Consider the following 51,070-nt stretch of genomic DNA (forward strand, 5'->3'; position numbering starts at 1 on the left):
AGCTTACTAAATCACCAGGGCATTACGGCTTCCTTTTAAACTGTTAAACCGGTTCTGATGCGTCCGACGATGTAAATCAAGCGCACCTCACATAGTTGACCCCGGCGGTGAACGGGGTTTATGTTGGGGGACCAAACAGCCTGGCAGGAGAGACACAAAAAAGCCCCATTCAAATCACAAATCACTGTTGTGAACGAATGTCCAGGTTAACACTTGGACAGCAGAGAAAAGTTGGAGAGTTTCAGTTTAAATATTTAGTTTTTGCTCAGAAAGATAAAGGGAGAGAGAGTGAGAGGGAGGGGGAGGGAGAGGGAGAGAGAGAAAGTAGAGGAGAGAAAGTGGAAGAGAAAGTGGAGGAGAGTGGAAGACAGAAAGAGAGTGAAATCAGAGAGAAAGTCAGCTGTGATGGAGAGTAAATCACAGGCTTGAGGCTTGTGTGTGTGTGTGTGTGTGTGTGTGTGTGTGTGTGTGTGTGTGTGTGTGTGTGTGTGTGTGTGTGTGTGTGTGTGTGTGTGTCCAGCATCCAGGTCACTAACCACAGAGAACAGCTCTCTCTCCTCTAATGGCATCCGACAGGTGAAGAGTGGAACGTCTCTAACAGCTATCGACCAAGATGCCCTGGACAGGTCTCACCTCTTCTCTCTCTCTCTCTCTCTCTCTCTCTCTCACTTTCCCTGTCTCTCTGTCACCCTCACCTCCTATCTGTCTCTCTCTTTTCTTTCTATGTCTCTCTGTCTTTCTCTTTGCTCTCATTCTCTCCCTTTTTCTTGGTCTCCCTCTCTTTCTCCCATTCTCTTGGTCTCTATCAATCTCTCTCTAAATCTCTCTTTCTCTCTTTTTATCTCTATCACTTATTCTGTCATGTTTCCTCTTTGTCACTCTGTCATCCTAAACTCCTGTCTCTCTCTGTAACTCCCTCTCTTTCTCTCTCTCTCTCTCCACAATACACACTGACATTGTTGATCTTCTTTTATTTATCTTCTCTGTTTTCAATATTTTTCAATATTTTCTCCCCCTCTCATTTCAACTCAATTCAACATGTTTTATCGGCATAAAAGTTGAGAGCAATATTAAAGCATCAAGACAGAGATCAACATTTCTCTGTTCCTCTCTCTCTCTCTCTCTCTCTCTCTCTCTCTCTCCCTCTCTCCCACACACACACACACACATACGTACACAGGCATACACACACACAAGCTATTTTTAGCCAGAAGTCATCCTTGTGTGCCCCACCTCTCATTCTTCAGGGTCATCTCCGTCATCTCCAGGTCCCATGGGACACCCAGTCACCCAGCGGGCCCAGCCCAGGGAGACGTGCCTCTCTTCTGCCTGGCTTCACACTCCGGGCCCAGGCTGCACGCGGCCCAACAGGAGCATGGAGAACATCACAGTCAGGAGCACTCTGGCCACTCAACCGGGAATGTGATCTTTTGAATTATAAATACAATTTGTTGTCACTAACATATGCTGTTCTGTGGGTCTGCCTGTGTGTGTGTGTGTGTGTGTGTGTGGGTGTGTGTGTGTGTGTGTGTGTGTGTGTGTGTGTGTTCAACTTCAAATCATATGTTTAAAGTGCATTTTACAATACAATCTGCACAGGAACTGAGCGTGATAAAAAAAACCCAAAGAGGGTTAAGTCATAAAAATCATAAAATCACACGCATAAAGGACTAATATAAGCACAGAACACACAACTACAACATTCAGGCACAACTAATAAAAAATAAAAACTGTGTCTGTATGCATGCATGCTTGTGCAGAAGGAAGGAAAAATTTGACTTTAACACCCATGTCGTATCAATTTACAAGGTCCAAAGTCAATATCATCAGAGACTGGACTTTGATATTGATTTTATTGATTTATGTCCCATAAACGAAATTATATTGTGCTGCCAACACATGCTATCTGTTAGCTGAAAATGATTTCCCGTGATAAAACATGCATCCAGTATGAAAAATTGTGTGTGTGTTGATGGTTTTGGTCTAAAAGTAGGGATGAACCCCACCAGCCTCTAAGGGAACACACACAAACACTCCCACACACCTCAGTCTTTAAAGGAAACACAGCAAAGCAAAGCACTTTATTATTTTGCACTTAATGTTACCCTCAAAACACTTTGTTGTTCATGTGGCAAAATGCATCTCTGACCAACACACCCAGTCACCCAGGATGCATGTTAAAGGGATAGTTCACCCAAAAGTTAAAATTCGGTCATTATCAGTCATTAAAAAAAGTAAATGTAATCTACCTCCATTGTATTCAGCTTCCATTCTTTTTTTCCCACTCACAGAGCGATTTCATGGCATCAGAAGACTTGGATTATGCTGCACCAGCTGTATGGAGGATATTTATGGATATATATATTTTTTTTTTACCCTTTTTGAAGCCTGAAGGACGGGCCTCCATTTACTGCAATTGTCTGGAAGAAATATTTTCCGGCAGTGAGCCTGGCAAACTCCTGGTAAGTCATAAGAAGAAAAAAACACTCATTTGAGTTTGTACTGGCATGAGGATGAGTAGATAATGAGCGAATATTTAATTTCTGGGTGAACTATCCCTTTAATTGCTGCACAGCTGAAGTCCCATGAGTGCTTATATTTTTAGTATGGGGGACCCCAGAGGGAATCAAACCCCTGGCTTGTACCAGTGTCAGGTCAGGTTAACTCCAGAATGATTTTTCCATGCGATGTCCATGTGTTTCTGTGGAATGTCAGTCCGACTTATAGCCACACCCACTACATGTGCTGCCTGATTCCCTTTTCCCATGGTCAAGACTTTCTTTGTTCCTCAATATTCGTTCCTTCCCTTTCAATCTGCCAGACACACACACACACACACACACACGCCATTCCAGCAGTCACCTATAGGAGGAGATAACAGCAGGCCTTTCACCGCTGGAGATGGGAAGGGGGAGAGAGAGAGAGAGAGAGAGAGACGGTTTGCTAACAGGAGATGAAAGAGAGACAAGAAAGGGATTATTAAAAAGTGAGAGAGAGAAACAGAGAGAGAGAGATAGAGGTAGTCAGAACAAAGTGAGAGAGTAAAGGCACAACTGAGAGAAAGACAGATGGAGAGAGTGAGTGATAGGAACAGAGATATTTCTTAATTAAACCTCTGGCTATAATAAACTTTTCTTGTCAGTCACCCTCGACCCGACCGGCCTTCTACCCCCGTCTTGTCTTCCTCACCTACTCTCTCTCTGCAGCAAACTCTCTCTCCAGCACTCAAAAATCAAACAAGTGTCTTTCAAAAGTGTCATGTGTGAATATTTTAAAACCCTTCTCACCCTCCTTCTCTCCGCTCTTCCCTCTGCCCTGACTGCACTGCCTCTGCTGTGAGCTTAGCTTTCCCGATCACAGTTTATCACACATCCTGGCACTGGGAGACACTTGCTCATGTTCACAATTCATGTTCTTTTTTCACTGGTATTGAAAGTTTCCAGTTATCATTTGAATGTAGCGAGTGAGTTCAATAATCCCCCTGCCTTTGAAGAGATTAAAACATTTGGCTCAGATCAAACTGTGTCTGTGTAAGCCTTTTATATCAATGATACATACAAAATACAAATTGAATATTGCACAACAGAAAACAGCTCATAAAGAAATAAAGCAGCATTTGTGTACTTGGTAAATCATTTCAAAAGCTTCAGTACAAAGTCCCAAAGGAATAAGACTTTATGAACAAACAGAAACCATTTTCTGAATGTGTGGAATTGATTTTGTGTATTTTCAAAAATACATTGGCATCAATATAGGTATTATTTTCCTCATTCTGGGAAAACAGAATGAGGATATGCGTTGTTGTTTTTTTTTGTCCAACAGCATCAATATTTTACTGGAAGTACTGCCTCTCTAGTCTGGTTGTCTCTTTACCACATCACAGATATTTAGTCCTCTGGTTTCAAACCTCATGTTGATAAATCTAGACTGAACTGTCCAGTATGACAGGAACAGTTCTGTTTCAGGGTGGATCCTCCTCCTTCAATCCTCGGACATTCATCATTCTTAATCCTTTAAAACCTCTCTCACCCTCCTCTCTCACCCTCCCTGGCCCTAACTCCCCTTACAGGAGAGGAAAGGCATGAGCAGTAAAACGCCACCAGGTCTTTGCCAACATTATATATTTCACAGCACAGCACAGGGTCGGACTCTCTGAGAGGCTTAGAGCTGTCAGCGTCTTCACTGTGAAACTGTCCAGTCGGGTTTTAGATAACTAGGCAGCTAAGAAAAACTCTCATAGTCAAAATGCCTTTTTTCACTGAATAACTTGAGACATAACATAAATAACATAAATAATTTTTTAAAAGAAGTATTAGTAATCTGATTCTAAACTGATAACTGTGTTTTCTTTCTTCCTTTTTCTTTTCTTTATTCTATTTCTAAAAAGTTATAATTTGTTGCAGGTTATTGATTATCTGCTTGAAAATATAATCAACTGGAATCCAAATTCAAATTCATTCAAGGATGTACAAACGATTACTTTCAGTTACTTTTGGGTTAGTCTGCGTCCAAAGTGCATATAAATATGAAATTACACCGGAAGTGCATTCTTTCATTTGCCCGTTTACAGACTGTAATTCTATCATTATTATATACGTAAATATCCACCCGTTTATTACCAAATTGTGTCATTCTTATTCTCAAAATGCCTTCAAATATGCTTTTTTGATTAATCTAATCAGTGATCACCTATTGTAAAAGTATCTGTGATTTCTCTGTTTTTACAATATTGTGATCAGATTACTGTAACACATTACATCTAATCCATTTCTCTTCAATTAAAGGTTTTTGGCTGAATGCATGGAGACGGCTGCAGTATATTCCTCCATTGAAACACGCACACACACACACACACACACACACACAAACACAGACAGACACAGATTTATAGGTCTGCACAAGAGCCGTGCAATCTCACTGTTGGGGTAGCCCTGTGGCCTTCCCCCCATAGATCTGTTTGTCATCCACACACATGCACACACACACACTTTCTCTTTCTCAAACACAGAAGCCTCGCCACAAACACAAAACAAAACACACAGGAAGTCCCTTTTCCTCTGTACCTCTCACACACATATGTTACAACACACTATTCACACACACACACACACACACTCAAACACACACTCAAACACACACTTTTCACCTTTACAAAGGGGGTATTGTCGTCTAGCTATGAAACGCCCGTGAGCCCCCCGTCTCTTTTCTATAACAGCCTGCTCCTGTCTCATTTCTGTCCCATGTACCTGGCACTGACACCACAGCCCACACACAACCATTATACTGAGAGAGAGAGAGAGAGAGAGAGAGAGAGAGAGAGAGAGGGAGAGAGAGAGAGAGAGAGAGAGAGAGAGACAGAGCACAACTGACTATTTTTTAGAGATCTCACCTTTTGACGCCACATTAGAAAATAACTGAGGAAGAAAGGAGAGGGATGTGTACAAATGAAACACCCACAGACCAAAGCCACAGCCTGGTGCCGGACCTGGACCACCATCTGGCCCCTGGGACTCCGACCAAGATTGCTGAGACGATCGAGTGGCCAACTGCAATTCTGCATCGATGCACAAAAGTCAAAAATGTATTTTCATAATCCATTTTTTTCTGGGGTTTAAAGGGGCAAGAAGTATGATTTCGCTGCCTCAAAGCTTTTGTTGCTGTTTTGGAACAAAAGCTCCCCATCCATCCCTAAAGAAGAAGGTTATGTTAGTATACTGTTAGTATACTTCTTTAAAACTAAAACGAGTATGAGAGTATACTTTAATTTTACTTTTGTTGTACTTGCAAAAGGTACACTTGAGAATAGTCCAACTTAGGCTTGTACTTTTAATGCTACTTTGACTTGTTGAATACTATTTTTTACACTTTTGCAAAAGGTACTGAGAATAGTAGTCTACTTGGGCTTACTTGTACTTTTAATAATACAAGAAGTATACTTTAATAAACCTAAAAGTGGTCCAATTAAGTCACATATAAGTCAACTATACTTTAGTACACTTACATGTGTGTGAGTCTCATTTGTAGGTAACTTGAAGTATACACTACCTACAAGTACACTTTTTAGTCCCAAAGAGTAACAAAATAGTACACTTAAAAGTAAACTAATAGTTTACCAAAGTTAGTACAGCTCTTATACCTAAGTATACTTTTAAGAGATTGGCATTTCAAGACAATCCCAATCCCCCCCACATACTCAAATTTTCATCTGCTCAACGATGGAGTGAGCGACCAATGCAGTGAGACATTTCAGCTATGAAGGCTAAGAAGTCTGTTCTCCAGCCAATGAAGCAAAAGACAAAGCAGTGTTGTTATTACAGCATTTTGCGTTTTGATATATTATAGCTGCACTTGACGTTTCTCTGCCTTCTGCCCAATGTCTGCTGGGACAGGCTCCGGCCTGAAGAGCTATAAGCATGTAAAGAAAATAAATGAACAAATGAACAACGCATAGAACTGAGAATTAGAAACTGAATCGAATCATAAGGCCCCTGCAGGTTCCCACCCGTAGTGGCCGCATTAATTTGAGGCTTTTGATGCCTTTGTCACACTCTACTGGGTTGAGCTTGTCTACCGGAAGATTTTGTCCTTTGTGTGTGTGTTTTAGTGTGTGTGTGTGTGTGTGTGTGCGTGTGCCTGTTTGTGTGTGTGTGTGTGTGTGTGTGTGCGTGTGCCTGTGTGTGTGTGTGTGTGTGTGTGTGTGTGTCAGCAGGGGGCCTATCCAGGTCCATATGTGTGTTATGTGTTTCTTTGTGTTGCACAGGCCACGGCCCCCGACTGTTTCATTAACAAAACTTTATCCACAGGAAGGAACGATAAACGACAAAAGGATAAAAACAAGTGTAGGCGAGGAGAAGGAAGTCACAGAGATGGAAAGAGAATAAAGAGAGAGTGGTGGAGGGGGGGAAGGGAGGGAAAAGAACAGAATAAAACTAGATTTAACGGGTGATTATAAGTTATAGCAACATATTAATTTCCCACATGCTGGTTTGCATGAATACAGACCTTTATCAGCTGTATCAAATCTCTCGCCAATAAATGATAATCTTACTCAATGTGTAGCCAATCAGAGATTCCCTCTGTGTGAATGGTGAGGTTGAGTTGGTGAGAAGAAACATACAGAGCAAAAATAGCTCAAATCCAGCATATTCCTCAATATCACAATCTAAGCATTAGTATTATCTCCTTCCACTCATTTATCACTGTTAGGTATCATGGCCCTCTTTCAGTATTCTTGGTATTAAAACAATATTTAATGTACTCAATAAGTATTCTTTGCTATGAGCCAGGGTGGTCATGAAGTAATGTATTATATGCCTTTAATACCATTCTCTTTTCGTCATGTTTATGGTTGTAGTGATGTTTTTTATCCGGCCATATGATGATGTAAAGACAACATTTAATCCCATTTTCTTCTTTTCATATTTACAATGAAAGCCATGAACACCTGACATTGGCTGTGTTTGATTAAATATCAATTCCTGCCAAAACAGTCAGGTTGTATTGTAACAGGATACAGTGGATAAATGCTGCTAATACCATTTACTTGTCATATTTCTATAGGAAGAGGTATGGCAGAAGAGGAGTTTTTCTTTCTCATCGATTACAATCAGTGTGCAGTCTTGCTCTCCGTCATAATCAGAGTTCACTCATGTCTATCTCCCGCTTTTTTCTTCTCACTATCACGCTACGCTGATTTCTTATCTTCCGCTTTTGCTCTCGCCTCCTGCCTTTTTCTTTTATCGGGCCGCATTTCACCTCCCGTGACCCCCCAGCAGATCTGTAAATATTCAACCTGCTGCCTTTCAGGGGCAGATTCCTCAGAGGAAGACATGGGAGTTCGAGACCACACACTTCTCTTTTGATTGGCAGCGGTGCACGCTTCCCGGCAGTGTGTGTGTGTGTGGTGCTTTGTGTGTGTGTTTGCGTGTCTATTTGTTCCATGTTTATATGCATTCAGTGTGTGAGCATGCAGCAGCACTGTGACCTATAGTATTTCCACATCACTGACATGCAGCGTAACGCCTCCTAAAAAGAAGGGCAGTTATTTTTGACCATGACATAATATTTGGAGATGAAAGCTTTCCAACACTCTCCCTGGCCATAAATATTCCAATGGATAGACCATCCATTGGAATATGAGCCACTTCTGGGCTGCACAGACACACAGACACACACTATGTATGCACACATAAAAGCACATACACACAAACAGGCAGTATTTTTGGGATGAAAGCGTTTGTACACTCCTCTTCATCAATATAATATGGCTGGGCCATTTTGGAGTTGACTGCCTCTGGACTACGTGCACTCAGACACACACACACACACACACACACACACACACACATTTTCATACTTTCAAAAAGATAAAATTGAAAGTGCAGATGAAAGCTTCAGAGGTCAAATTAAAACACACACACATGTGCATAATTTCAAAAAGATGAAGTTGAACATTTTGAATGAACACACACACACGCACACACATACACACACGCGCACACACACACACACACACACACAAACACACTTTCTCCAATTCACAGTTGGCTAAACAGCATTACTGTTCTATCACTGCTTTGCAGAAGTCCATTTGAAACCAAAACTTGGCATATTTTCCATGAGTGTTTGAATTTGTGTGTGCGTGTGTGTGTGTGTAGAGTGCAATCGTAGTGATGGGTCTGAGTACCCTTGCTCTAAAGGTGGGGATCACCCCCACTGACCCGAAGGTAAACACACATCCATTATGGCTGCGCTCACACACACACACACACAAACACACACTCACTCACTCAGAAACACACACGCACAGTTCTACCAAGAACCACAGGCATTATTCACAAAAGTGTGTTTGTCTGCGTCTGTGTTTGCCCAGACCTAAAGTGCCCTAAAGTAGACCGAGCGTGTGTTTGTGCATGTGAGGCATTCTGAGAGTCTGTGTGTGTGTGTGTGTGTGTGTGTGTGTGTGTGTGTGTGTGTGCGTTTTAGAATAAATGCATGGGAAGAGAAGGTAAATAATTGAGAAGACTCCCCACAGAAACAGAAGAATTCAGGACGTCTTCAATCTCACTCTGTCACGCATAGCCACTCACACACACACACACACACACACACACACACACACGCATACACAATGACAGACATGCACATGACCCTGCAGACCTGTGCTGTGTTCTGTCTGACAGTGTGTGTGTGTGTGTGTGTGTGTGTGGGAGGGGGAGAGAGAGTGTGTGTGTGACTTCACTGCCTCTCTACTGCGTACACATGGTCAGCACCTGTTTGCCTCCTCCCTCCCATGTCTTTTTATTACCTATATAGCTCATTGAACCCTCATTACCCTTCCACCCCTACTCGCCCGCTCCCTCTCCTCTTCCTCTCTCTCGTCATCTCTCCTGTACGTCTGCAAACCATTCCTCTACCCCTCCGCCTCCGCCATACCTCTCTTTTTATTACCCATACAGGCCACTGAAGCCTCATTACTTGGATACCCCTACTTACACCAACACACACACACACACACACCTCTCCCTCCCTATTGCTCTTTGTTTAAAGGGAAAATCCACCCTAAAACACTTTGACACTGTTAAAAATCATTTCCTCATGTCTAAATTTTTCTTAACTGACATAGGCAATATTTCCAGTGCAGCTAAAATGTGTTCACTAGCAGAACATTTCTACTACATTATCTAAACCAGTGGTTCTCAACCTTTTTCATATCAAGGACCCCTAATTTAGTCCACATTAGGGCCACAGACCCCCATTTGATGAGATTTTGTCTCTCGGACCCAAATCTGAGAATATTTTTATTGTTAGATATGATTTTGTCCAGAATCCCATGACTATCTGTATTGTAGGTAGAGAGATAACAGAGAAACTATGATCAAAACAGTCATTCTTCTACATTCTCTAATTGTGTTAACTTTCTTTAAATGAAATAATGCTGAAGTTTAACAATTCATCAATTTGCTGGGGACCCCCTGGAACCCACTCAAGGACCCCTAGTGGTCCCCGGACCCCACATTGAGAACCCCTAATCTAAACCATTAACAGTAGACGTCTTTCTAGAGCCGCCATTTGGCACCAAGAGACGTTCAACAATCATACAGGGAGAAATCCATCGTGGAAGAGGAGAGAGACCAGTTTCTCCACCCACAGGAGCAGGAGAGAGACCAGAATGCAATGCAGCTATAAGATGTGTTGTGTTTTGAGTAAAGGGCACAACTGATGATTTTTCTCAACTGGAAAAACTTGTTCTCTTTCTTTCTTTCACTATTACTATTGCATCGACAGGTTACTGAATGCAGCAACTTCAAGGCATGTTCTCTGGCGGTTGCCAAAAGGCATTCTGGGAAATGTAGGCTATCAGAAACTGAAGAAGAAGCAGACGAGGCAGGTTGAGGGGAAAGTGGCTACACTGAAAAAGTAAATTGCAACACTTCATCACAAAAATATGGCAGATTTATTGAACATCACAGATTGATGATATCTAACAGTGGAAGAGTATCCGAGCGGGGGATTGTCCTTTCACTTTTTCGTTCCTTATGTCGCTCTATTCTTCTGTTTTTCCTCTCCTCTTCCCCCTCTCCCTCATTCCTCTCCTCTTTATTACACATATAGTCCCTCATTACCCTCGTTACACCCCACTTCCAAATTCTTCCTCCCCTCATCCTCCCCCATTTTCCATCGCCCTCCTTTTTATTACCCGTAGCTCACCGAGCCGTCGTTAGCCTTACACCCTTCTGCCCCCTTCCAAATTCTTCCTCCCCTCCTTTTCCTTCCTCTTCTTCACCACCCTGTCCCATTCCTCCCCTCTTCCCTCTGCCTTTCGTCACCCCTCCTCTCCTCCCACCTCCCTCTTTTTCATCCTCTCTCTCTCTACGTTGTATTTTGTTCTCTGACACTTTTCTCTTTTTCCTCTTTTCTCAGTCACTCTTCTGCTGGCTGTCTTTCCTCAGCATTTCATTAACCCTCCTCTCCTCCTGCCCCATTACTTGTCTATTTCTCTCTCTTTATTCTTCCAGTATACTTTCATCTTTCTTTCCTCTGCCTTTCATGACCTCTCATCACCCCTCCTCCTCCATATTTTCACTTTTTCTTTCTGTTCACTCATTCATTTTTCTATTGTTTTCTTTTTTTATTTCTTCTTTCATCACCTCTCCTCACCCACCACCTCCTGCTTTTCATTTGTTTTCTCCTTCTGTCTTTACTCTAATTCTACTATTCACATTATTTTGTTCTCTCCATAATTTTTCTCTTCTTCCTCTTCACTTGTTGATTCATTTGTCAATTCTTTCAATTATTTTCCCACTCGGTCACACCATCAATTGTTCAAATGATGCATCATTCCTGCGATGAATCTTGGGGCTTCCCATTCGCTCTTGCTGGCCAATTCACAATCCGATGTCTAATCCAATGTCCTTCATGCTCAACATTATGCTTTTCTTTTAATGATAGTTTGACTGTTAGATGTTATGTCAAACACATCATGGAGGAGACAAGGATGCAGAGGAAAGCATTTTGTTTCTCTGGTTGTAGAAATGATCTGACTGTTTGATCACATACACACGCATATGTCGATACACCTGCACACACATAAACATTCGCGTTCAAACACATGCACACACACACACACACACACACACACACACACACAAGTCAGAGGTCTGCTGTGTCCTTTACAGACAGAACAAGGGAGAGACAGAGAGAGAAAGGGATCTGTGTTGAGCAGTCTTGAATATCTGTTACTGAAACTGCTAAAGTCCAGATGCAAAAACATGTGCATGATGATAGACCTGTGACACAGTGAAACCACAGTACAGAAGCATATCAAACATTACAATGAAACACTTTAACTAATCAGACAGAATATACTCATGGCTAAAAGAATGGAAGCAAGATTTGAAAGAGAGAACAATGAAAATACTGAGTCACTGTGTGTGTGTGTGTGTGTGTGTGTGTGTGTGTGTGTGTGTGTGTGCGGCAGACACAAGGCTCACACAAAGACAATTAAGGAGCCTGTAATTGCCTTATTCCCACATGTGTACTTTCAACCTTGGAGAGTGGGACGTGCCTGGTGACAAGCCACTTCTAAATTACTGCATTCATGTGTCACACCATGGTGTAATATAACTTGACTGTCTAACTTAACTGTCTAACTGAAAATAAAAAAATAAAAAAATAACTGCTACTACTGCTGTACCCATTCAGAAGATTGGAGGAGAGTTTTCAAACAATGGAAACATGACATGAAGCTATAACAGCAGTTCAGTCAGGAAGACTACTTTTCTTACACATGCTCTCTAGTTTAGTTATAGATTTTCCTACTCTGTCAGTCATTTTCTGCTTCTGCTGTTCACATTTATCCAAGCAGATCTCTCCATGCATTCTGTGAACCGATCATTGTGCTGCTGCCAGAATTTAAACTGTTCCCTGCTCTGCCGCCTTTAGCTGTCATTTCAGCGCTGCTGTTATGTGCCCCGCCTCCTTCCCACCTCCTTCCGTGATGATCATATCCAACTGCTCAGAGGGAGATCCAACTCCGGGATCAAGTTCATCCGACTCTTCAGGGGGGAGATCCAACTCCAGGGTCAAGTTCATCCGGCTTTTCAGAGGAAGATCCAACTCCAGTAATGTGGTTTCATCGGTCACCTGCTGGAAGTCTTTCCACAGTCCTCTCACCATCAGCAGCGTCTAGACTCCACTTATCATAATTTCATGGTGGGGTCTAATCACCAAGCCTTTCTATAAATTGCAGACTCATCAGTTGAATGATGCAGGCACCCCTTGGGCCAATCAGTAACAGGGTGCATCATCCCTCCAAGTTTCATCAAAATCATACAGGTGGCATAGCAGTTATGATCTTTCAAAGTCAGAAACTTTACCTTTAATTGTAGCATCCCCATCAAGCCAAATTGTGTATTTTTTTATTTTTCAAACCGCAGAACACAGTGCAAACCTTTATCAAAATCACACTAGTGTTAAATCAGATATCACATCTGAGTTTAGAAACTTTGACATCACAGCTAAAATATCAGATCCTATACTAATATCAAAGGAATAAATTGCAGTACTGTAGGAGGTAAAAAAAAAAACATCATAAAGAATGATAAGGTCACTATAAACTCTACTCTCTAAGGTCACTATAAACCAACAGACACTCTGCTGTTGTAAAGTACCAACCCCATATCAGTTAATGATTTATTTATTTTATTATTGAACTGTGACTGAACTTCAAATACTAAAGCCTTCACACAGCAGAGGGCATTATCTGCCTGCTGTTATGCAGCCTGAATGTGAAAGTGAAAGCTCCACTTGTCAAATCAGAGCGGTCGCTGTTACCATACACATGTTACCCGCTCCAGAGTTGTGTGTGGTTGGTAGCCAGACCAGAGGAAAGTAACGTCAGTCAGCTAGTCACCTGTAGCCTCACCGTGGTTTCACTATCAGACATGATTTCTGTTTTAGGGGTAAGGAGAAAGTGTTCACAGTGGGGCAAAATTACATCATAGATTATAGATTAGATTATATTATTTAAAGTTAGATTAGATTCGATTAGATTGTTTTAGTGTATAGGTATTTGTGTTTTAGTGTATTCTTTTTCTGTATAGGATGAGTTCTTATTTTCCTCTTAAAAACATAATGTACAGTCTTGTATCCTTGCCTTTTTCTGTTTTTCATATTTTTCTGAATCTGTTGTAATAAGCTTCTGATTCATCTTGTAGCTGATCAGATTTTCTAAAATGTCTATTGAGAAAATTAATGTGAAATTTACTTATGCAACCAGGCCCGCTGAAGAAGGGCCTGTTATGCCTCTGTGCTTACTATAATGGTATCAGCTTGTTGTTAAGGTAATCATGGGCCCAGCTTTACATCTCTGTTAAGCTATATTACATTATTTTTATTTAGACTAGTTTTTAGTGTATTGTGTGTATTGTAGTGTCATTTTAAAGACAATCCAAATCCAGTACAATACAATACAATCCTACAGTGCCATGCTCTACCCATTGAGCTACACCGGACCACATAATACACTCACTCTGATGTGATTAATCATTAACCAGACTTTTCCTGCCCACGCAAACCTTACAAGAAGTCACATGATACTGCCCTGGCTCCTAGACTTTGATCAGATTTTACTGTAGGGGAAAACAATTGAGATTAGGGAAGGAGAGGGAACTGATCTCGAAAGTTTTCAGTAGATACGCAGGTATACAGGAGAATTCCTCACACGCTTGTTAATTGGCTTTCAAGGCACAAAGTAAGGATCTTCTTCATGCTCTGTTACAACTTCTATGTAGTACTGGCTGATTGTGGTCATCGCATGTAACATTGAATGCAATTTAATTAGGGCTGAATGATGAGTGTGTCTGGGCAAAGAGACGAGAAGCTCACTGCCTTTGACACGAGTCAGTATGGAGAGAGAAGGACGCTGCCTTGAAAGCCTAAACTCTGGAGGAAGTCAGGAAGGGGCATCGTGTCTAAAGCCCATCTAGAGTACAAGAAGAAGAAGAAGACTCGGCTAGAAGACTCTGCTGCTACTGTAAAACTACTGTCTGGTGAAAAAAGAGGAATGACACCTGCTCAGTGAGTCTGTGATGGAGGAACGATACAAAACCACTGAAATCAGTCTTGCTGGAGAGTCAAAGGCGGGGGAAACGGCTTCTGAAACCAATATGTCTGAAGAACAGGACAGGCCCACAAAAACTGACAAGTAAGTGGAGCATCTGTTTCTACATCCACTCAATGTCTGAAATGAGAATTTAGTTAGAGGTGACATTCTCATTCTGCATTTAACCAAAAATAACAGTTGTTTTTTTTTTTTTTGAGGTTTTGTGAGTTTGAAACACTCACAAGACAGAAGAAAATGTGATTTGCACTGTGTAAAATGGTATCAACTAAAAGTTTAACAGTGATATCCCGGCATATTTTTTCAAAATGCGGATGCTATTTTTTTTTTTTCTTTGAAACACTGAAATGCCATTTGATGACAACATAGGATTGCATTTTCTTCACTCTGAAAAAAAAAATAAGTGTATTAATATAACAATAGAAAATGAAAACCTTTATAAATATTGAAGAATAACAAACCTAAAGCCCATTTGAGTCCAATTAAAATTTTGTTCCATTTTTCATGATATGTAAGTAGGATCTTCAGGAGAACAAAATCAAATAAAAATTAAAATGAAATCAAAGGTCTCTTTCTCGGTGACACTTTCGTCACAGAGAAAATCAGCAAGGTTTTCATCTGACTGCAGTGATATATTCCACCTCAAAGCTCAACAATGATGTTGATGAAGTCTGTCACTGTAAAAATGTGTTTCTCTGTGTTGAAGCCCACTCCAGGAGCAGAGATCAGTCTCACCTGTATCTAGCGTTGTTTCTATGAAAAGTGACAGGTCTAAGGGTGAACCACTCAACTTCAGGAACAAAGATTTAGAGACTGAACCAAGGTAGGAAATTGTGATGATGTCGGTGTGTTGTTACAGAGACAGAGAAAGTGAGGACATGAGAAAGTCACAGAAGTTAAAGGACAGTTCCAGCATGATATGAGTTTTTGCTCATTTTTCACATTTTACATCCCTTTCATGTTAATTGTGACAGTTTTTACATGCATGTGCGACAGATGTTTTAAAGTCAGTTTTGCCATTCCTCTCGGTCTCATTCCCATTCAATTCCAAACAGCACAGAAAACAACTCCAGACACATGGTAATTGTAAAAAATGAGAAAAAATTCAATCAGACTGGATTTGGAAGTTCAAATTGGTGCACTCTTCTTTACTGGATGTAACTCTGTGATGTATTCCATCCCAAAACTGAACAGTGATGTTTAAAGGAATAGTTCACCCAAAAATGAGAATTCTGTCATTATCTACTCATCCCCATGCCAGTAGAAAAATGGGTAAAGTTTGTTAGTCCATACAACAGTCCTGGAGATCCCTGGAAGAAGTACATTGCAGCTTTCTCCAAAACAACTGAAGTTGCTGGAGAGCTGTCTTCAGAGTTCAACAAATAACAGAAAATAACCATAAAATGGCTCCATGCAGCTCTCCCAGCATAATCCAAGTCTCTTGAAGCCAACAGATCCCAAAGTGACTTGAAAAGACCGACATTTACACCATTATTTAGCTGAAATCGCCACTCTAGCTGCTGATTTCAAAATACGCCACGTTTGCGCACACCCCGGCCTCGATAGGTAAGACTAGCTCCAATTAGCAGAAACAAGACTTCTGGTTTGGTCGTTTAGCCTTCAAAATAAAAGCGTGAGATTATAAAATACGTAGAAATACTGTTTTAAACCAATAACTTTGTATTTAATCATCAAATTCAATAAGTGAGCACCCATATTAAGGTTTGATGTCATGATAATAATGAAAAATGCCACAAAATTGGCAATTTTTAACTATAAACACTGCATGTATTAGACTGTGCAGAATACATACAGAACAGAGATTAAAGTGGACATCAAACAAAAACAACTTCAGTTGTTTTGGAGAAAGCTGCAATGTACTTCTTCCGGGGATGTCCGGGACTGTTGTATGGACTAACAAACTTTACCCGATTTTCTACTGGCATGGGGGTGAGTAGATAATGACTGAATTTTCATTTTTGTGTCAACTATTCCTTTAACACCTCGGCCACACTGATCCGCTATGTCGGTCCATCTCCGTTCATTTGAATTCATTTTCAATAAGAGCCGTCCATTGTCCAGGCAGTGCTGATGACAGGTGCGTCTTCCATCTGTTTCGATGGACAGAAAATTCAACCCAGTTGAACATTTTCTGGACGGACGGACGGAGTCGTCACCGTCGATTTAGCAAATCAGAGCCGTGTTTTTTTTTGTTTTGTTTTTTTAATAGTCGCAAACACGTTGACGTTCCAGAACAGCCCAACTGACAGAAATCTATCTGTCAGTAATTCTGTCCGTTTTCTGATGGATCAGTGTGGCTGCAACCTAAGTCGGTTTTAATTCCTGAAAATGTGACACTTTTGGAGATACAAGGTTTTCATCTGACTGCAGTGATATATTCCACCTCAAAGCTCAACAGTGATGTTGATGAAGTTTGTCACTGTAAAAATGTGTTTCTCTGTGTTGAAGCCCACTCCAAGAGCAGAGACCAGTCTCACCTGTATCTAGCGTTGTTTCTATGAAAAGTGACAGGTCTAAGGATGAACCACTGAACTTCAGGAAAGGAGGTTTAAAGGCTCAACCAAGGTAGGAAATGTTGACAATGTGATTCTGTGTTGTTACAGAAGAGAAAGTGAGGACATGAGAAAGTGACTAAATTGAGCATTTAAGCCAGAGACATGGATTTCACCTCAAAGCTCTACAGTAATGTTACATTTTGTCACTGTAAAATGATCTTTAAAAAGAAAAGGAAAACATGCATGCCCAGTAAATCAAGCACTAAGTTTGTTTGTTGTAATTCCTGAAAATGTGACACTTTTGGAGATACAAGGTTTTCACATGACAGCAATAATATACAGTATTCCACAAGCTGTGATGTTTAAGTTTGTCACTGTAAAAATGTGTTTCTCTGTATTGAAGCCCACTCCAGGAGCAGAGATCAGTCTCACCTGCACCTAGTGATGTTTCACTGGAAAGTGACAGGTCTAAGGATGAACCACTCAACTTCAGGAACAAAGATTTAGAGACTGAACCAAGGTAGGAAATTGTGATGATGTCGGTGTGTTGTTACAGAGACAGAGAAAGTGAGGACATGAGAAAGTCACAGAAGTTAAAGGACAGTTCCAGCATGATTTGAGTTTTTGCTCATTTTTACGTTTTACATCCTTTTCATGTTAATTGTGACAGTTTTTACATGCATGTGCGACAGATGTTTTAAAGTCAGTTTTGCCATTCCTCTCGGTCTCATTCCCATTCAATTCCAAACAGCACAGAAAACAACTCCGGACACATGGTAATTGTAAAAAATGGGCAGAAATTCAAATCAGGCTGGATTTGGAAGTTCAAATTGGTGCACTCTTCTTTACTGGACGTAACTCTGTGATATATTCCATCACAAAACTGAACAGTGATGTTTAAAGGAATAGTTCACCCAAAAATGAAAACTCAGTCATTATCTGCTCACCCCCATGCCAGTATAAAATCGGGTAAAGTTTGGTAGTCCATACAACAGTTCCGGAAATCCCCGGAAGAAGTACATTGCAGCTTTCTCCAAAACAACTGAAGTTGCTGGAGAGCTGTCTTCAGAGTTCCAAAAATAACGGAAAATAACCATAAAATGGCTCCATGCAGCTCTCCCAGCATAATCCAAGTCTCTTGAAGCCAACAGATCCCAAAGTGACTTGAAAAGACCGACATTTACACCATTATTTAGCTGAAATCGCCAGCTTCAGCGGTCACACTGATCCGTTGTGTCTGTCCGTCTCCGTCCATTTGAATTCATTTTCAATAAGAGCTGTCCATTGTCCAGGCAGTGCTGATGACACGTGCGTCTCCGTCATATTTCCGTCCGTTTTGATGGACAGAAAATTCAACCCAGTTGAACATTTTCTGGACGGACGGACGGATTCGTCACCGTCGGTTTAGCAAATCAGACCCGTGTTTTGGGTTTTTTTAATAGCAGTGAACACAGACGTTCCAGAACAGCCCAACTGACAGAAATCTATCTGTCAGTAATTCTGTCCGTTTTCTGATGGATCAGTGTGGCCGCGGCCTAAGTCTGTTTGTTTTAATTCCTGAAAATGTGACACTTTTGGAGATACAAGTTTTCATCTGACTGCAGTGATATATTCCACCTCAAAGCTCAACAGTGATGTTGATGAAGTTTGTCACTGTAAAAATGTGTTTCTCTGTGTTGAAGCCCACTCCAAGAGCAGAGACCAGTCTCACCTGTATCTAGCGTTGTTTCTATGAAAAGTGACAGGTCTAAGGATGAACCATGGAACTTCAGGAAAGGAGGTTTAAAGGCTCAACCAAGGTAGGAAATGTTGACAATGTGATTCTGTGTTGTTACAGAAGAGAAAGTGAGGACATGAGAAAGTGAATAAATTGAGCATTTAAGCCAGAGACATGGATTTCACCTCAAAGCTCTACAGTAATGTTACATTTTGTCACTGTAAAATGATCTTTAAAAAGAAAAAGAAAACATGCATGCCCAGTAAATCAAGCACTAAGTCTGTTTGTTGTAATTCCTGAAAATGTGACACTTTTGGAGATACAAGGTTTTCACATGACAGCAGTAATATACAGTATTCCACAAGCTGTGATGTTTAAGTTTGTCGCTGTAAAAAAGTGTTTCTCTGTGTTGAAGCCCACTCCAGGAGCAGAGACCAGTCTCACCTGCACCTAGTGATGTTTCACTGGAAAGTGACAGGTCTAAGGATGAACCACTCAACTTCAGGAACAAAGATTTAGAATCTGAACCAAGGTAGGAAATGGTGATGATGTCGGTGTGTTGTTACAGAGACAGAGAAAGTGAGGGCATGAGAAAGTCACAGAAGTTAAAGGACAGTTCCAGCATGATTTGAGTTTTTGCTCATTTTTTACATTTTACATTCCTTTCATGTTAATTGTGACAGTTTTTACATGCATGTGCAACAGATGTTTTAAAGTCAGTTTTGCCATTCCTCTCGGTCTCATTCCCATTCAATTCCAAACAGCACAGAAAACAACTCCGGTACATGGTAATTGTAAAAAATGGGCAGAAATTCAAATTAGGCTGGATTTGGAAGTTCAAATTGGTGCACTCTTCTTTACTGGACATAACTCTGTGATATATTCCATCACAAAATGGAACAGTGATGTTTAAAGGAGTAGCTCACCCAAAAATGAAAATTCAGTCATTATCTACTCACCCCCATGCCAGTAGAAAATCGGGTAAAGTTTGTTAGCCCATACAACAGTTCCGGAGATCCCCAGAAGAAGTACATTGCAGCTAGACTTGCTAAATGGACGGATTCGTCGCAGTCCGTTTAGCAAATCAGAGGTGTGTTTTTTTTTTTCTTAAATAGTGGCAAACACATTGACGTTCCAAAACAGCCCAACCGACATCCATCAGTAATTCTGTCCCTTTTCTGATGGATCAGTGTGGCCGCAACCTAAGTCTGTTTGTTTTAATTCCTGAAAATGTGACACTTTTGGAGATACAAGGTTTTAACCTGAAAGCAGTGATATAGTCCACCTCAAAGCTCAACAGTGATGTTGATGAAGTTTGTCACTGTAAAAATGTGTTTCTCTGTGTTGAAGCCCACTCCAGGAGCACAGACCAGTCTCACCTGTATCTAGTGTTGTTGCTATGAAAAGTGACAGGTCCAAGGATGACCCACTCAACTTCAGGAATGCAGATTTAAAGACTGAACCATGGTAGGAAACTGTGATGGTGTTGGTGTGTTGACAGAGACAAATTCAAAGAAACAGTGAAAAAGAACATGAGTGGAAGACACGAAGTGAAACAAATTACCAAGGGACATGCTTTTCAGCTCAAAGCCCAGCAGTGATGTGATGATGCAGAGACCAGACCTATCTAGCAGTGTTTCCATGAACAGTAACAGGTCCAACGATGACCCACTGGACTTCTGGAAAGGATCACAGACTGACCCAAGGTAGGAAATGCTGACAATATGGGTGTGTGTTGTTACAAAGAAATACAGAGAGAGAGAGAGGAACAGAGAGAGATAGAGATAGAGAGAGAGAGAGAGAGAGAGAGAGAGAGAGAGAGAGAGAGAGAGAGAGAGAGAGAGAGAGACACAAATGGAAGACACTAGGTCAAAGAAATTAACAAAGTAGATGTATTTCATCTCAGTGCTCCTCTACCTGGCAGTGTTCCCATGAACAGTGACAGGTCCAACGATGACCCACTGGACTTCTGGAAAGAACCACAGACTGACCCAAGGTAGGAAATACTGACAATATGGGTGTGTGTTGTTACAGAGAAACTAGTCCATACTAGTCCTGCACGCCACAGCTATGTGCAGACTTGCCAAAAATGTGCATAAACAGCGTAAATTTGGGAAAATGGAAAAATCAGCTTCGTCAGTCCCTGCCTATGCCAATGCTCAATTCCCATGTGCAGTTTCAGATTGACTGGCCAACTCATTGAGGAGCAAAATGGATGCAGACAGACAGACAGCCAGACAGTTTTCCTCATTTTATAGTAGGATACAGTTGAGTTGGTGATTTCCTTCATTTCCCAGAATGCCTTTTGACAACCCCTACAGAACAGAGCCTGAAATTGCTGCATTCAGTATGTGTAGGTGGAGACAGCAATACCGACAGTAAGAGAGCGAGAGCGACATTTTCCAGGGGAGAAAAATGACACACAACATGTCTTGTCTTGTGGCTGCATTGCATTCTGGTCTATGAGGTACAGAAATTGGAATCTCTGCCTATTCAATGATTGTTGAACGTCGGTGCAAAATGGTAAATCTAGAAAGAAGTCCTTGCTCTTTGATTCTGAGGGACTGACACAAAAACCTGACATTTTTTGTTAAAGGATAACGCTGGTGTTTTTAAATACATTTCTTATCGTCAACAAATCCTATGAAAATAACAAAATCAACAATGCGTTTGCTCTACTCCCATTACTTTCCGACTTCCCACGTTCCCTTTTTAGCCTTCAATCCAGAAGTCATTGGCTCCAACTGTAAGCTAAAAACCTTTAAACACAGCTCACAAAGACATAGTTTCAATTTTAAAAATCGCTAACTGTTACCATGAAAAGTCAGGCTATTGTACTTATTACCAAATCAAATTCAAATGGGAACAAATTCTTCATTACGCCAGGGAATATTTTCGGTGCTATGGAACTACTTTCCTGACATGAAAAACATGTTTACGGTCGGCTTATTAAATTGATTTTGTTATTTTCATAGGATTTGTTGACGGTAAGAAATGCATTAAAAAACACCAGCCTTTTCCTTTAATGTTTTAGATTGCTGAAACATTGTCTGCTAATCATACTCCATTGTAGCTGCACTGGAAATATCTTGATGTGATATTGCGTCATCTACATTTACATTATCTGTAGAATTAAGAAAAATACACAACCAAACAAAAACACCAACACCAAATGCAATGTACATCACTGCTGTTTTTTTAACAGTGATAAATGTGTTTCAGGGTGGATTTTTCCTTTGAGGCCACTGAGCAAGGGTAGCAATTACTAACCCTGGAGGAGTGCTTGTGTGTGTGTGTGTGTGTGTGTGTGTGTGTGTGTGTGTGTGTGTGTGTGTGTGTGTGTGTGTGTGTGTGTGTGTGTGCCTAACTTCTTGTCGTTTTGGCCACAGAGGCCAGTCTGCCCAGGGAGACCAATCAGGCAAGACTTGGAAGGGTAAGTTTACAAAAAAACAATGAATTTGTACTGACACTGCAATATCAGCTTCCAATTTTCCAAATTTAAAATTCCAATTAAAACTGGAATTCAATAATCCAATTTGCTTTTGAATGTTCATGTACTAGTAGGCACATTCCCAAAGAAAATCCATTTTACATTTGACTTTCAAAGACTTGCCTAGCTTTATAGTTAATCATTTTCAAATTTTAATTTCTGCAAATTTGCACAAACAAAATTTGCAAGTAGATTTCCACATCATTATCACTGTCTACTGGCCCATCAGCAGTTTTGTCAAAACAGGACCCATGGGTGTTACCTTGGCAAGCTAAGCTTTATTCAGCAGACAGAACTACCACAACAGTCTTTCATCCACAGACACTCTTTCCTCTGGAGGTATGGAGAGAGCAGGAGAATTCAGCTGCTGTTGCAGGATAATGGCAAAACTTTGTTCACCTGTTCTCAAATCATTATATTGAGATAGGGAGAAAAATAATTGGACTGAAACAGGATCCCCCAAGAGAATCCCGCAATTTTTCATTCCATGCGTTTCACTAAAGTTTAATACATCATATGACACTGTTTTCCATAACAGCTATAATATTGTTCCAGAATAGAAAACATTCACGTTTACTGCCTTTTTTTTATATTACTGTATCATCTGTACTGTATGTTCTTTATTAATTCAGAAAATGATGCAAAGAAGAAACTTGCAGCAGATCTGAAGAAGATAATCCTGGATCAGTATGAAGAGGAAATGCATCAAAATGAGATTTACACAGAACTCTACACTGTAAAATCAGGGAAAAATAAAAAGGAAGACCAACAACTAAAACCAACCAAATATGCTGAAATATTTCAACATCCAGAGGGAAAAAAAATACAAACAGTGCTAACGAAGGGAGTGGCTGGTATTGGTAAAACATTTCAAGCAAGGATGTTCATGGTGGGCTGGGCAAAAAGAAAATCCAATCAAAACATAGAGTTGCTATTTCCACTCCATTTTGGGGAGCTGAATTCAAGTAGAGACGTTCAAAGCTTGGAAGAACTGCTTCATCATTTCTTCAAGGAAACCAAACAAGCTGAAATTCCCAACTATGACGAGTGTGAAGTAACATTTGTCCTTGATGGTTTGGATGAATGTCAACTTCCTCTTGACTTTCACAACAATGAGGACTTGACTGATATCACACAGCCAGCCTCCATGGATGTGTTACTGACAAACCTCATCAAGGGGAAACTGCTTCCCTCTGCTCGTCTCTGGATAATCTCCCGACCTTCAGCGGTTCAGAAGATTCCTCCTCAGTACATTCATAAAGTAACAGAATGTCGAGGTAAGAATCTAGCTGCACACTGACAGTAACATTTTTTTATAACTCATACTCTAAAAATAGACACAATTCTTCATCATGACAGTGGTCAGTGGATATGTTTAAAGAGATGTTTTGAATTGGTAGAATGTTTTCATGTTTTAGCACACACACCTCCAGGAATTGAAAAACAGTGATTACCTGATTATTACATCAGCATCATTTTATGTCAGACTGGAAATATTTTTTCTTTTTGATTTACTTTTCATCCTTAAGTGCAGGAAAAAACTGGAATCTATAACTGATGTATATATAACTGATATATATAACTGATATATATATATATATATATATATATATATATATATATATATGTATACAGTATAGTTATGAATCTTTTTTATTATTTTTGCACAATGGTAACATCTTCAACAATTCAACAGAGACAGAAAGGTGACTGTGCATTTACCACTCCCCCCCCCTCCACTTCATTTAGATATAACAGTCATAACCCTCAACAACCTCAACAATTTTAGTTTACTTTTGTTACTTGATCCAGGCTGTTTTTCAACACTGCAGTGACTGTTAGCTATTTTACTTTATCTTTTGTTTAGACCTGATAATCAATAATGTGCTCAACTCTGGTTTTGTTTTTTGTTTTTTATTCAGAGTCTATGAAGCACCAGCAGCAACTAGCATCAAACCTGAAGAAAAGGTTTTTTAAAGAAATCCCTCAAGTTGTAGACACACCTCATCCTAACCAGAAAAACATAGAACACATCATAAAAGAGAAGAGGAGTCGTGAGGTCAATGATGAACATGCAACAGGAGAGACTAAGACAAAATCGAAGAGACCAGTGACTTCACCAATACAGACCTCTGATATCTTCAAACATGAAAAAGATCAAACAATCAGAACTGTGCTTACTATTGGAGAGACTGGCATTGGAAAATCCTTCTGTGTACAGAAATTCACACGAGACTGGGCAAAAAAACTTTCAGCTTTATATTGGCATTTAGGCTGGTTGTCAGACAAATTGGGCAAAGGCAAATATGCTACAGAACTTGTATTTCTACTCAAGTTCTCTGAGCTAAATTGGGAAAAAGAGAAAGAAATCAGTTTGTCGGGACTTCTCAATCATTTCTTTGAAGAAACCAAACAATCTGTGATCTCCAACTATGAAGAGCTCAAAGTTCTGTTTATCTTTGATGGTTTGGATGAATGTCAACTTCCTCTTGACTTCGACAACAATGACACCTTGACTGATGTCAGAGAGCCAGCCTCACTGGATGTGCTACTGACCAACCTCATCAAGGGGAATCTGCTTCCCTCTGCCCGTCTCTGGATAACCTCCCGACCTTCAGCCGCCAAACAGCTCCGTGGTGAATTTGACAGGGTGACAGAAATACGAGGTGAGCTTATGGGTGAGGTTTTGCTTAATGAAGCTTCATAAAGCAAAACTGAGGGTGTGTTTCTTAATGTGTTCTTAACTGTTATGGACACCAGACAACCTAATTACAGCAAAGAGTGCAGACAATCCATCGTGCTTATCTTAAGTTACACGGACTGGAATACGCCATGTCAGATGAAATGCAACTTCCAGTGATGGGGGAGAGGCAGGTTCCACTCTTTGGCATTTGGCTAGCTGAACCCAACAGAACCACGATTAGCATTATGTCGTAGCAAGACAACGATCATTTTTTCATTGATGAAAACTATACATAGGGGAGGATTATTAAAATTATTCAAATTAATCCCTCTGCCTGATTTACTAAACCAGAAAGCGCTAATTTCACCTCTGATTACACACAATATTTAACTCCCAGAGAAAGCATGTCTTCATTTTTGCGCTGAATGACTGCTGTTCTGATGTTAATGGAGAAACAGAGAGAGAGGAAGATCACGAAAAGAGAGTGTTTTCTATATGCATTACCCTATCTGGGATGTCAGAAGATGAGGTGAAAAATAGGTATGGGTTGCCACCATGCAATTCTGTCTGTCATGGAAGAAATAACGCTGGACTTGGAATCTACAAGCAGCAGATGAACACACCCCCCCAAGTTCATTTCTTGTCCATAGCAGGATTAGCAAATGTCAACCCACGATTCATTCATAACACAGCAGGCTGCTGAGGTGAAGTCAAACAGAGACCAAAGGTGTGGGTGGGTGTTAGGATAAAGATGTGTAATCCCTACATTCTCCCCGTCCCATAGATAGGACAGATAATCACTGTCTGTTCAGCACCACAATAGTGTGCTCATGGAAGTATTATATTATATAATTTTAAGTTTTATGCTGAGATGAGAGTGCTACTGGTATACTAGTTTAAATCATACACAGATACACGCTCTCACACACACACACACACACACTTTTAAGTGTATTTATTTGCCTCCTCCACAAGCACTTATAATTCAGTTTGGGAAAACTTGTGTCTTCTCTTCCTCACAGGTGAAAATTCCTCACCATAAAAATTGTAATTCAATAATTTAATTTGCTTTTGAAGCCCTGAGAGGCAAACGTACGTATGTACAAGATAAACTTAGGTTTTGGCTGACACTGACTGCATTATATTTTATTTATTCATTTATTTATTTATTTATTTTACATCTTGCCTTTCAGGGTTTTACTGTCTCAATTAATTAGCCTGCTGTTAATCATAATGGAAATCTAAGGTCTGTCCATTGAATGCTTCTATAAACTGTCATGGCCGCTCTCGGGTTGGTCGCTGTCCCAGGGCCTGACTCTGACTGCACAGGGCTTACTGTGTGAGAGCAATAGTGTTGGCAAAATCATAGCCTAACTAGGGAGCCCTGCAGGGGTCACCTGGTGAAAAAAAAAAATGTATGTGGAAATCTGTATCCACGGATTAGTAAACTGTGTGTATGGATTGATAATATGTACGTTGTACGTTGAATAGTCAAAGATGGACTTTGGATGGCAGTTTATTTGGAGCCTTAATTTTTTCAGCATGCTACAGTGGCCCATAGAGTTGCATATGACAGAAAATTTGTCTGACACAAAACTGAACGTATGAGATACTAACTCGTACACAAGATAAACTTAGGTTTTGGCCGACATTGACCGTAAACTTTTTCTTTTTCCCCTTGCCTCTCAGGGCTTCTGTCATGTTCAGTATGCACATTTAAAAAAAAATCCATTTTACATTTGATTTTCAGCTCCACTTCATGGTAATAATTTTCAAATGGCAATTAAAATTTCAAAAGAGAAAAAGATTATGCAACTTTTCAGTGACATTTCCATATTTTCACACTGTTTCTCTGCTGAAATGAATGGCAATGCTTTTACATTAACATTATCATCATCGACTGGCCATCAGTCATTCAGCAGATTTGATGTGGCGTCTTCATTTCTAGATGCATTTCTATACCATGATGAGTAATGTTAAAATATTATATTTTCTTTCTTCACCTGTTCATAAATCAATATGTTGAGATAAAGACAAGAGAAAAACAATTGGTAGAACTTAGGATCCTGGCAAAGCTTTTTTTTCACCTGTTCTCAAGTCATTATACACTGAGATAGGGAGAAAAAAAAATTGATGGAACTTAGAAATTGGATCCCCAAGAGAATCCTGCAGTTGTTTCTCTTGCCTCTCTGGTCTCCCATATATTTAACTTCAAGTTTAATAAAAAAAAATACATCATATGATGACACTGTTTTCCATAACAGCCATCATATTGTTCCAGAATAGAAAACATTCACTGTTTACTGCTTTTCTGAAGTCCCGGTATCATCTGTACTGTGTTTTCTCTATTAATTTAGTGAAGAATGGAAAGGAGAAACTCTCAGAAGATCTGAAAAAGAGAATCCTGAATCAGTATGAAGAGGAAATGAGTCAAAATGAAACTGACACAGAACTCTACATCGTACAATCAGTGAAAAACAACCAGGGAGACCAACAACAACTAACACAAACCAAATATGCTGAAATATTTCAACATCCAGAGGGAAAGAAAATACGAACAGTGCTAACGAAGGGAGTGGCTGGTATTGGTAAAACATTTCAAGCAAGAAAGTTCATGGTGGACTGGGCACAAGAAAAATCCAACACAAACATAGAATTGTTATTTCCACTCCATTTGGGGGAGCTGAATTCAAGACCAGACAAAGTTCAAACCATGGAAGAACTGCTTCATCATTTCTTCAAGGAATCCAAACAAGCTGAAATTCCCAACTATGACGAGTGTGACGTAACATTTGTCCTTGATGGTTTGGATGAATGTCAACTTCCTCTTGACTTTAATGAGGACTTGACTGATATCACACAGCCAGCCTCCATGGATGTGTTACTGACAAACCTCATCAAGGGGAAACTGCTTCCCTCTGCTCGTCTCTGGATAATCTCCCGACCTTCAGCGGTTGAGAAGATTCCTCCTGAGTTCATTGATAAAGTCACAGACTGTCGAGGTATGAATCTAACTGCACACTAACAGTGCCTTAAAACATATTTTCATAACTCTAATATTTTATCATGACAGTGGTCAGTGATATGTTTAAAGAGATGTTTTGAATTGGTTAATGCCTTCACAAAACAGTGATTGCCTGATTACTACATCAGCATCATTTTATGTCAGACTGGAAATCTTTTTCTTTTTGGTTTAATTTTCATTAGCAAGTGCAGGAAAAAACTGGTATCTATGACAATGATGTATTAAGGAATATTGATACTGTATATAGTTAAGAATATTTTTATTTTTGCACAATGGCAACATCTTCAACAATTCAACAGGGACAGAAAAGTGCATTTACACCTCGTCCCCCCTCCCTCCACTTGATTTAGATATAGTTTACCATGTTCAAAGGACCACTTTTGTTACTTGATCCAGGCTGTTTTTCAACACTGTGGTGGCTGTTAGCTATTTTAATTTATCTTTTGTTTAGACCTGATAATAATATTCTCCACTCTGTTTTTTTGTTTTTTTTATTCAGAGTCTATGAAGCGCCAGCAGCAACTAGCATCAAACCTAAAGAACAGGTTTATTGACAAAATCCCTCAAGTTGCAGACACACCTCATCCTAACCTGAAAAACATAGAACACATAAAAGAGGAGAGGAGTCGTGAGGTCAATGATGAACATGCAACGGGACAGACTGAGGCAAAATCAAAGAGACCAGTGACTTCACCAATACAGACCTCTGATATCTTCAAACATGAAAAAGATGAAAGAATCAGAACTGTGCTTACTGTTGGAGAGACTGGCATTGGAAAATCCTTCTGTGTACAGAAATTCACACGATACTGGGCTGGAAACAAGACGTCAGCTTCATTTAGGGCTATAGGCTGGATGACAGAGGAATTCTTTGGCAAAGGCAAAGATCCTACAGAACTTATATTTCTACTCAAGTTCAATGAGCTAAATAGGAAAAAAGAGGAAAAAATCAGCTTGGTGGGACTTCTCAATCATTTCTTTGAAGAAACCAAAGAATCTGTGATCTCCAACTACGAAGAGCTCAACGTTATGTTTATCTTTGATGGTTTGGATAAATGTCAACTTCCTCTTGACTTTGACAACAATGACACCTTGACTGATGTCAGAGAGCCAGCCTCACTGGATGTGCTACTGACCAACCTCATCAAGGGGAATCTGCTTCCCTCTGCCCGTCTCTGGATAACCTCCCGACCTTCAGCCGCCAAACAGCTCCGTGGTGAATTTGTCGACAGGGTGACAGAAATACGAGGTAAGTTTATGGGTGAGGTTTTGCTTTATGAAGCTTCATAAAGCAAAACTTAGGGTGTGTTTCTTAATGTGTTCTTAACTGTTATGGACACCAGACAACCTAATTACAGCAAAGAGTGCAGACAATCCATCGTGCTTATCTTAAGTTACACGGACTGGAATACGCCATGTCAGATGAAATGCAACTTCCAGTGATGGGGGAGAGGCAGGTTCCACTCTTTGGCATTTGGCTAGCTGAACCCAACAGAACCACGATTAGCATTATGTCGTAGCAAGACAACGATCATTTTTTCATTGATGAAAACTATACATAGGGGAGGATTATTAAAATTATTCAAATTAATCCCTCTGCCTGATTTACTAAACCAGAAAGCGCTAATTTCACCTCTGATTACACACAATATTTAACTCCCAGAGAAAGCATGTCTTCATTTTTGCGCTGAATGACTGCTGTTCTGATGTTAATGGAGAAACAGAGAGAGAGGAAGATCACGAAAAGAGAGTGTTTTCTATATGCATTACCCTATCTGGGATGTCAGAAGATGAGGTGAAAAATAGGTATGGGTTGCCACCATGCAATTCTGTCTGTCATGGAAGAAATAACGCTGGACTTGGAATCTACAAGCAGCAGATGAACACACCCCCCCAAGTTCATTTCTTGTCCATAGCAGGATTAGCAAATGTCAACCCACGATTCATTCATAACACAGCAGGCTGCTGAGGTGAAGTCAAACAGAGACCAAAGGTGTGGGTGGGTGTTAGGATAAAGATGTGTAATCCCTACATTCTCCCCGTCCCATAGATAGGACAGATAATCACTGTCTGTTCAGCACCACAATAGTGTGCTCATGGAAGTATTATATTATAATATATTATATGTACTATACTAGTGGTATACTAGCTTAAATCATACACAGACACACATGCGCTCTCACACACACACTTTTAAGTGTATTTCTTTGCCTCCTCCACAAACACTTATAATTCAGTTTGGGGAAACTTGTGTCTTCTCTTCCTCATAGGTGACGCCATTTTCTATTTTCTAGCAAAAAACATTTTTGTGTGCACTACTGCTTACTGCTGCACTACTCTTAGTAAGTATGGGGGTATGTGTGCAGCATTAAAACCATTCAAATTGTAATTCAATAATCCAATTTACTTTTGAATGTTGATGTAGTAGTATGCACATTCCCAAAGAAAATCCATTTTGCATTTGTTTTTCAAAGACTTGCCTGGCTTTATGTTTAATAATTTTGAAATGACAATTTAAATTACAAGAGAGAAAAAGATTGTGCAACTCTGCAGTTACATTTCCAATTCTCACACTATTTCTGTACTGAAATGAAATGGCAATGGCCAAATGCTTTTATATTAACCAGGGATGTGATTGGCTCATGACAAAGAAACTGGAAAATCAGCAATGGCACGTAGATGTCCCGCCCTTCACTCAATGCACAGTCAGAAGTCTTAAGAAGTCTACCTGACAATAAAGGTTTAATGCAATAAATAATATGATCACTGTAAATAAATAATTCATATGACACTGCATTCCATAACAGCCATCATTTTGTTCCAGAATAGAAAACATTCACTGTTTACTGTTTTCTTTTACGGCCCTCAATCATCTCTATTGTATTTTCTCTATTAATTTAGTGAAGGATGGAAAGGAGAAACTCACAGAAGATCTGAAAAAGAGAATCCTGAATCAGTATGAAGAGGAAATGAGTCAAAATGAAACTGACACAGAACTCTACATCGTACAATCAGTGAAAAACAACCAGGGACACAAACAACAACTAACACAAACCAAATATGCTGAAATATTTAAAAAGTCAGAGGGAAAGAAAATCCGAACAGTGCTAATGAAGGGAGTGGCTGATATTGGTAAAACATTTCAAGCAAGAAAGTTCATGGTGGACTGGGCACAAGGAAACTCCAACAAAAACACAGAGTTGTTATTTCCACTCCATTTGGGGGAGCTGAATTCAAGAAGAGACAAAGTTCAAAGCTTGGAAGAACTGCTTCATCATTTCTTCATGGAACCCAAACAAGCAGGAATTTCCAACTATAATGAAAGTAAAGTAACTTTTGTCCTTGATGGTTTGGATGAATGTCAACTTCCTCTTGACTTTAATGAGGACTTGACTGATATCACACAGCCAGCCTCAATGGATGTGTTACTGACAAACCTCATCAAGGGGAAACTGCTTCCCTCTGCTCGTCTCTGGATAATCTCCCGACCTTCAGCGGTTCAGAAGATTCCTCCTGAGTACATTGATAAAGTCACAGAATGTCAAGGTATGAATCTAACTGCACACTGAGAGTACCTTACAACATATTTTCATAACATGCTCTAAAATTGACACAAATCTTCATCATGACTTTGGTCAGTGGATATGTTTAAAGAGATGTTTTGAATTGGTTAATGCCTTCACAAAACAGTGATTGCCTGATTATTACATCAGCATCATTTTATGTCAGACTGGAAATATTTTTCTTTTTGGTTTAATTTTCATTAGCAAGTGCAGGAAAAAACTGGCATCTATGACAATGACGTATTAAGGAATATTGATACTGTATAAATATATATATTTGTTTATATATATAGTTATGAATATTTTTATTATTTTTGCACAATGGCAACATCTTCAACAATTCAACAGGGACAGAAAAGTGCATTTACACCTCGTCCCCCCTCCCTCCACTTCATTTAGATATAGTTTACCATGTTCAAAGGACCACTTTTGTTACTTGATCCAGGCTGTTTTTCAGCACTGTAGTGGCTGTTAGCTATTTTAATTTTTCTTTTGTTTAGACCTGATAATAATGTTCTCCACCTGATTTTTGTTTTTTTTTATTCAGAGTCTGTGAAGCGCCAGCAGCAACTAGCATCAAACCTAAAGAACAGGTTTATTGACAAAATCCCTCAAGTTGTAGACACACCTCATCCTAACCAGAAAAGCATAGAACACATCTTACAAGAGAAGAGGAGTCGTGAGGTCAATGATGAACATGCAACAGGACAGACTGAGACAAAATCGAAGAAATCAGTGACTTCACCAATACAGACCTCTGATATCTTCAAACATGAAAAAGATCAAACAATCAGAACTGTGCTTACTATTGGAGAGGCTGGAATTGGAAAATCCTTCTGTGTACAGAAATTCACACGAGACTGGGCTGGAAACAAGACGTCAGCTTCATTTAGGGCTAGAGGCTCGATGACAGAGGAATTCTTTGGCAAAGGCAAAGATCCTACAGAACTTATATTTCTACTCAAGTTCTCTGAGCTAAATAGGAAAAAAGAGGAAAAAATCAGTTTGGTGGGACTTCTCAATCATTTCTTTGAAGAAACCAAACAATCTGTGATCTCCAACTACGAAGAGCTCAACGTTCTGTTTATCTTTGATGGTTTGGATGAATGTCAACTTCCTCTTGACTTCGACAACAATGACACCTTGACTGATGTCAGAGAGCCAGCCTCACTGGATGTGCTACTGACCAACCTCATCAAGGGGAATCTGCTTCCCTCTGCCCGTCTCTGGATAACCTCCCGACCTTCAGCCGCCAAACAGCTCCGTGGTGAATTTGTAGACAGGATGACAGAAATACGAGGTGAGCTTATGGGTGAGGTTTTGCTTTATGAAGCTTCATAAATCAAAACTGAGGGTGTGTTTCTTAATGTGTTCTTTACTGGTATGGACACCAGACAAGCTAAATTAACATAGATAGGACAGATAATCACTGTCTGTTCAGTACCACAATAGTGTGCTCATGGAAGTATCATATTATATAATATTAAATTTTATATTGAGATTAGAGTGCTACTGGTATACTAGCTTAAATCATACACAGACACACATGTGCGCTCTCTCACACACACAGACACACACACACACATTTTTAAGTGTATTTGTTTGCTTCCTCCACAAACTTTATAATTAAGTTTGAAAGAACTTGTGTCTTCTCTTCCTCATAGGTGACGCCATTTTCTATTTTCTAGCAAAAAACATTTTTGTGTGCACTACTGCTTACTACTGCACTACTCTTAGTAAATATGGGGTTATGTGTGCAGCATTAAAACCATTAAAATTGTAATTCAATAAACCAATTTACTTTTGAATGTTGATGTAGTAGTATGCACATTCCCAAAGAAAATCTGTTTTACATTTGATTTTCAAAGACTTGCCTGGCTTTGTGGTTAATAATTTTGAAATGGCAATTTAAATTTCAAGAGAGAAAAAGATTGTGCAACTCTGCAGTTACATTTCCAATTCTCACACTGTTTCTGTACTGAAATGAAATGGCAATGGCCAAATGCTTTTATATTAACCAGGGATGTGATTGGCTCATGACAAAGAAACTGGAAAATCAGCAATGGCACGTAGATGTCCCGCCCTCCACTCAATGCACAGTCAGAAGTGTTAAGAAGTCTACCTGACAATAAAAGTTTAATACAATACATAATATGATCACTGTAAATAAATAATTCATATGACACTGTATTCCATAACAGCCATGATTTTGTTCCAGAATAGAAAACATTCACTGTTTACTGTTTTCTTTTGAGGCCCTCAGTCATCTCTATTGTATTTTCTCTATTCATTTAGAGGAGCCAAAGAAGAAACTCACAGCAGATCTGAAAAAGAGAATCATGGATCAGCATGTAAAGGAAATGCATCAAAAAGAGATTGACACTGAACTCTTCATCATACAATCAGTGAAAAACAACCAGGAAGGCCAACGACAACGAACACAAACCCAATATGCTGAAATATTTAAACCCTCAGGGGGAGAGAAAATCCGAACAGTGCTAACGAAGGGAGTGGCTGGTATTGGTAAAACATTTCAAGCAAGGATGTTCATGATGGACTGGGCACAAGGAAAATCCAATCAAAACATAGAGTTGCTATTTCCACTCCATTTTGGGGAGCTGAATTCAAGAAGAGACAAAGTTCAAAGCTTGGAAGAACTGCTTCATCATTTCTTCATGGAACCCAAACAAGCAGGAATTCCCAACTATGACAAGTGTGAAGTAACATTTGTCCTTGATGGTTTGGATGAATGTCAACTTCCTCTTGAATTTAACAACAATGAGGACTTGACTGATATCACACAGCCAGCCTCGATGGATGTGTTACTGACAAACCTCATCAAGGGGAAACTGCTTCCCTCTGCTCGTCTCTGGATAATCTCCCGACCTTCAGCGGTTGAGAAGATTCCTCCTGAGTTCATTGATAAAGTAACAGAATATCGAGGTATGAATCTAACTGCACACTAACAGTGCCTTCAAACATATTTTCATAACTCTAATATTTTATCATGACAGTGGTCAGTGATATGTTTAAGAAATATTTTGACTTGGTAGAATGTCTTCATGTTTTAGCACACACACCTCCAAGGATTGAGTAACAGTGATTACCTGATTACATCAGCATCATTTTACATCAAATAAGTCAGCAAGTGCAGGAAAAACCTGGTATCTATGACAATGACGTATTAAGGAATATCTATACTGTATACATATACTGTATATAGTTATGAATATTTTTATTATTTTTGCACAATGGTAACATCTTCAACAATTCAACAGGGACAGAAAAGTGCATTTACACCTAGTCCCCCCTCCTTCCACTTCATTTAGATATAGTTTACCATGTTTAAAGGACCACTTTTGTTACTTGATCCAGGCTGTTTTTCAACACTGTCGTGGCTGTTAGCTATTTTAATTTATCTTTTGTTTAGACCTGATAATAATGTTTTCCACTCTGTTTTTTGGGGGGGGGTTTTATTCAGAGTCTATGAAGCACCAGCAGCAACTAGCATCAAACCTGAAGAAAAGGTTTTTTAAAGAAATCCCTCAAGTTGTAGACACACCTCATCCTAACCAGAAAAACATAGAACACATCATAAAAGAGAAGAGGAGTCGTGAGGTCAATGATGAACATGCAACAGGAGAGACTAAGACAAAATCGAAGAGACCAGTGACTTCACCAATACAGACCTCTGATATCTTCAAACATGAAAAAGATCAAACAATCAGAACTGTACTTACTATTGGAGAGGCTGGCATTGGAAAATCCTTCTGTGTACAGAAATTCACACGAGACTGGGCTGGAAACAAGACGTCAGCTTCATTTAGGCCTATAGGTTGGCTGACAGACAAATTCTTTGGCAAAGGCAAAGACGCTACAGAACTTATATTTCTACTCAAGTTCTCTGAGCTAAATAGGAAAAAAGAGGAAAAAATCAGTTTGGTGGGACTTCTCAATCATTTCTTTAAAGAAACCAAAGAATCTGTGATCTCCAACTATGAAGAGCTCAAAGTTCTGTTTATCTTTGATGGTTTGGATGAATGTCAACTTCCTCTTGACAACAATGACACCTTGACAGATGTCAGAGAGCCAGCCTCACTGAATGTGCTACTGATCAACCTCATCAAGGGGAATCTGCTTCCCTCTGCCCGTCTCTGGATAACCTCCCAACCTTCAGCCGCCAAACAGCTCTGTGAAATTGTCGACAGGGTGACAGAAATACGAGGTAAGCTTATGGGTGAAGATGAGGCTGTCAAAGCTTCATCAAGCAGAGTTGAGGGTGCGTTCACACCAAGCGTGTATGGGGAGGTTTAGTCAAACTCTGGAGCGTTTCCTTATTTAGGTTTGTTTGGTCAGGTGAGAACAATGCCATTGGATCTCAGGTGGCACCAAATAACCACATCAAAACCACCTGAAAATACAAACTGTGGTGCAATTTATGAGTGAGAACGTAATCTGCACACACTACAGGAAACAACCCCTAAATGCAACATTTTATGGGTACAAGGAGACAGATGTTGACATCTATAGCCAGCAGTTATTCATGCTTGCAAGGTAACAAAATGACCCGAGGGCAAACAGCAGTGTCAGCTGATGCTTATATTCAGCTTTTTTGTTGTGTGCTATGAACTGGTATGAACACCAGAGATGGTAAATTATGGTAAAGGGCACAGACATCATCCATCATGCTCAGTTAAAGTTACAGGGACAAGAATCACATTTGTTTTGACCCCTCACTGCCAAAATCTCTAACCTCACAGAATTTCAGGTTACTAAAACTGTCCAATAAACAAGCTACTTTTGAGTCCATGTTATTTTTGTGGTTCATTTGTAATTAGGCAGTGTGAACCGAAACAAACCAAATTCAAAAATGCAAGGAAGTGAACTGCAGGTTTGATCGCACCCTAAACAAACATTTCATCATAACTGTTTACTATTTTGCATCTGCAGTATCTCTTCATTTCCTTTCTGTTGTGTTTTCATACAGAGAGGCCTGATATTGTCAGCCAACGGAATCTCAAATCTCAGGTAAAGGCGCAATTTCAACGTGTGTCAGAGGGGATCGCTAAGCAGGAAAATTCTGCTCTTCTGAATGACATCTACACCGATCTCTACATCATAGAGGGAGATGGTGGAGAGGTAAATAGTCAGCACGGGTCCAGACAGACTCAAGAGGCATTATTCAAACTAGTGAGACAAGAAACACCTAAAACATATTCTGACATCTTCAAACCTGCATCTGGACAAAATAAAGAAATCAGAACTGTGCTAACAAATGGAATAGCGGGCATTGGAAAAACAATTGCTTCACAGAAGTACATGCTGGACTGGGCTGAGGGTGTGGCCAACCAGGACACATTTTATACATTTCCATTTCCTTTCCGGGAGCTGAATTTGAGAAAAGAGGAAGAATACAGTTTGGAGGGACTTATTCATCAGTTCTTCCCGGAAATGAAGACATCAGAAATCTCCAACTATGACAACTACCAAATTCTGGTTGTCCTGGATGGTCTGGATGAGTGTCGGCTTGATCTGAACTTCAGTGATAGTCAGCCCTGGACAGATGTGACAAAACCAACCTCAGTGAACACTCTGCTGACAAACCTCATCCAGGGAAATCTACTTTCCAAAGCTCAAATCTGGATCACCTCCCGACCTGCAGCATCCAATCTTATCCCTGCTGAAAATGTTGACCGTGTTACAGAGGTGCGGGGATTCAATGATGAACAAAAGGAGTACTACTTCAGGAAGAGATTCAGCGATGAGGACCTGGCCGAGAGAATCATCTCACATGTGAAGAAATCAAGGAGCCTTTACATTATGTGCCACATCCCAGTCTTCTGTTGGATCACTGCAACAGTTCTGGAGGGCTTGATGAGCAAAAAACAAGAAGAAGGGGACTTGATGAGCACAAATCAAGAAGAAGAGATGCCCAAGACTCTGACTGACATTTACATGCGCTTTCTTTTGTTACAATGTGGACAGTGTAATGTCAAGTATAGTACAGGTGAGACAGATGGGAGATCTGAGACCAATGAGAGATCTGAGACCGATGAGAGATCTGAGACAGATGAGAGATCTGAGACCAATGAAAGATCTGAGACAGATAAGAGATCTGAGGCAGATGAGAGATCTGACACAGATTCATGCTGGAATACAAAGAACATGAAAACCATTCTGTCTCTGGGGAAACTGGCTTTTGAAGAGCTGGAGAAAGGAAACCTGGTCTTCACTGAAGAAGACCTGGCAGAACGTGGCATTGATATCATAGCAACTGCAGTGTACTCTGGGTTGTTTACACAGATCTCACGAGATGATCGTGGGCTGTACAAACAGAAGCTGTTCTGCTTTGTTCATATGAGCATTCAGGAGTTTCTGGCTGCTGTTCATGTCTTTCTCACATTCAATAACAAAGGTGAAAATGTGCTTACCATACCAGACTCCACAGTTGCAGAGCTGCCTGCATCTGACTTCTATAAGAGCGCTGTGGACAAGGCTTTAAATAGCGATAAGGGAGACTGGGACCTGTTCCTCCGCTTCCTCCTTGGCCTTTCACTGGAGACCAATCAGAGACCTCTGCAAGAGCTGCTGACAAAGACAGAAGACAACAAAAACACAGAAAACAGCTCTGAGACCAACAAAAAGACAGAAAACAGCTCTGAGACCTACAAAAAAACAACTGAGTACATCAAGGAGAAGATCAGGGGAGAGACCAAAAATGCAGATAAAAACATCAATCTGTTCCACTGTCTGAATGAACTGAATGACCATTCTCTTGTGGAAGAGATCAAAAACGGCCTGAGCTCAGGAAGTCTCGCATATAAAAATTTCTCCCTCTCCCAGTGGTCAGCACTGACCTTTGTGTTGCTGACATCAAATGAGAAGCTGGATGTGTTTGATCTGAAAACATACTTGAAATCAGAGCAGGTTCTTCTGGGGATGCTGCCAGTGGTCAAAGTCTCCACAACTGCTTTGTAAGTGATTTCAAATATTTCATTTACCTTGCTATTCAGTCAATAGCTGAGAAGTTAGGTCAATAAGCGGTATGGAACAAAAATGAACACATAAAACTATCAATGACACCATTGTTTACTCATCTTCTGAGGTGTTGAGGTGTTATTTACTTGGTCCTGCTGGTAACACTGGTTTCTTAGGTTTCTGCAAGTGGCAGTATAGTACTTTTGTTGAGATTATGTTCATGTAGATATTTTAAATGCATTGTAATATTTTCTGAAATTGGTATATATTCCACTTATTTACTTCAAGATGGAATCCCATATAGATTATGAAATTGGTTAGAATTTGATGATCTGTCCTTTTGACTAAGTGTTAAAAGGACAGATAGATATTAACAAGGTTGAAAACAATCAAAAGTACAGTAATGACATTTTTTCGGAGATGCTCTGTTATTTGTTTCAGAGATACTTTGTTATTTTCAGCCAACAAGAGTTTCCCACAGCCTGTATTTCTGAATGGGCCTCTGATTTTATACATCTTTTCACAGGCTGAGTTGGTGTGACCTTTCCAAGGAAGCCTGTGCAGGTCTGGCCTCCTCAGTCCTCAGCTCCTGCTCCTCTAATCTGACAGAGCTGGACCTGAGTCATAACGACCTGCTGGATTCAGGCGTGGAGCTGCTCTCTGGTGGCCTCAAGAGTCTAAACTGCAGACTGGAGATTCTCAAGTAAGTGCATTTTACATTTAGATTTTATAGTGGCAGATGGCTGATGGTAAAGGTAGAATAAACACAGCTATCATGTATCAAAAATATATTTCAATATTTAATATTTAACAAGCTAACTATTAGAATTTAGGCATTTAGCCTCATCACAATTTAAAATGAATGCAGCAGTACAACAGGATTAAATTACTGGAGCACCAAAAATACAAACCACCAAGGGTCTCAGCCATTGTGCCTTGACAATGTAGGTAACAAAATAATCATGGCTATACCTATAACAACCATGTATCCTAATATAAAATGAGGAAAACTCTGTCCATCTGTCTGTCCGCATCCATTTTGCTCCTCAGTGGGTTGACCAATCAATCTGAAACTGCACATGGGCATTGAGCATTGGCATAGGCAGGGACTGACGAAGCTGATTTTTCCATTTTCCCAAATTTACGCTGTTTATGAGCATTTTTGGCAAGTCTGCGTGGAGTTGTGGCGCACGCATCCCCGGGTATGGACTAGTTACAGAGAAATGTTAAGAAAGAAAATGAGAGCTGGAAATGAGAGAGGTAGAAAGGATTAAGCCGTTCAACTGCCTGTTAACTATTTGATAATGAATGAGTTTACATTCACAGAGGGGTGGTTGAAGTTTTATCATGATTTGCCTTCACAGGGAGGTCATGCACAGTGCAATCTCAGAACCCATCGTCTGTCCGTCTGATGACGATTAGACTCTAGGGGCGATGGCCAATATTTTGGGGTTTCCAGCGTAGCCAGCGGACATCCAGGCCAAGACTTCCTCTTCCGTGCGGCGGTCAAGAGACGACGTCTACGACCGGATTGTTTCACAAGTTTTTTAGGTCTGGAGGACATTTCGGCTAATCTCTATAAACAGATATCTGCATATGAGACATCGTCTCTCAATTCCAATTCCATTCTCGTGTCTCAAGTTGCTAATCGGACTGTAAACAATGACCGGCGCACGGAAGAGGAAGTCTTGGCCTGGATGTCCGCTGGCTACACCGGAAACCCCAAAATATTGGCCGTCACCCCCAGAGTCTAATCGTCGTCAGACGGATAGACGATGGGTTCCGAGATTGTGCACAGTGTGATGTGCTGTACTATAGGAGCCTACAATGCACACTACATGACTTGACTTCCACCATAGTCGTTTATACTCACTGCTTTCACCAAATTCCCACTGTGTAACTTCCCTGCTAACAATCCCTCACAAATACATTCAACCAATAGTGTCATACATGACAGTCATTTAAAAAGGAAAAACTATATTGGATATCCATTTACCATGATTGACCTTTTTGCTTTTTTACACTGTTAGAGTCCTTTTGTTCACAAGGGGTGTGAACAAAATGTCTGTGATACCTGCAGAAATGATTGAAGACCTATTGTATTTTACTTTAAATTGATGGCTGAATGACATAGTAATGTGGGGTTCCCAATTAACACCAATGACATCCATTAGATTGTATACTCTAATTCCACATATTTTACAGGCAATTACAGCATCTGAAATTAAAACAACGGGTTGTTGAAACAACAGATTGTTGTTGAAATTTAAATAACAGATTTTCATTAACAGTGCATCATTTCCTTTGAAAATAACTAGAGAGAAGCCAATGCTCTAAATGTTTGTCTCTTGTGTGTGTGTGTGTGTGTGTGCGTGTGTGTGTGCATGTGCGTGTGTGTGGTCTGCAGGCTATCAGGTTGTCAGGTGACAGAGACTGGCTGTGATTTTCTGGCCTCAGCTCTGAAGTCCAGAACCTCCAAAGTGAAACAGCTGGATCTGAGCTACAATCACCCAGGAGACTCTGGAGTGACGATGCTCTCTGCTATAGCTGAAGATCCACAATTCAGCCTGGAGACACTCAGGTGAAGTGAGGTGTTGGATGTGTGTGAATCTGTGTGTACATTTACACAGCTGAGTGAGCAGCTAGGGGTTCGGTGTCGTGCTGAAGGATGTTTTGATAGGACACATGGCTGATGTGGAGATCAAATCTGTGAGCTTTGGGTACAGCATTTCTCTCCATACACTGTTCCACCCTGCCATCCTAAATCGTGTGTGTGTGTGTGTGTGTGTGTGTGTGTGTGTGTGTGTGTGTGTGTGTGTGTGTGAGGCAGGAGGGATGCGATCACACCTTCAGTTAGTTTTATATTGTCCCAAACATAGTGGAGAAGTTAACTTTGTTAGGTTCATACTGACCAAGTTCATGCAAACCAGGGTTTGTAAACAAAAGTCACATGGACTCACAAGTAGCTCATTTTTTGGACAGAGTTTTGGTAACCTGTCTTCCTGCCAGGTCAGAGATTTTGGAAGCCAGTGAAGTTGAAACAAATCTGATTCCTGCCCCTGTAACTTCAGCTAAGCATGATGGACTTGTCTGCGCTCTATGCTGTAATTTACCTTCTCTGGTGTTCATACTCTCCTCCCCTCCATCAAATAAAACTGCCTTTCTCTGCCTAACTGATGTCCCATTGGTTTAAACTTTTGAATTATCCCTCCTCTGCCCCAACATCCTGTTTCAACAGGAAATACATCACATTAACGAAGCAAGATGCTCTCAAAATGTGGTTCTATTGTGACTTTAAGAACACATGAAGAAATAGCTGAATATGAGCATCAGTCCAGATGTCTGTGTCTAACACATGTCTGCATTTTGTACAGTTTGGACCATGGTGGCGGGCATCGGTTAAAGCCAGGGATGAAGAAGTGTAAGTCTCTTACTGGAATTGTTCTTCATTATTTCAGCAGCCTTCAGACACCAGGCTGATCACTGACAAGGTTAACTTTAAAATGAGGGTCAAAAATAGAGATTGTGCCTTTGTGGCCAAACTTCACTGGTACTGATACTTCATGCAAGATCAGTTAAAATGTTTGTTTCAACACTGTTGTGTTTTGTTGTCATTTAATTCTGTTATCTAATATAGTTGTCTTTGTTGTCACCTTGATTTTTTGTTGTTTTGTTTGTTCATTTCTTTCTGTTTTGTGTTGAGGTGAGATGTTCAAGCTGTTAAGCTCATTGGGGTTTTTCAGGTTTTTCTCTCACCTGTAAAAGTGACTAATTAGCATTTGTTCTCTGTTTTTATCATCATATTTATCAGCAGTGGTTTTCTTATCACTTCCTTTCGTTTTTACTGTACAAATAAACTAAACTTAAACTAAACCCAAATGCTGAATTGTGTTTCTCTGTCTCTCTATCAGATGGTGTTGCTCTGACGTTTGATGAAAACACAGCAAGCAGGAGGCTCGTTCTGTCCGAAAGGAACAGGAAAGCAAAAACTAAACAGAAGGCGGAAGAGAAAGTCTCGTATCCTGACCACCCAGACAGGTTTAACAGGACTCAGGTGCTTTGTGAAGAGGGTTTGACCGGCCTGTGCTACTGGGAGGTGGAGTGGAGAGGGTCGGTCGGCATCGGAGTGGCATATCGAGGAGTCAGTCGAAGAGGATGGGACAGTAGCTGTGGCCTGGGATGCAATGAGATGTCCTGGAGTCTGAATTGCTCGAAGACAGAATACACTGCCTGGCATGAGACGGCCACCAGTATTAAAGTATCTGACCCCTCCCAGAAAATAGCATTGTTTCTGAACTGGGAAGGTGGCACTCTGGATTATTACAGTGTTTTGTCTGGAAAGTTGAGCCACATACACACTTTCAAGGCCAAATTCACTGAGCCCCTCTACCCGGGCTTCTGGTTTAAGAAAGGCTCAGTGTCTCTGTGTCCGATAGAGTAAATCCCTCTTTTATGGGAAAAACTGTTATAAAAATGAGGGTGGTGATTGTTTTATGCTCCATATGTAACACTTCCATAGCTCTACAGGCAGCAGATTTGATGCAGCATCTTCATTTCCATATGCATTTCTATACCTATATTATTTTCTTTCTTCACCTGTTCATAAGTCAATATATTGAGATTGCAAGAGGAGAAAAAAATGTTCATAAGTCAATATATCGATATAAAAAAGGGATACAAGTTTTAGTAGATCTTTTTTTCACTTGTTCTTAAAATTTGAACAGTCTGCTCTTTAGCCAGTGGGCAAGTTGTTAGTGTGAGTCGATGTTAACTGTTGCAAGATTTTCAATATATGTTTATTTCTATGGCAATTTGTCTTGATGAACGTAAATCTCATAAGCACTGATTTAAGGGCTCCATGGGGCCTCAAACTGATATGGTCACTGCCAGGAAGAAAATGCTCTACTGACATGAGCATATGGACAGGAGTAAAGCTGACCACATGTGTAGGTAAATCTTTATATCTACATAGTGTTTGTTCTTTTAAAGTCACAAAGGTTTGTGTCTTTCTTCTGTAATTCAACATATTTCTGGTTGATACAGGATGTTGGGGCGGGACATAATGTGATGAGGGACTGTTGAAAAGTGGCCACCTTGGACCATAAACCTTGAAAGCTTGAAGTTGCAGGTTTTATGTGATGGGAGGGGAGGGGGGTTCAAAAACCTATGATGGTATTATTACTGGAATATTTATGTAAACCTACTGGTACGCCATTAAGTAATCTGTAAAACTATGCTGTTCTCCAGGAAGTTAAAATAATGCTTTTGATATATAAATAAACCTTTTATACATTTTTGGGCATTTATTGTTAAATGTGTGTTTGATGTAGAAAGTTAGCTATCAAAATCAATGTGACTTAAATATGTTTTTATGCATGCCATGGAAAAAATTTTTAATTGAACTTAATTTGAATGGGATTGAACTGAACTCATTAAACATAACCATGGTTGGTTAAGTTGCTGTCAAAATGTAACCCTTTTCACACAACTGGTTGCCTTCTTAAAATTACAATTAGTAACGTAACCTGTTGACCTGTTCTGCATATATTTGCAGAACCCGTTGAATATGCAGTTGAATAAACCATTTGTTCCAATCTATGGTCTTTTGGACTTCTTCATGTACTTCATCATCGACAACCATGATTAATTACTATGTGTAAAATTATGTTGTAAAGTTATATTAGATGTGTAAAATTATGTTAGTGTCTGTAAACTCACGTTTGAAATGTGTTTTTCTTACAGCTACAATTTTAGCACTTTCACTAGCACCAGTGAAAATCTTCCTGATACATAACGTACTTACAAGGTTGAAACAATACAATGTAAGTACAAAGTGGACACAAGGCACAGACAGAGGCAACTAACCTCAGTTTGTTTTGCCAAACTGAGGTCATTCCCACATGTGTACATTCAACCTCGGAGAGTGGGATGTGCCTGGTGACAAGACACTTCTAAATTACTGCATTCATGTGTCACACCATGGTGTAATATAACTTAACTGTCTAACAGACACCAGCATTATGGCTTAGCAAAAAAGCTGGATCAGTCACGTGGCACTTGGCAGGAAGGTCATAATATAAATCAACATTTTTGTAAACATTAATTCATCCAGGAAAGGTTTTTTCTAAACAGACATTTTCGGAACTGCTTTGCTTCACATTAAGCAGCTCAGCTAAAACAGTTTGGGTGAAGTGTCAGACATTGTGATTTCAGAAGTGGACAAAGTGGACACAAGGCACACAACTTGCCAAACTGAGGTTATTCCCGCATGGGTACTTTCAGGATCGGTGCCGGTCTGGGGATCTGGTCTGGGGATCCAAACTGACGACTCTCTGGTCACAAGCCCACTTCTCTCACCTTCAGGCGTCTGCTGTACACATTCATAAGACTGGAGGAGAGTTTTGAAACCACAGGAACATTAACTAACAGACAGGTGATGTAACGGTTATGGCCTTTCATAGTTAGAAATGTTTACCTTTATCAAGCCAATCTGTATGTTTTTTAGACGGAAGAACAAAGTGCCAACTTTCATCAAAATCACACCAATGATGAATGAGATATCACTTCTGAGCTGAAAACTTTGACTTTTAATTATAGCAGCCTCATTAGGCAAATCAGTGTAATTTCTAAGGATAGATGTGTGTGGTTAGCAAGTTTTGTGTTATAGAACTTAAATTGTACTAGTGACCATTTTAACCTTTAATCATAGCATTCTCATTGGGCCAATCAGTAAAGTTTTTTAAACACCAGAACACAGTGTGAAGATGCTTCATCTCCCCAAGTTTGCTCAAAATCAGACCAGTGGTGTCCAAGATATCACCTGAGATATCATGTTGGACAGGTGGACACAGCCCAGTCAATACTCCCCCCATTCCCCATTTTCATTATGAGGGGGACAATAACTTTTAGAAAGATACTATAAAAATGTACCAGCTAAAAGATCAGATTTTATAGAAACATTAAAGAAATAACTAGCGATACTGTAGGAGGTAAAAACTACCATAAAGTATGATAGGATACGATTTAAACTCTTTTGGTGCTTTTTCATTTGGGGTGGATAGTGGTGATGCTGACCCCATATCAGTTAATGATTTGTTTATCTTCATGAATTGTGACTCAACTTTAAATACTACAGTCCTTATTCAAGTGAGGACATTATCTGCCTGTTGTTATGCAGCCTGGATCAGTGAGTGAAAGTGAAAGCTCCACTTGGCAGCTCTGCCTGAAAGGAAGGAAGTCAAGCAGCTGCAGACACTGAGAATACAGCGTCCATTAGAGTGAGAGGGAACTCGTGAAAGAAGTATATTTGGAGGATTTTATTCTTCATCTGCATGGGTATGATTATTAATTCTTTTTTTTAGATAACCTTAATCATAACCCTATCATAAGAATAGCTTTATGTGTCTGCAGTATACAAATGACACATCTAATTAAAGATTTAATAATAATGGGAAAGATATTGCTCATGTCTGCTTATTTGCTCATATTGAGGCCTAGAGCTAGCTTCTGTGCTTCTGTGATTCTGTGTGCATTTCCTGTGTGTTTCCTATAACTGCGTATTTAGATCATAGGCCTAACTTGAATGGCTCTATAGTATGCTCTATTGTATGTCTGTATAGGTACTAATACAGGTAGGACTAAATGTTTTATAAGTTCTTGGTAATGGAAAATTATTATGTTGAGGTAATGCTTTTTAGGTTGTCATTTTAAGTAAAGTAGGCCAAGCTATATCCCTGTTTTGCATCGATCACATTTTATTAATCTATAAAATTTGGGTTCTGGAAATAAATTTCACATTTATTTTTGCTATGAAGAATTTGATTATTAGCCATAACGTTTTCACGGTGGAGGGTACACCAACCATGAGCTATCAGATTGTGAAACAACTTCCTGTAGAATCTATCTGTCAACCTGATTTAAATTTTGCTGTTAAGGGAATGTCTTTTAGTCCTGAGTTCCTACTACACTACGCACAAGCTTTAATGATTTCCCATGAATCGGAGAGGTCGCTGTTATAAAAAAAATGTTACCCGCTCCAAAGCTGTGTGTGGTTGGTAGCCAGACCAGAGGAAAGTAACGTCAGTCGGCTAGTGACCTGTAGCCTCACCGTGGTTTCACTGTCAGACATAATTTCTGTTTTAGGGGTGAGGAGAAAGGGGCGAAAATCATTACAAAACAGTTATCACTATTATATTAGATGATATTATTTAAGGTTAGATTAGATTAGATTATTTTACATTATGACTGTTAGGGGAAGGGAATCAATGACATCACTTGCAATGCTGTATAGGATGAGTTCTTATTTCCCTCTTAAAAACATAATGTACAGTCTTGTATCCTTGCCTTTTCTGTTTTTCATATTTTTCTGAATCTGTTGTTATAAGCTTCTGATTCTTTGTGGTCATCCCATGTAACATTGAATGTATTTCACTCAGGGCTCAACAATGAGTGTGTCTGGGGAAAGAGACGAGAAGGTCACTGTCCTTGACATGAGTCAGTATGGAGAGAGAAAGAAGGAAGCGGCCTTGAAAGCCTAAACTCAAGGTCACTAAACTCAAAGTCAAGGTGGGGGCATCGCATCTAAAGCAAGCCCATCTAGAATACAACAAGAGGACTCTGTGTTTTTTTTTTTTTTTGTGGACTCAGCTAGAGGACTCTGCTGCTTCTGTAGAAGTACTGTCTGGTGAAAAAGAGGAAAAACACCTTACTTCTGACACAAAGCTGCTCAGTGAGTGATGGAGGATGACAGTAAAACCACTGAAATCAGTCTCGGTGGAGCACAAAAGGCGGGGAAAACGGCTTCTGAAACCAGTATGTCTGAGGAACACGTCAGGCCCCCAATGACTGAAAAGTAAGTGGAGCATCTACTTCTACATCCACTCAATGTCTTAAAGGGGCATTTTGTTACACCTCAATGTAATGCCATTTTCTTGATTATGAAGACAAAAAAAATAATTAATACAACAATAGAAAATGAAAACCTTTACAAATTAAGTTTGTCACTGTAAAAATATTTTTCTCTGTATTGAAGCCCACTACAGCTGCAGAGACCAGTCTCACCTGCACCTAGTGATGTTTCTATGAAAAGTGACAGGTCCAAGGATTACCCACCCAATTTCAGAGAAGGAGATTTAAAGACCGAACCAAGGTAGGAAATTGAGATGATGTTGCTGTGCATCAACAAAAATTTTAACAGTGATATTCCGGCACATTCTTTCAGAATGCTGATGCTAAAAAAATGTCTTTGAAACATCTCAATGTAATGCCATTTTTCTTGATTCTGAAAACTAAAAAAAAAAAAATACAACAATAGAAAATGAAAACCTTTACAAACTAAGTTTGTCACTGTAAAAATATTTTTCTCTGTATTGAAGCCCACTACATCTGCAGAGACCAGTCTCACCTGCACCTAGTGATGTTTCCATGAAAAGTGACAGGTCCAAGGATTACCCACCCAATTTCAGGGAAGGAGATTTAAAGACCGAACCAAGGTAGGAAATTGTAATGATGTTGGTGTGCTGATCCAGATAAATTCAAAGAAAGAGAGAAAAAACGAAGGCAAGCAAATGACAATGTTAAAGAGACAGTAAAATATATTTAATCTCAAAGCTCAACAATGTAAGTTTGTCACTGTAAAAACATCTTTTCTCTGTATTGAAGCCCACTACATCTGCAGAGACCAGTCTCACCTGCACCTAGCAGTGTTTCTATGAAAAGTGACAGGTCCAAGGATTACCCACCCAATTTCAGAGAAGGAGATTTAAAGACCGAACCAAGGTAGGAAACTGAGATGATGTTGCTGTGCATCAACTAAAATTTTAACAGTGATGTTCCAGTACATTCTTTCAGAATGCCGATGCTAAAAAAAATGTAGGTATTTGAAACACCTCAAGTAATGGCATTTTTCTTGATTCTGAAAACAAAAAAAATAATAATACAACAATAGAAAATGGAAACCTGTACAAATTAAGTTTGTCACTGTAAAAATATTTTTCTCTGTATTGAAGCCCACTACATCTGCAGAGACCAGTCTCACCTGCACCTAGTGATGTTTCCATGAAAAGTGACAGATCCAAGGATTACCCACCCAATTTCAGGGAAGGAGATTTAAAGACCGAACCAAGGTAGGGAATTGGGATAATGTTGCTGTGCTGATCCAGATAAATTCAAAGAAAGAGAGAAAACGAAGGCAAGACAATGATAAGGTGAAAGAGACGTAAGAGATATATTTCATCTCAAAGCTCAACAATGTTAGTTTGTCGCTGTAAAAACAGCTTTTGTCTGTGTTGAAGCCCAATCCAGCAGCAGAGACCAGTCTCACCGGCACCTAGTGATGTTCCTATGAAAAGTGACAGATCCAAGGGTGACCCACTCAACTTCAGGAAAGCAGATTTAAAGACTGAACCAAGGTAGGAAACTGTGATTTCTGTTGGTGTGTTGACAGAGACAAATTCAAAGAAATTCAAAGAAATTAACAAGGGACATGCATGTCACCTCAAAGCCCAGCAGTGATGTTTAAGTTTGTCAATGTAAAATTATCTTATCTCTGTGTTGAAGCCTACCACAGCAGCAGAGACCAGACCTATCTAGCAGTGACTTCTGGAAAGGATCACAGACTGACCCAAGGTAGGAAATGCTGACAATATGGGTGTGTGTTGTTACAAAGAATTACAGAGAGAGAGAGAAGAACAGAGAGAGAGAGAGAGAGAGAGAGAGAGAGAGAGAGAGAGAGAGAGAGAGAGAGGGAGGGAGAAAGAGAGAGAGAGAGAACACAAATGGAAGATGAAGGTCAAAGAAATTAACAAAGTAGAGGTACAGAAATTGGAATCTTTGCCTATTCAATGATTGTTGAACGTCGGTGCAAAATGGTAAATCTAGAAAGAAGTCCTTGCTCTTTGATTCTGAGGGACTGACACAAAAACCTGACATTTTTCGTTAAAGGATAACGCTGGTGTTTTTAAATACATTTCTTATCGTCAACAAATCCTATGAAAATAACAAAATCAACAATGCGTTTGCTCTACTCCCATTACTTTCCGACTTCCCACGTTCCCTTTTTAGCCTTCAATCCAGAAGTCATTGGCTCCAACTGTAAACTAAAAACCTTTAAACACAGCTCACAAAGACATAGTTTCAATTTTAAAAATCGCTAACTGTTACCATGAAAAGTCAGGCTATTGTACTTATTACCAAATCAAATTCAAATGGGAACAAATTCTTCATTACGCCAGGGAATATTTTCGGTGCTATGGAACTATTTTCCTGACATGAAAAACGTGTTTACGGTCGGCTTATTAAATTGATTTTGTTATTTTCATAGGATTTGTTGACGGTAAGAAATTAAAAAACACCAGCCTTATCCTTTAATGTTTTAGCTCGCTGAAACATTGTCTGCTAATCATACTCCATTGTAGCTGCACTGGAAATATCTTGATGTGATATTGCGTCATCTACATTTACATTATCTGTAGAATTAAGAAAAATACACAACCAAACAAAAACACCAACACCAAATGCAATGTACATCACTGCTGTTTTTTTAACAGTGATAAAAGTGTTTCAGGGTGGATTTTTCCTTTGAGGCCACTGAGCAAGGGTAGCAATTACTAACCCTGGACGAGTGTTTGTGTGTGTGTGTGTGTGTGTGTGTGTATGTGTGTGTGTGTGTGTGCCTAACTTCTTGTCGTTTTGACCACAGAGGCCAGTCTGCCCAGGGAGACCAATCAGGCAAGACTTGGAAGGGTAAGTTTACAAAGAAACAATGAATTTGTAGTGACACTGCAATATCAGCTTCCAATTTTCCAAATTTAAAATTCCAATTAAAACTGGAATTAAATTATCCAATTTGCTTTTGAATGTTCATGTACTAGTAGGCACATTCTCAAAGAAAATCAATTTTACATTTGACTTTCAAAGACTTGCCTAGCTTTATAGTTAATAATTTTCAAATGGCAATTTTAATTTCTGCAAATTTGCAAGTAGATTTCCACATTCTGACGCTGTTTCTCTACCAAAATGAAATAGCAATGGCAAATTATTTTACATTATGATTATCATTATCATTGTCTACTGGCCCATCAGCAGTGTTGTCAAAACAGGACCCATGTGTGTTACCTTGGCTAGCTAAGCTTTATTCAGCAGACAGAACTACCACAACAGTCTTTCATCCACAGACACTCTTTCCTCTGGAGGTATGGAGAGAGCAGGAGAATTCAGCTGCTGCTGCAGGATACTGGCAAAACTTTGTTCACCTGTTCTCAAATCATTATATTGAGACAGGGAGAAATATAATTGGACTGAAACACGATCCCCCAAGAGAATTCCGCAATTTTTCATTCCATGCGTTTGACTAAAGTTTAATACATCATATGACACTGTTTTCCATAACAGCTATAATATTGTTCCAGAATAGAAAACATTCACGTTTACTGCTTTTTTTTATATTACTGTATCATCTGTACTGTATGTTCTTTAT

General features: G+C 39.8%; 1 protein-coding gene across 1 annotated transcript; it reads left to right on the forward strand.

The window, feature by feature from the left end:
• Positions 1–20,428: 20,428 nt before the first annotated feature.
• On the forward strand, positions 20,429–44,032 carry LOC139645447 (uncharacterized). The gene is made up of 13 exons (XM_071521161.1): positions 20,429–20,562; positions 20,781–20,852; positions 24,873–25,012; positions 27,981–28,031; positions 28,554–29,303; positions 31,550–31,600; positions 32,165–32,917; positions 36,605–37,618; positions 37,724–38,591; positions 39,122–39,298; positions 41,003–41,176; positions 41,970–42,016; positions 42,507–44,032. The coding sequence occupies exons 1-13, from the start codon at positions 20,429–20,431 to the stop codon at positions 43,034–43,036; spliced, it is 4,761 nt and encodes a 1,586-aa protein (XP_071377262.1). The 3' UTR covers positions 43,037–44,032.
• Positions 44,033–51,070: the final 7,038 nt, after the last annotated feature.

This window comes from Centroberyx affinis, unplaced genomic scaffold, assembly GCF_046629955.1.
Source record: "Centroberyx affinis isolate AG114_WGS23_722 - 3 ecotype Tasmania unplaced genomic scaffold, CSIRO-AGI_Caff_v1 ptg000863l_1, whole genome shotgun sequence".
Taxonomy (NCBI): domain Eukaryota; kingdom Metazoa; phylum Chordata; class Actinopteri; order Beryciformes; family Berycidae; genus Centroberyx; species Centroberyx affinis.

Bases quoted from the DNA above. Each gene is read 5' to 3' on its own strand.
- LOC139645447 (XM_071521161.1), top strand. From the start codon at position 20,429: ATGCTTTTCAGCTCAAAGCCCAGCAGTGATGTGATGATGCAGAGACCA. The intron at 29,304-31,549 runs GTAAGTTTATGG...CCCGACCTTCAG, and splicing joins CAGGGTGACAGAAATACGAG to CGGTTCAGAAGATTCCTCCT. The intron at 38,592-39,121 runs GTAAGTGATTTC...ATCTTTTCACAG, and splicing joins AAAGTCTCCACAACTGCTTT to GCTGAGTTGGTGTGACCTTT.